Source organism: Arvicola amphibius, chromosome 8 (genome assembly GCF_903992535.2).
Source record: "Arvicola amphibius chromosome 8, mArvAmp1.2, whole genome shotgun sequence".
NCBI classification, from domain to species: domain Eukaryota; kingdom Metazoa; phylum Chordata; class Mammalia; order Rodentia; family Cricetidae; genus Arvicola; species Arvicola amphibius.
Window position 1 is genome coordinate 126,676,061 of NC_052054.1, and position 71,727 is coordinate 126,747,787.

The following is a 71,727-nucleotide window of genomic DNA, read 5'->3' on the forward strand; positions in this document are numbered from 1 at the left end:
GGTGAGGGTTGGCACACAGTTCGCCAGTGTTGTCCAGGTTGTCCTCAAACTCAAAATCCTCCCGCCGGACCTCTAGAGGGGTGGATTTAAAGGTATGAGCCAGGCCCAGTTAATGTTTCCTTCCATTGCTACAGTTACTACTTGGACTCTTCAGCCAGAGATCGGATTTTTATCGTTGATTACGAAGTGGGGTTGACAGAACAGTGGATGATTAAGTTCTAGTCAGAACCAAGCGCAACAACACGCTTACTCGGGCGAAATTCCAGTGTGAGTGGTTTACATTCTCCAGCTGCAAAATAAATTTTATTCTTAGCCAACACTTGTCCATCCCAGCAACATACACAACACATACAGGGTAGAGGCCTCCCTTGGCGTGTCGGCTGGCAGGCTGGACATACTTTCCACTCAGGGTGCCTTCCCTTTGGACGGCTGTGGCATAATTTTTCACCCGCCACTAATTCCAAGCCTAGAATTTTTGTAGACCCTGAGTGCCAAGCAATTACTAAGAACAAAAGAGGTTAAATATGAACACCTATAGAGATCTGGGAAGCGGAGCAACTTACATTTTAAGCATTTATTGATAGCCATGGTGTCCCTGAAGAGATAGTTTATTCCTTTTTAAACTTTGTGACTGAGATTAAAATACAGTTTCATTAGCGTCCACAAAGCCTGTTGATACACAGAAGGTGGCTTTTTCGCCCTTACAAATGGCATGGAAAATGACAATAAGACTCAACAGATCTCAGGCCCTGAGGCCAGTCCCAAGTCTTTCAAGTAGCCTTAGGCCCTCTCCCTTTTTTCGATTTTTTTTTTCTCAACGGAAGAAAAGGTTGAAGGAGCAGTATACAATTTAAAGCCTCTTCATAAGCGTGTGAGTGAATTTCAAGAATGCTGAACTCCTCAGTCTTCCATCCTAATTAGAACGCGTAGAAAAGCGACATTTATGGGACATTTAAAATTCACAGCATACTAACCCATCTGGAGAGCGCCACTGTGTGTCCCTGTGTTGACTGCCTGCAGCAGGTTTCCTCGCGGTCCTGCCTGCCTGCCCCCCTCCCAGGGGGTCCCAACCTCGCAGCAGCCAGCCCCAGGTGGCCCAGCAGCACCCTGAGCTATACCCTGCCCCAGCCCGAGATTTTCTCTGCGGGCGACTGAGTACTTTCCAGGGATTATAAACCTCGACTGCTAAGGACTAATATTTCTAGTGACTTCCAAAAAGGAAAAGAAATTCACTCTCGTCACCACGGTAAGATTTTCTTGCATATACGAAAGCGCAAAGTCTGGACAATATCGGTATTTCTAGAGGAGGTGGGAGTGGTTAAGACTGTTTCAGATTCCAAGTTTGCCATCTGAACGCCTGCTGTGTACCAGGGCTCGCACAGGGAGGAGCACAAGTTTGTCAAGGTCTCTCTGTCTTGCTAGCTTGGCCGTGTAGGTCAAGTTCTGAGTCGTTCTGGCCTTAGAATCCCACGGAATTCAGCTCGCCTACCAAGGTGTAAACGATTAACAAACACGTGGTTGCTCATTAAGTATTGGCGCGTCTGTCACCCAGCACAAGACAGATCAGAAGGGAGACAGGTGGCACAGCTGAAATTGACCTCTCCGTTCCTCTTGTTTAAAAGCGCCTGACCTCATAAGGACGCTGATCCGGAGAGAGGAGGCCTGGTGGAGGCCCTGGAAGCGGGAGTTCAGAAACCAGACCCTGTCGGGAAAGTGAGTCGGACACAGGCCGGCAGCCGCAGAGAACTGCAAAAGGACTTAGGACCACGTTTCCCGCCCGCGTTCTCTAGGAGGCCTGATTAGCATTGACCACGCCCTCGTCACTTCCCGGCCCGCTATTGGCTGACGCTCCTCCACCGCCCGCTCCGGGCGGGGCCGCGGGGCGCTCGGGGAGAGGCCGGGGCGACCGGGAGGTGGGCGGGGCCGCACGCCGCGCTCGGTGGGGCGCCCAGCTCCGGGCAGGGTGGGAGGGGGCGGTCCGGGGGCGGGGCCTCCCGGCGGGCATTAGAGGCAGGTGACCCGGGCGGGGCGGGAGAGGGCAGTCAGCCTGCGGCCGCGACTCCGCCGCTGCCGTCGCGCACCGCTCGGAGCTCGCTGGAGGTGGGCGAAAGTGTGCGAGAGCGCGGGGGAGGAGCCGAGCGGGTGCGTCCTGTGAGCGCCGCCACCGCCCCCCGGAGTCTGCTGGAGCGCGGAGCCCCCTGCAGGGGAGGCGGCGAGCGGCTGGCGGGACGCGGCGGCGGAGGGCGCGGACCATGCAGTCCCGGCTGGGCCAGTGCCGGCTACTCGCTGTGCAGTGAGGTGGCGGGGTCCCCTCCGGCCTCCGCACCCCTTCTCCTTCAAGCCCAAGTGCTGCCCGGCGCCCTTACCCTTCGTCCGGGCCCCGGGACAGCGGTGGAAGGCACGGCCTGTCCTTGCCCTGCTCTGCTCGAATCATGCCGGGAGCCCCGAAAGAAGAGAAGGCAACTGACCGGCCCGCGCCAACCGTGGTCGAGGGGCTTCCTGCTCTCTGAAACGTCCCCCACCTGCTGCCATGTGTCGCCGCCACAGGTACCTAGCTTGTCGTTAAACTTTTCCTGCTCTGGCCGGATTCGGAGTCGCGGGACGGAGGAGCCCGGCTGGCTGCAGACGTCTACCGCCCAGCAGGATTCTCGGAGGTGAGAGCCCGCGTCTTCCCCCCTAATCCCAGTTCTCCCGGTTCCTTTGCCCCTTGCTCCGGGACTGTGCTCTCTGGCCCCAGGCACAGCCTGCAGGGTCGGGCCAGGAAAGGGAGGCAGGCGCGGGGAGTGGAGTGGAGGGAGTCTTAAGTTTAGTTCCAGGAGGTGGAGGGGTGGAAAGGAGTTAATCTAGAGATTGGAGACCGGGTACGAAGACCGAGTGGTTGGTGCTCCTCTAAGAGGGAGTGGTTGCGATCTTTCTTCCCCTAACCTCTCTTTTAAGAGTTGTGTCCTTGGAATCGGAGCCCTAATAGTCTCTCCAGCCCTATCTGGCGTGGAGCGTTGCCGGCGGAGGCAGCGCCTTCCCGAAGCAGATTATCTTTGCACGGATTTCTTTAAGAGAAAAAGAAACCAACAGGTTGCCAGCCCGGGCGTCACACTCAAGATCTCGGAGAGGGAAGCCCCGGCCGCGGATTCGTCGGTCAGCGCCGACCCTCACGGGCACCGGGAGGCAAGTGGAAGAAGAGGGCGATGGCCCGGTCCGACCCGTCCGCGTCGCCGTCGCTGCTCCTGCTGCTGCTAGCGCAGCTTGTGGGCCGGGCAGCGGCAGCCTCTAAGGCCCCGGTGTGCCAGGAAATCACTGTGCCCATGTGCCGCGGCATCGGCTACAACCTGACGCACATGCCCAACCAGTTCAACCACGACACTCAGGACGAGGCAGGCCTGGAGGTGCACCAATTCTGGCCGCTGGTGGAGATCCACTGCTCGCCGGACCTGCGCTTCTTCCTGTGCTCTATGTACACACCCATCTGCTTGCCCGACTACCACAAGCCGCTGCCACCATGCCGCTCCGTGTGCGAGCGTGCCAAGGCCGGCTGCTCGCCACTCATGCGCCAGTACGGCTTCGCCTGGCCGGAGCGCATGAGTTGCGACCGTCTCCCAGTGCTGGGCGGCGACGCCGAGGTTCTGTGCATGGATTATAACCGAAGCGAAGCCACCACCACGTCCCCTAAGTCCTTCCCGGCCAAGCCCACCCTCCCAGGCCCACCAGGAGCGCCATCTTCCGGGGGTGAGTGCCCCTCGGGAGGTCCATCTGTATGCACTTGCCGTGAGCCCTTCGTGCCCATTCTGAAGGAGTCACACCCTCTTTACAACAAGGTGCGTACGGGCCAGGTGCCCAACTGTGCGGTGCCCTGCTACCAGCCGTCCTTCAGCCCCGATGAGCGCACGTTCGCCACCTTCTGGATTGGCCTGTGGTCTGTGCTGTGCTTTATCTCCACATCCACCACCGTCGCCACCTTCCTCATCGACATGGAGCGATTTCGCTACCCTGAGCGCCCTATCATCTTCTTATCTGCGTGCTACCTGTGTGTGTCGCTGGGATTCCTGGTGCGCCTGGTCGTGGGCCATGCTAGCGTCGCCTGCAGTCGCGAGCACAGCCATATCCACTATGAGACTACTGGCCCTGCACTGTGCACGGTCGTCTTCCTCCTAGTCTACTTCTTTGGCATGGCCAGCTCCATCTGGTGGGTCATCCTGTCGCTTACCTGGTTCTTGGCAGCTGGCATGAAGTGGGGCAACGAAGCCATCGCAGGCTATGCCCAGTATTTCCATCTTGCTGCTTGGCTCATCCCCAGCGTCAAGTCCATTACAGCGTTGGCACTAAGCTCCGTGGACGGGGACCCGGTGGCCGGCATCTGCTATGTGGGCAACCAAAACCTAAACTCGCTGCGTGGCTTCGTTTTGGGCCCACTGGTGCTCTACCTGCTGGTGGGCACGCTCTTCCTTCTGGCGGGCTTCGTGTCTCTCTTCCGTATCCGGAGTGTCATCAAGCAGGGTGGCACTAAGACAGACAAGCTGGAGAAGCTCATGATCCGCATTGGCATCTTCACTTTGCTCTACACGGTGCCAGCCAGCATCGTGGTGGCCTGCTACCTGTATGAGCAGCACTACCGGGAAAGCTGGGAGGCTGCCCTCACCTGCACGTGTCCAGGACCCGACTCTGGCCAGCCGCGCGCCAAACCCGAGTACTGGGTGCTCATGCTCAAATACTTTATGTGCCTGGTGGTGGGCATCACGTCGGGAGTCTGGATCTGGTCCGGCAAGACCCTGGAGTCTTGGCGGCGTTTCACCAGCCGCTGCTGCTGCAGCTCAGGGCGGGGCCACAAGAGTGGGGGCGCTATGGCCGCAGGAGACTATGCGGAGGCCAGCGCCGCGCTCACCGGCAGGACCGGGCCGCCCGGCCCCGCCGCTGCCGCATACCACAAGCAAGTGTCCCTGTCGCACGTCTAGGAGGCCTGTAGGCCCAGGGACAGTGCTGGAGTTGAAGGAGAGGCTTGTTTTGCTTGGTAACTTTGTGAAGGTCACTTCCGTTTACCTTCTTGGTGCTGGTACCCCCTTCCTGAGGGGCTTGGAGAGGGAAAGGGATCGTTTTTCCAGAGAGTACCCGTCTCCAGTCTTCTACCAGGGGGCTCAGCTCACGTGCAGTGTATTCTAGTTTGTATTTCTTACTGCCTTCTTTAGAAGAACCCAGTTTTTAATTTATATGTATTTTAATTTTTAACTTTGTTGCATTTTGGCAACAAAAATACCTTTGCTTTGGGGACTCCACAGTCCCCAAGCGGGCATTGTAATGAGGTTACCCTTGGTTCAGGTTTCTTTGGACTGTGTGGTCTAAATTAGGAAAATTTATTTCCTATACGTGTGTCTTTTTTATGTGAATCGTGGAAGGCTGCTGTGACTGGGAAGGCGTGTAGTGCCCTTTTTTTTTTTTTTTTAAATCTAGTTTTTCCTTACACTGCTTAGAATGTCCAGGCCACTTAGAGGCCAGAGGCAATCTGCTGTCCTCCCCGGGAGTGGATCATAATGTGCTTAGGACCATCCCCAAGTGACAAGGGAGCTGGAGATTTTGGGATCCTCCCTAACCTTGCTCAGCAAGGGTTGAGCTCTTTTCAGCCTGGCTGCAGTCCTTTTCATTCCTGATAAGGCCGTGTCCTGTCCGGAGTATGTTAGACGTGGACACATTTCATAGTGAGAGCCTGAGGACTGGATGTGAATTCTGAACTTTGAGTCGGAGAGGGAGTGGGTGCTTCGTAATAAGCTCCAGGGATACCTTATTAGTATTTTTAAAGAAAAGAAACTTGTGCTACACATTTCTATAAAAGTAAACCCACTCTCTTCTTCTGGAAGTACTTAGGAATCCTTGCTAAAGGGGGGCTCTCTTTTAGATTAAAGGACAAAAAACGGATATGCTTCCAGTAATTAAAGTAAATTCCCATTGCTTCTTATCTGCTCCTCCCACCCCACCTCCTTTATCATGTTAAACAGTCTCTCTTGCTTTTCTTATTCCTCCTCCTGGAGTGCGGTGATTAGAAGCCACGCCCACCCTCCAATGAAGTGCTGCAGTTTGGGAGCGAGGCTCGTTACCTGGGAACAAACATTGGCTTGGAGGAAGGAAAGCAAGTGTCCCCGAACTCGGGGCTAGTTTAAAGCCAGATAGCCCCAAAGCGGCAGCACTGTCCTCTGGCAGCCTCCGGAAAGCAAACAAGATCCGTAACTTAGGCTTTGTAGAATGGGGCAGTGTAATACTACTGCCGGAGGGACCCCCGCCCCGCTCTCTTTGCCTCCTCTTCTATGAAAGCCCGTTTAGTGACCGATACCCCCTCACACACAGTTTCTCTGCTATTAGAAAAGTCTGTTTGCTTTCCTAATCTGTTTAACCATTCATTCACCAAGAGTGTGAGGCCATTACTGGGGGGAAAAGTGCCGTGCACCAGCCAGCAAGTGCCAGTGACCAAGACAGAGTGGGAACTAAACTTAGGGAGCGAAAATGGCCAAGCAATTAAAACGTCACAAAGCTTTCCCAGAAAAACAGCTGGAGTCTAGGCATCCCGGTTTTCATTTGCAGCAGCTGGGGGTGGGGTGGGGGAATTAAGCCTGAGTCAGCTTTACCTCCCAGGAACTGAGCAGAGAAATGCATAGTTCCCACTGGGAATTTAAATGCCTAGGACTAAATCTTTAGGTTGCTCTGAAGCCGTTACGTTTGTAAACTGCACTGCCCTTACTCACTGATTTGAATCAAAATGAAAACTTCAGTGGCTTCCACAAAATCTCTACCCCTCGCTGTAGAACTCTGGGATTGTCTTACTCTTATTTATTCAGAACTCTCTTCCGGGAAGCTCAATAGGCTCCCTGTCTTCTCCTGTTTTTCAAATGAGGCCCTTCTTATCTACCACCCTAACCTCTTGGCTTGTTGAGCTCGTCTTCCCGGAGTCAGCTGTGTCTAGTTTGGGTTGTTTCCTCTTCACAAAGAAAATTGTGGCACAATCTAGAAAAGACAGTGTATCTAAAAGTTGTGGGATGAAGTGGATGAAAATGGTTTAATTTGTTTAAAAATGGTTTTTTTTTTTATCTTAGCAACATGCCAAAGTGTAAAAAAGAACAATTCCCTTTGAAAATAAGAAAGCTGAAACAGACATGATGCCAAGGCGGTGGCCTGTGGAGGTTTGGAAGCCTCAGACTCTTTTGTTTCTTCTCATCTTTGCTCTCCTTTCTTCTCCCCTACCCTAAGGAGACAAAGAGAGCCCACCTGCTTCCCTTACGGACACCAGCCTCTGGCCAGCCCTAGCGGAGGGGAGAGGGAAGCCGTGGGTACGAATGGTCACCCCCTTTCCACCACACATTTTTCTCTCCTTCCCATTTCTGTTGTGCTAACAGTGAATGAAATGGCATGAAGAGGTGTGGGCTAGTTCAGCAACTTCTGCTCTGCCAGCTTGTGTTGCTTAGCTGCTTGTGGAGGACTTAGCGCTGCTTCTGGCCACCTGGCTCACCTCTTTTAGCGTTGCACAGGTTAGAGGGTGAGGATTTAGGTAGTTAAGGACATGGGGCCTTAGTGACTCCAGTGGCCAAATGTTAGGAAGGTTTGGTTTTATTTTTTTATTATTATTTAATTTTATATTATTTCCCTCCTCACATTTTGAAGTTGTCTAAATTGGATGAAAATCATTTTTCTTGGTGCCTTATTGGCTTATTCTTGCAACCCTTTTGTCCTTTTCTCATGTGACCATTGCCAGTGACCAGGGCCTGTGTGCATGCCTTGTGTGTAATTGTGCGCGTGTACAAGCTTAAATAATGTGCCGATGGCACTTGTTCTAAGTTGGTATTCATTAGGCTGTTCCCTCCTGGGCCAGGGCAGCACTAATCTTGACACCGGCTGCCAGGAGAACAGGTCCTGGATCATACACCGAACCTTAATAACAGCATCCGTGACCTGCACTGGGAGTGTAGAATGGGAACGCCAGAGCTAGGAAGCACAGTTGTCTGTTTTAATGAACTGCTGCCCCTGCTAAGAAAGCTCCTTTCACTTTTGTGCTCTACAGAAAGACCAAGGGGGGTAGGGAGGACAAAGCTTTGAATGAGTGCTTTCCAACACCGGATGTGGCAGACAGGACCGAGCACATCACAAACCTAGGCAGGTGTGAGGGCCGGTGGCTAAGAATTGCCTGCTGCCTCTCTGTGTTCTTTCTTGTCTCCGAAGTCCAATCAAGTGATCCTGGGAAAGAAACAGCCTGGGCTGGGGAGGACGGCTCAGAAAGAAAAACTCTCAAGATATGAAAGGGTAGGCAGGTTGTAACTAACCTGATTCAAATTCTCAGAAGCTTTTGGTAGCTTGATGACAATTGCAGGACTTTTTTTTCCACCCAGGATAATGTCTGTCTGTGGTACATCATTTTAAGACAATATTAATTTACGTTGTTACAAACTATGTATAGTATGTATGTTTTGTGGGTGTGTATATACGTAATATATATTATATACATATATATATATATATATGAGAGAGAGAGAGAGAGATTTAGTGACTTTTGATACGGGTTGGTGCAGGTGAATTTATTACTGAGCCAAATGAGGCACATACCGAGTCAGTAGTTGGAGTACAGGGCATTCAGTGTTGTGTGTGGTTTGCATACATGTATAGTGCCTATCCCATGCAGTAAGAATCATTGCTGTCACGCCAAATCCAGCACTCACAAATCAGAGCCAGCAATATCTTATTTGTAGACAATCAGCTTGAACCTGTAGATTATGACTGGCAATGGTTATAATTCTGAATCCCTAACATTAGAAGAGGCTTGTTTTGTGCCGGGAAGTCAGTACACGGCAGTTGTGTGTGGTTATGTTAGTCTCAAGATTCTTAATGTCTTGACCTTATTATTTTGGGAATTTTTTGTATTATATTTGTGGGAAGGTAAAATAATGGTTTTAAGATTTTTATCAAATATGGAGATTAGTTATTTATGAAAAACAAAGAAATGTCTATTTTTGTTTCTTTGTTCCCAATTCATGTAGATAACTTTTTAAAACGCATTAAAGCAATGGTGAAGAAAAATTAACGCTGTCGCGTCTTTTCCTCCTGTTCATCAAGAAATGCATTGCTTTCTAAGCGTGTCTGAGACGCAGAATCCAACCTGGTCACCAGATGTCTCGGATTTCTTTAGCATAAGCAACTGAATTTTCATTGTACTCCAATCACAAGAGGAACACATTTTCCTCACCTGCGCTTCCTGAATTTTTCCTGCCTGTACTGCGGTTTGTTTCATTATCCATTTGATGAAGGGAGCTCCGTGGGAGATCAGAGACGTCATTTGACTGTGTTCTGTTTTATAGACGTGTGTTCGCTGTTCTGTTTGATAAGCCGCATGCTCAGTGTGTCTGGTTGAGGGGCAGGTGTCGAAATCAAATCAGGAGTTGAGAGGACCAAAATTTATTGAGAATGATACCCAGTTCTCTTCCATGTCCCCAGATAATGTGACTGGGCATCAGAATGCTTATTACTGGACTAACTTCTGCGTGCGGGTTCCTGCCTTGGGAAATTCAACTATTTCCCTAAGGTAACACTACCTCATGGTGTTCTCAGGCATTGTGGGAAAATGTGAGGGAAAGATGGGTCCTTAAGGCTTTAAATGTATAGGGCAGAAACATAATAATGGTTGTTTAATCCAAAGTCAATATGATTGCAGAGGACTTCAGTATATGTCAGGGAGGGAGAGGCAGTCTGAGAACAGCATCCTGCCGAAAAGCAACTGCAGGTCCCACGTACAGGACTCTATGTCTCCACCTTGTTCTCTCTTGGCTCCGTTTCACCCAGTGGAGAATGGGGGAAAGAAGAGTCAGAAACTGGAGCAGAGGGTCCTTATACGGCTGGTGAAAATGTGGGCCTCCAAAGTCATTGGCAATAACACCTTTTTTTTTTTTTAAATGACTCAATTTACAGAGTTCTTCAGTTTGTCAAGATGGAAGCCAAACTTAGAGGGAGACTGGTTGTGTGTATGTACTGAGGCTGACCGTTGGTTCAGATCCCAGCTCCACTTCTTATAGTCCCTGATCCAGGACACTTAACCTGTATTGCTCATTTATGAAGAGAGAAGAATAGTTACATTTGGGGGTTCAGAAGATTTAAAAGGTTAAATCAGGTAAAGCTAGGAGTCTGCAGCTCCTCCCGGTGGACCCGGTGGACCGGAGAGGCCAGCTTTCACGGGGTCTGCATAATAATCAATTGGGGCTCTCCTGAGAAATGCACTCCAGTCCCAGCCCCAGCCCTGGGACCTTCTCTGGGTTTTGTTTTTTATAAAGATATTTAAATTTGGGAGTAATTTTATGTAAATCTAAATTACTCATTTAAAAAATTGCATGGATAATTAGGAGTCCTTGTTTGTTCCTTACCCTTACTTCTAATGCTAATCTTTTTTTTTTCTTTTTTTGTGTTGAGACAGGGTCTCTCTATGTAGTGATAGCTATCCTGAAACTGTGTACACCATAGACTGGCCTAAACTCAGAGATCCACCTGCCTCTGCCTGAATTTCTGGGATCAAGCATGTGTTAATGTAACCATGGTACATGTTACAACTAGAAAGTCTTACTCCATCAGATTTCATACTAATGTTCTGGAACCCAGAGTTCAAGATACCGTAGTATTACATTTAGAGAAGGCTCACTGTTCGTGGGTTTTCATCTGATGAGAGCTGGTCTGGGGACCCGACAGAGAAACAGTGGGATATTTAAATGCACTAAATTAAGTCATGGAACTGCCAAGCACTGTTGAGTTGGAAGTGACGGCTCTGGGAGAGTGGGTGGGCTGGCACAGGTGAGCTAAGTAGCCAGTTATCCTGTAAGCCACAGAAAGTCTCCATTTCCTTGAACCTGGCGTGAGGTGTGCCATGTTGGACATTCGCCAGAAAGGTTGCAGGGAACAAAGCTGTGGTGTCTACTGCAGCAGGTCCTCAGGGGCTTGAGCCAGGTAAGGAGTGGGAGGGTGCGCTGGGGTGGGGGGCATAAAAGCTCAGTCCTTGGAAGGATTAGTTCTAGAGAATTCTACTAGAGAATAACCATTTGAACTTCAGGTGGTCAATAGACTTGAAGGGTAAGGAAATGGAGCAGCAGGGGTTTTTAAGGCATATTTATCTGGGTATCCTTTGCGGGCCTCAGAATACATTATTTGGTATCTTGCTGAGGCTTTTAAGTTGTACAAATGAATTTCCTTGTCACACTGAAGCTGCAGTTTCACAGCAGTTGTAAGGCCAGGTGTTTAAAAACATTTTATTAAAGACTTTCCAAACTTTCCCCTTTTAAAAGAATGTTAACTTTTCAGTGGAGTCAGGATCCCTCATCTATACACATCCCTTCCTGCACCCTGAAGAGCTCAAACCACACGGTGGGATTGCTAACATTTATCACATAGCAAGTAATGTTCTCTTTCTGGAAAACCTACTTTAAATGGCTGAGTGAAAAGAGCCCAAGGAACCGAGGTTGCTCTTAAGTATGAGGGGAAACTACCCGATTCTATCCTCCCTGGCATTTGCTGGCACAGTGTCAGGCCACCAGACAGGTTACGTGGCTGGCAGACTGGAGGTAATCTTATGCTGGACTTGCTGGCCCATACTGGGCAGTTTGCACAGAAACTAGCACTTTACCTTGGGATATTTCTCTGCTGAGTGCTTTCTTTCCAAATAGCACTATCTTAAGAATGCAGCTTCTGGGTGAAGGACCAGAACAAACCTGGCTGGAGTAAAGACTGAGTTGTGAAAGGTCTTAGTTACCCTGCAAAGCTTAGCTTATGAAAGCAGTCTAACCTGATACCTGTGTTGTTAATACTGATGATGACTTTGAACCAGGGAATACTGTTTTTAGGGATATAAGAAACTAAACCAAGCTAAGCTGTCATAAAACCAAAGTTTTGTGTTGTTGAATTTAGAAAACAGGAAACGTGAAAGGGTGGGCTGGGCTAGAATCTGATGCAGTCAAATAAATCTAATAAACACAGAGGGAATTACTAAGCAACCACTTTTCAGCCTGCAAGAATGGTAGTTTTACTGGGATCGAACATGCACTTCCGATCTATCTTCTGTATAATGCAATTATCATACACCAGTTAAAACTCTGAGGTCAATGCGGTGCACGCCTTTTATCTCAGCACTCTGGAGGATCTGAGCTCAAAGCCAGCCTCATCTACAGAGCAAGTGCCAGGCCAGTGAGGCCTGCAGAGTGAGACCTTGTCTCAAAAATAAATACAAATTTTAAATAGTTGAAGTCTAAATTATTAGAGGCTAAAATAAGAACCAGAGAGACGACCATCCCCACCAATCTTCTAGAACACACGCAGAATGGATGATCCAGGCAGATGTTCCTTTGGATTATCTTCTTAGAGTACAGAGCCCTGAGAAGATGCTAGTTAGCACCCTACTGGTGATTTGGTTTTCATGCCTTGTTTGTTAGGAGACCCTACCTACTTTCAGTGACATTTACATTCTCAGTTGATCTAATTTCCCAATTATCAAAATGACTCATTCTAGTATCAAGGTCAAGGAGGGAAAAGCAATTCTCAGTGATACTCATGGTGCCTACTGTCAGACACAATCCCTTTCTCAGATCACTTCTGAACACCCATGCAGTCAGCATTTCTACACATATGATGCAAATCCTTTAAAAAGTATTAACTTGTCTACATATGCTTGTGCCTGAGGTCAGGATCACGTCAGATCTATTGAGAGCTGTAGTTACAGACAGCCATTAGGTATCTGATATAGATGTTGGGACTCGAACTCAGGTCCTCTGCATCCTGGGTGCTGGGATTAAAGGTGTGTGCCACCACCGCATGGCTTACGTTATTTATGACAGATTTTCCCTTCCTAAATTTGTCAGTTCAGTTAGCCTATGTCAAGAACAAAGGGGGCCATCACTGAAAGATCTGACTTCAAGTACTGAGAAGTAAAATCTCTGTGCAGCACAAGCAGGATTTAATAACAACTGTTTATGTCAGGACCCTCACCACTGAGCGAGGCAGGGCTGTTCAACATTTCCAGACCTGCCAAGGATAAGAGTCCCTGTTCCAAACAAAAACAAAACCCTTAGGTTGATTGGGTTTATTCCCACATGAAGTGCAGACTTGAAACATCATGCAGCAAATTTTAAGCAACCTGAATACAAATTCCCATACCTGTTTTATTCCCTGTGGAACATGTTCTAATTTGACACTAGTCTAGCTACTTCTTTCTCTTTGGTGTATACCTATAATCACATCTACTGGGATCCTTCCCGATTCGCCACGATGAACTAACTATTCAAATGTGCCATCACTGCACTATGTCACTAAGGACCACGGCTAGACAGACTCCTGGTATAATATCTTCAGGCAGAAAACAGTCTAAGCAAAGACTACCACTAGTCCTGAACTAGACCATGAGGCAAAGCAGCTTGGTCAGTTGGAAACTATGTAAAAGTTTTCAGACCAAGGTAAAAAACACAAGTTCTAGAGATATATAATGCTCCGTGGACAGAGAAGTGGTACAAACAACACTGGCCATATTTTAATTAAAATAGAATTTATTAGCTTCTCTTTTAATATAAACATGAGAAAGAAAAACCACATTAGGCTGTAGCATTCTTTTCAAAATAAAACTGCAATCAATACTTGAATCTCTATGCTCTGAACTCCATAAACAATGTCTTTTGAGGTGGTAGATTGTAATATTTCATACATCTTTCCTTAACATTTCTGTCTGTCCTTTCCAAACGAAGAACCCGGCAGCACTGAGCGTGTGAAGCACAGCGACCACAAGAGGAAGTATTCCAGCCCACAGAGGTCTTGCTCGCAGGTAAGGTTCCCAAGGTTACACGTTAGGATAGAATGCGTGGGGTTGAAAACACAAATATTTTGTTATTTCAAATTTAGGCGCTGCTGTCATTTTCCTAACCATTTCCTCCCCATCTTTTAAAGCCTTGCTCAGGGCTCCTGGGTGCAGTTTAGAAGATACTGCACCCAGGCAGGCAAACGTGCAGGATAGAGGTGTGTTTTTTTTTTAATTACTCATTTTATCTGCTGTTTGGGGATCTGATTCCTTTTCATGTATTATATGTGAGTTAACAGTGTTCTTCATAACCTCCCTTAACTGAATGTAAAGACACTTAGGTGATCAAAGCAGTTGGAGCCCAGCCTGGCAAAGAAGTTCTTGAGAGGAGGAATTCCCTGGAAATACACAGGAGCCTCCAAATCTCAATGATAGTGTAGAGTTATAAACCCTACAAAATAATGAAACATTAATTAAAAGTTTTACTTTACCTTTTTTTTCAACTTAATCCCCCAAATTTGGAATATCAAGCCTTTAGTTTTATTTATTTATTTTTGTTTCATAGTTTGCAATTGCCAAGAGAAACAATAATTAGAAGCTTAATTATTTCAAATTGGTAAAATTAAAACTTTCAAATGATGTTTTTGTGAAGGCTTGTGGTTTTTCTATGTCTGCTGCAGTGTCCCAAGAGAGTCCAGGCACAGAACACTAAGTGTAAGAAAGCATCACTAATTTTGGGGACACCTTGTCTTTTAGATATTTGCTCATGATCACTGGACCACTATGTTGTTTGGCATTATGAAAATATCTTAATACACTTGTTAACATGAGGAAAACCATCAGATAATGAGAAGCACCATTAATAGTTTACAGGAAATGCATCGTGGACCCAACGGAAGCAGTCAACAACTGATTCCCTCTCTTCATGGCTCCAAACATAACAAGATGCTAGTGAGCAGAGCTGGCAAGGACTACAAATGGTGACTGTTACCCAGGTAACTGAAACTGATTGCCAATAATGACTAGCAGCTTTGATGACACAGGAGGAGAACTTTTAATACCTAGTGATGCTACACTCTGCTCCTAGGTTTCATGAGTGTTAAGTACCATGCTTGGGGCTGAGAGTGTAGCTCAGTGAGCAAGTGCTCACCAAGTACAAGCTGTCCTCAGTTTGAGCCCCAGCACCACAAATGGGAAGAAGTCTCATGTTTTAATGGTAACACTGAATCAGCATATGCAGCAGTTGGACGGGGGTAGGGAGCAAGAAAAACAAGAAAAACCAAAGTTATATGGTTAGTGTCTTTAAAGTCTAAAAATCTGAGCCAGGCATGGGAATCCCAGCATTTGGGAGGTAGAGGCTGGAAGATTAGGAGTTCAAAGCCAGCCTCAGTCATATATTGAGTTTGAGGCCAGCCCAGGCTACATAAGACCCTGTCTCAAACGAAAGTCTAAAAGTTGAAACAATTTAAAAACCTCACATATTTCACAGCCATTGGCCTACATGGTAAGCAGTATCTGTGCGTGGTCAGAGCTTTTGCTTTGGAGTGGTTTTTGTAACTGTTTACATTACAAAGGACAGAGAGTGGTTGCTTTGACAAGGTCCCATTCTTTCCTATGGAGTCAGCGTTCACTGTCCAGACTCTTGAGTTCTTTCCGTCCGCTGGAGTCCCCTCCGCTGGTCTCTGGCCAGGAGAGGGGCTTGTTCTACAGTCTTGTCAATGAGGAGCCCTGGTGCTCTCACTCCTCATGGCTCTCTTAGGAGAGGATGGCATTAGAGCGCCGAATACCAATGAAATTATCAGCGCTTAAAGATCTTCTCACTGCGGCTCTACATAAGTCCTTGTATTTGTCTTCACACAATCTTGAAATGGCCTAGGAAAGGTGATCACACAGAACACAGATTTAGAAAAGGAACAGAACCTTAAAAGTAAAGCAAAAACATAACACAAACTTCCTCCATGGAGTGGACGGAGACTTAACTGGCATACTGAGCCATCCTTAGATTCTAAACAAGTGCAGCCCCGGGCTCTCTGAGGACAAAGGTCCACAGTGCTGTGCTGTGCCTCGGGGGTGCTACTTCCTGTTAGTTCCTAATCTTTCCAGGGCCATGACTCAATGCCTGGAAAAGAGAGCTTAAGTTACTTAAAAACTGGGTTCCTTGGGCTGGGGAGATGGCTCTGAAGGTAAAGTGCTGGCTGAGCATGCATGAGAACTGGCGTTTGGATTCCTTGGCACGTGGGAATTACATGCCTATAATTCCCGTGCTCCTAAATAGTGAAGGGAGGAAGCCAGAGCCTCAGCGAGCCATCTAGCAACCTGGTAAGATCCAGGTTCAATGAGATAGATGCCCTATTTCAAGATGTAAGTGGAGAGTGGCTGAGGAAGCACACGTCAGCTCTGGCTACCACACACATCCAAACTGAGTTTTCAAAGATGTAGACAGGCTTATTACATCAATATCATGTTACTTATATTTGAACTCGAATGCACCCTCGAGAAGTCTCTGAGCCATTTCCCCAGCCCTTGTTACCACTTTTATGAAAACACTATAGCCAGTATGAGAAATACACCTGCATTTTGCATCCTAAACATAGGCCTCTTTTTTTTGTTTTGTTTTTTGTTTTTCGAGACAGAGTTTCTCTGTGGCTTTTTTGGAGCCGGTCCTGGAACTAGCTCTTGTAGTCCAGGCTGGCCTCGAACTCACAGAGATCCGTCTGCCTCTGCCTCCCGAGTGCTGGGATTAATAGGCCTCTTGTTTTAATCGCTAATGTTGTCTAATACACTCATGATATTCTACTGACAATTTGTAACCGAGTGAAATGCAGCTGAGTTGTGATTTGTAGGTAGGAATAATTAAGAATATAATTTCAAAAAGCTATCCACATATGAGTATGTGGGAATGCAGAGCTTCAATAGGGAAAAATTATAACTACAAGACTGAATTGTGATAACAGGAGGCAAGATCTACCTCTCTATATAGTGTAGATACTTGTGGAAACCATAAAAGGCCCAGGAAATATGATGCCAAAGAGATAATAACATTTTCAATGTGTTAATTTAAAAGCTTCCCATTGTCTTCATAGATGCTGGGTGGGTGGCTCAGCCTTACCTCTAGGTTCTGTGCTCTTTCTTTGCTGAGAGGAGCAAACAGAAAATTCAGGTTGTTGTCATCTGCTAAGGAGCGAAGGTCAAAGTAGTATTTGGCATAAACACTGGCAGGAACGTTAATATTGAACTGGAGTAGCTCCAAGAAATGCCTTTCCATCTCATTCCTGGAGGAGGAGGAACACAGCAAAACTCACACAGGACAGTTTTAGTCAACTGGGCTATCTTCAAATTATCATTCAGAGCTTCTAGAATAGGTCTAAATTTTGTTTTGGAACACATGAAGGCTACCCAGCGGATTAACAGAATAATGCTTAACCAAGGCAGAACTCTCCGTGGTCCTTGCGGCATCCCGGCACTCTGAGTTTGGGAGGGAAAGGTTACAGCCCTCCTCTCATGCACCCGTGCTGCTGCCTGGCAGGCTCATTCTTCAGAGTTCCATTAGTGCAGCTGGACGACCGTATTCCACGCTCACTCACAAGGCCCGCTATAGTGAGCAGATGAAAGGAATGATGTATGCTGTTTATTAGCTCTGAAGAACTTGCAGACATTTTCCCTGGGCTGATAACAGGAAGGGGCTTATTGAAGTAGAGAAGCGCCAACAAAAGGAGTGGGCACATCACCACGGCAACAAATGGATCCATCGAGAGCCACGCTATTATCTCTGAGGGGGAAAAACTCTTGAGGCAACAAGGATTCATCTCAAATAAATAAATAAGCAGCACTGGATGGGAAAGGAAACCCCTCCCCCCCCCCAGCACACGAGGCTATCTGTGTCAAAGGGCACAATGCAAGTTTCTGCTCACCTTACTATTACGCTAAGGTGACAAACTCACTATGACAGTCAAGATACTCAGTTTAAACTCTGGGAAGCAGAGAGATCAAAGACAGACGTCTTGGCTACACTAAGCCCACTTTAGCACACTACATTTGTACCAACAAACCTGGTTCCTGTGCTGGGAACAAAACCCCCAAGATGCTCAGTGTTTGCTGCTCTAGCCAGGACAGTGTGCACACAGAGGGTGAGCTCAATACGGTGGGACATGTGTGACCGCACTGACCTTGCTGAAGGTTTAAACAGAAAATCAGAGTAAACTTCACCAGTCATAACCCTGAAGAAACTATAGACAAATTATAAATACTTAAGCAAACCCAACAAGGGCTTGTCTTAGAACAGATTTTTTCTTGGTTCTAAATTTTTTTCACTGTCTCATTCTATACGGAAAGTAGGTAAAATAAGGTTTTCTCATTTGTTAAAATTAAAGCTAAACAGTCTACTTCCAAAATTAATTTCCTGTTCATATGGCAATAAGCCTATAGAAATGTAAATCAGATAATGTTTTGATAATCAGGTAATCAAGACTTAATTTGCTACAGGAACAAACGTACTTCACGCTCCCTTTTATACTTTCCTCACTAATACGTCTTAACTGTGGGGAAATGCAGTCCTTCACGGGATTAACATGTCTATTAATAGAGGCTTCATCACTGAAGGAAAGCATTATGCCAACAGAATATGCACCTTCTGGGTTTTTGTTGTTGTTTTTCCCTTACATGGCTGAATACTCACCATTTACGGGCACAGCACATTTTCTGAGCAGCAGCTGCCTAGTCAACTTGTTTTTAAAGAGAAATATGTCCTAATGAGACTCATACGTGGTGGGCAGTTTTGAGGAAAATCTGATAGATAAGATACTGATTTTTAGCTTTTAATTTACGCTAGAACAAATAAAGGCACTACAAATAGCCAGCAGCCGGAGGAGACAAATGCGCATCAACCTCACTGTCTGCTCATCCCTCGACTGCCAGGAGGGAGCTCCTGGTGTTTCTCTGCGCACAGGAAAGGTGGTGAGCAGAGTGCAGAGTTCACGTCTGGGGAACCCACATGTCTGCCCGCGTCTTTTCTGCTCTTACAACTACAGCTAGAGCCCCGGCAGCCGAGTCTGTTTTCGATGTTTTCAGCTGCCACTCAGAGTACACGTCACATACTGTGCTTCTCCCAGGGACCAGTCTGTAGAGGACTGACCCAGTGACCCGGTGACTTCCAACGTCCGTCCGTCTGTTTCAGATTTCGCTGTCACATCTTTTGGTAAGATACCTACCAGTGCCACAAGGAACGTGGCCATTTTCACCAGTTGCTGCCAACAAGTGGTCCCTTAGTGACTTGAGTTATAAACGGTCTGGTAATTCTTAGTGACGGTCCTAACTTCAGGAATCTGTAACTTCTATTACTCTCAGGAGATCCTGATCTTCCTGTGGTGGAGTTTCTGCATCACTACGCTATTTCTTAAGTTCTCCCCACAGAGACATTCTCTCCGTCAGAGTCTGCAGGAAACCTCTGTGGTGCTCCTCTTGCTTGCAGACGGCACAACCTTCCCTTCACTGCCTGAGCACTGGACAGGAAGCCCATGGTGCGCTCCCCAGGCTAGTGGCCATCACACGGTCTGGGCCGCAGCTGCGTGCTCGTTTTCTGGTGAAGGCCCCGAGCTGCTTCTAGGACTGCCTGCCTGAGAGGAATCCTGGAGCTTCCGAGCCCATCAAGACCAGTTTCCAAAAACAAACACGCCACATGGAGAGGAGGCAGGAGCATCTCCTGAAACTTTTACTTTTGTACCTCATAGTTTCTGTTATAGATGCTCAGATTTAAAAAAAAAAAAAAGTGTAGGTCCAGCAGAAGTGAATACACAATGAAAAACTCAGGCTGAAGCTACAGCCTCATACAAGTCCAGAGGCTCTAAGACACGAGCACTTGCAGACACATTTCAAAAGCTAGGCATGGCCCCCTTAAAGGGGGAGCAGAATAGTGGATTTTAAAAAGCAAAAGTATTATGCTGTCCTTGCAAAGGTCACCAAAGCCACAAGAAAAATACCTCTCAGTTTATCAAACACATTATAAATCCATCAGTTAATGAAAGAAAACATGGACCGTTACACAGCTGGACTGGAAGAATAGTCTTATGTCTGTTTCCACTGACTGTTTAAAACAACCTTTAAAAACATTCTTTAAGTTTTATGTAAAACTTTATGGGAACAAATTAAGAGTACAAGAAAAATGGTTAGGAAGTTCACGAAAACCTTACAAACTCACATGTCCTCAACTGTAATGTCCTTGAGGATCTGGCAGTAGTCCACATTCCACACAGCCTGGTCATCCCACACCTTAGAGGCAAGAAGAATGGCTCCCAAAACAATTCTTTTCCAGTTAGTGGGACAAATGTCGATCTCAGCGTAAGTTAAGAGTCTCTCCAAGTAAACCTGCAAAAGTAGAGCACTGGTCTTCAGTTCTGTGTTTTACTAGCAGTTCTGCAGAGACCTCGGCAGGTGGTCAGACTTCTCTGCTGCCTGCCCTGTCACTTAGGAACAGGCATCCTGAAGAGAGCTATAATCTTCATGTGTGCAGAGCAGCCAGCAGGCTAGTGCAGACTGGCTGTTCAGTAACCCCAAGTCTCGCCCATGTAATTGTACATGGCTTACAGCTGCCGTCTTCAGTTCATAGAAACCCTGTGTGCAAGGAGGACAAGAGAGCCTCCCAGTGGCTACTGGGCAGACAGCACCACAGGCACTGGCCTTCATAAGGAATCACCTGCACCCAAGGGCGGTCCTTTACACCTCGGTTTTCCCTCTCCACTATCACCTCCAAGAAGCCATTTTCTCTTACGTAATCTGTCAATTCTCATGGCTTTAAGGTGGAGGCGGAGCAGCCAGTTTATCCTTGGAACTCTCAAAATGGTCAGCAGTTTGTGAGCCATTCTCACAAACTGAATGTTCCTTAACATATCTAAGGCCTTTGCTATAACCAACTGGGTGAAGTTACTTGAGTTTAGTGAAGACTGTGGAGGAAGCTAGGAGTTGTTACTTCAAAAGTCTCTCTGAAAGGCATCAGTTGTTCCTTGGTATCCAAGGGAGATTGATTTTAGGATCAAAAATGCTTAAGACCCATATATACATACATACATATGTACATGTGAGTGCGTGTATATATATGGCGTGTGTGTGTGTGTATATGTGTGTGTATGTATGTGTGTGTGTATGTGTGTGTGTGTGTGTGTAAAACAGTGTTTGCATATAACCCTTCCTTCCTTGCTTGCTTTGTGAGGCAGGGTATCACTATGTAGCTCAGACTGGCTCAACTTGTGATCCTTCTGCTTCAGTCTCCCAAGTGCAACAATTACATACATGAGCCACCATGCTCAGCCCATATATGTGGTTTTTTTTGTTTGTTTGTTTGTTTCTCGAGACAGGGTTTCTCTGTAGCTTTGGAGCCTGTCCTAGAGCTAGCTTTAGTAGACCAGGCTGGCCTCGAACTCACAGAGATCCGCCTACCTCTGCCTCCCAAGTGCTGGGATTAAAGGCGCCATATATGTTTTTAAAATCACCTTTAGATTAGTGGCCATGGTAAAAACACTGTACATGTGTAAATGCTAATGTAAATCTATTTGGAGAATGACAAGTATTTGTATCCTACAGTTGGCAGAGAACAGGTGCTGAGCTCTGATGTGGAAGGCACCCCATAAATGGTATGTAAGCACTTTATATCAAGATGAAAAGGGAAACAAATGTGTTTTTAAGAGTCAGTCACTGTCTTAAGGTCATTAGACTAATGGCTCAGATTTTGGAAAGTTGCCCACCAAAAACTGCATGTTCTCAGTGAGATTACCTTCCCATCCACATACTCAGCACTGCCAAGTATCCACGGAATGTGTCTTTCTCAGAGCTCCCCGTTCTTCACAGAAATAGTCAAGGAGCAATGGAGCACTGCACACCTTGGCTGCCGTTTCCCAACAGGTATGTTAGGTGCTATCACACAGTTGAACACTTGCCCTCCTGTGTCAGTGGGAGACGGATGATCTTTTCCCCAAACTGAAGCCAGCTCTTCTATGTGATGGCTTGACTCCATCCCACTGTGAACAACACTTGCCCCCAAATGGCTTTCTTTTTTTAAGTCTTTCCCTCTGCCAGAGATCTAGTTCAACATAAATGTTTAGATCGCCCTGATGCCACTTACCCCACTCCCAAGAGCTGCTTCTCAAGCTGCCCAGATCACGCACATACCAGCTCACCTCCAGCCCACTGCTCACTGCACACGCCTGGGTGTGCCTCTGGCTGCTGTCACTATTCTACAATAGCTTTCGCCATGCTCATCACTCCTCCACTCACAAACAAGCGTGCTTTCACTCCAACTCTCCAACTATGCTACCCTATCCAGTCTGCAAGCAGTACGTGTTCTTGCTATCTTCAATGGAAACCTGGTAACTTCCAATCCTGGGCCATTTTTCAATGCTTGCCTGTATGCATCCTAACACTCTGTTGGCCTCTATTCTGGCCTCCAATCACAGTCTACCCCTCCAAAAACAGTTAGGAAAGCCTCCTAAATTAAGATCATTTCCCCCCTGCTCAAGACTTACCAAAAGTTACTAGTCAACCTGGAACCGTTTCCCTGTGGAATTGTTCCTGGCATCTCCTCTCCCGATTCCCTTAGTCCGCACGCCCACCACATGGCCATCCTGCTTTCCTTGAGCACATAGAATGTTCTTGCATCAGTTCTGGCAGTGCTCCCAGCCTATCAAATATAAGCTCCTTGCCTTCCTCTTTGCAGTTAGGCCATTGTTCAAATGCCACTTCTCTGAGGAGGTCTTTTACTCATCCTATCTAAACAGAAAGCTCTCTGGTCACCTAGCCTTCACCACGCCCAATTCTCATAGCCATACAACAACTATCTGAAACTGCAAAAACACCTGTGACCTTCCTCATTATAATATGCACTCTTTTTATGAGATAGGGTTTCTCTGTGTAGCTTTGGAGCCTGTCTTGGCACTCACAGAGATCCACCTGCCTCTGCTTCTCAAGTGCTGGGATTAAAGGTGTGCACCACCACCGTCTGCCTAGAATATACACTCTTAAGGCAAGACTTTTGTCCCTTCTGCTCTCTACTCTGCCCTGGTGCTACAACAATGGTGTAGAGCAGCTGTCCAGGGTGCGCACTTCTGCCTCATAGCATTTGCCATTGTGGGACCATACTTATCTTGACTTCTATTACTCATTCCTGGATTTCTTCCTGGTGTGCTTGGCCTCCTCCTTTACAGAATCATCTCCCAAATATTCATGGTAGATCTGTGAAGGCTGTCCATTTTATTGTAAACACTCTCTGCATGTCAACAAATACTTTAAATTCTTTACCCCTGACTCAAATTCATTCTACAGTCCTCTATATTTAAAGTTTACAAGGACCCACCCTCCCCTCCCACCAGTCTCCACCCTGCATTCCCTACCTCCATGGCAGAAGTGCCCACTGGGCCTCTACTCAGGCACACATCAGAGTCAACTGGATGCTAAAGCAGTAGGGCCAACCTAAGGACTCTTTCCTCAGGTCCACACATTTGACTAAAGCAGTAGGGCCAACCTAAGGACTCTTTCCTAGGCCCACACATTTGACTTTTCACTATGATTTACTGCTGGGGCAGTAGAATCCCAACCACTTGAGCAGCACCCATTATTCGAAATGATCTCTAGGTCCTCTGCATGGGTGACATAAAGGTCAAGCCAAGGGGCAGCTCAGCGAGGTCACAAAGTCTCTCTAGGAGCTGGTGCTGCACACCTGGGAACTTCCTAGGCAGACACGAGGCAGCGGAGGTGGAGGAGCACCCATCATCCAAGAACAGGGAACGGGACAGAGATCAGTCACAACACACAACAGAAGCACCTAGGGATGCAGCCTGGCATGTGCACTAAGCTGCACTGAACCAGTGTCCATGAACCACTGAGTCTGTTACCCCCATTAATGTGCCCTGGGTATGTGTAACGACGTAGGGAAGGGAACTCCTTCTTACTGCCTTTATCAGAAAATGCTTTGTGATAATAAAAGCAATGGCAACTTTTAAACCATAATGAAGGCTAAATTCAAATATGTGTCTTCACATTCTTTGAGAAGGTTCCTCTTACTAAAGTTCTTAAGATAATTCCAGGGATTAAACATATCTGGGTACAAACTTTCTAATAAAGCTTAATCAGAAGGGAATAGCTTACCAACGTCACTATTGCACATTCGGCTGTCAGCTGTGCAGCGCTAAAAAGTGTACGGACAAATCTGTAAATAAATTTGTGTTCAGGGTCATGCTTAAAGTACTCCTCTGGAACTTTCTCTTTCTGAAAGAAAAACAGGATAAAATATTGACTGAAGGACATTTTAAGTATTCCTAAGATAGCAGTCTTTACACTGTGCCCACGTTCTTCAAGATTACTTCAATTGGGTACTATGGCTGCTTTTTAAGCATTTATCATGTATATGTGTATATGTGTGTGTGGACATGCACAGCCATGGTGCACACATGAGGTTAGAGGACAACGCTCCCTCCACCACACTGGGGGATCAGACAGCCCCAGGCTTGGCAGCAAGTGCTTGTGCCTGCAGAGCCATCTTGCTGGCCTGGGTTTGATTTAGTTGTTTATTTCAGTTTTTTGTTGGTTTGTTTGCTTTGAGGCAGGGTTCACTTTGTAGCCCTGGCTGTCTTGGAACTCACTATGTAGATCCTGAGTTTGGAGACTGAAAAGTATGTGTTCACCATGCCCAGTGACTTTTTCAATATAAACATGGTGGATCTTACAGTCAATTGGCATGAGGACATTTCAGGCAATGATGGATCAAATATATAGTATCAGTTCCATAAAATATCAACAAGTAATACTGTAGTCATTTGAGATAAGTATTCTATGATGTTGGCAGAAGAATGAAATCACGTAACACATATGATGTACCCATAGTTAAGCAATATCTGGCTGTACCATAATTATCCACATCCATTCATAATTTATTAAAAAACACACAAGCATAAGCTCAAAAATTTATACCCCTCTATTTTCCTCCTTAACCTTTCCAATTCTTTTTATGCTGAAACCTTACTAATCCTAAAATGTCACAAGGGTCATATCTGTCTACAATGAACTTTGAAAAAAAAACATTTTTTAAAAAGTTTCCCGTAGCCGGGCGGTGGTGGCGCACGCCTTTAATCCCAGCACTCGGGAGGCAGAGGCAGGTGGATCTCTGTGAGTTCGCGACCAGCCTGGTCTACAAGAGCTAGTTCCAGGACAGGCTCCAAAGCTACAGAGAAACACTGTCTCGAAAAACAAAAAAACAAAAAAAAAAAAAAAAAAAAAAGTTTCCCGTAGGGGCTGGAGAGATGGCTCAGAGGTTAAGAGCATTGCCTGCTCTTCCAAAGGTCCTGAGTTCAATTCCCAGCAACCACATGATGGCTCACAACCATCTGTAATGGGGTCTGGTGCCCTCTTCTGGCCTGCAGGCATACACACAGACAGAATATTGTATACATAATACATAAATATTAAAAAAAGTTTCCTGTAACCACAGGCTCTTAACATTGTCCACTCTTAAGTATCAAGAGTGGCCAATGTATGCCCGAGGAGGTGATTTCTTAAGTTTTTATAGGTTCTTTGTTTGCTTTCTGACTGGTTATTTTGGTTCTTTGTCAAGTCAGGGTCTTGCTGTGTTGCACAGGCTATTCTCCAAATCACTGTCCTGCTGCAGCCTTCAAGGTATGGAGATTACAGGTACACCCAAACCACACCTGGCTTATACCATTTTAACTGATTTAAAGTGTCCTAATTTTCTTGAGAGATTGTACATATCTGTTGAATTTATTTACAAATATTTATACTGTTTGATGTTACTGAAGACGATCTGTTGAAAAGCTGGATTGTCTAATATTCAGACAATCAGTTTCCCCTTGGGCTGCTACTGGGCACAGCAGCAGGTCTGTTGTTACTCTATCAGTCAAGAGACAAGGCTCCTTACTCAGTTGAGGAGCAACTTTCTCTTACTTATCAATCGCAAAAAAAAAAAAAAAAAAGCATGGAATAAACACAGCTCTAGGAAAGAAAAATACAACTTAAAAACAAAGCAAACAGGCACTTACTGTGAGTGGATGTGATCTCTCATCAAAAATGTCCAGGGATCTATTTGCATCCCTATAAAGTTCAACAGGTAATACAAGCTGTTAGCGTCTTAGTTAATAACTGTGAATGTAGCGGGCTGAAATAGAAGTCCAGCCTTTAACAAAGCAAACAGTTTACAATTCCTCCTGAATTCTGTCTTCAAACCCCTTTCTATTCAGTTCTGCATTATCTCCACAAGTTAGTCAACAACTTACAACTTGGATGAAGATGAATGGAGTTTAAATTTCAACAAGTTTCTGCCTCTCTTTAGTTCTCTGCATTATGTTTATTTTTAAACTGTGCACTTGCTTCTTATAGTTATGAATTAAAACTTAGATGCCCTTTTATCTTTTTATTTTAACACATCTTTTTTTTTTTTTTTTTTTTTTTACTTAAAGGTTGAGCAGACAAATAGCCCACGTATTTAAGCACTGCATCTCTGCACTTGTGGACTCACGAAGAGTTCCCCGAGCAGGAGCACATGGTCCCAGACTGTCCATCGTATTAGAGCACTGCCTGCTCATCAATGCTGTGCGCTGTGCTATGAAAGCAATGTGCGCACACGCTCCTTGTTACCTTCTCCACTGCCACCTACTGCTGAGCTCTCCAGCCTTTGATGAGACAGGACAACTATTGTCACTAAATCCTGACCCTTCTTTTTCACGTGCAGTGTTTGTGATTTACCTGTGAACTCAACCAGCTCCTTATTACAGAATATCATTTTTATGAATAACCACAAATACTCTCAAAGATGGATACAGTGGGCCTGTCACTTTAAGGAACATATAATTTGTCATGATAAAATTTAAGCTGTCAAGCTTTTGGAAGACGAGATTGGGAACTTGTGCGTTCTGATATATGCCTGACAGCTTTTCAGTGCTCACAAAGGTGAATCATTACTTTCCCTATGACAGGACATATCATGGAACTATGTACTAGTTAAAGATTCACTTACTATACAAGATGTAGCTCAATGAATATAATGTAAAAGCTCACCGTGAAATATAAAGTATTACCATAGACATTCCCATGGAGCTTTAGTATAGTACTACAAAGTATCAGAAAAATCTGAAAGCTTTAAAAATAACTTCCTCTTAAATATATGTGAATAAGGACTGGCTTCTAGCTTCTTTAAAACAGATGAAAGAGAAGAAAGAAACATGAAAATATATTTGTCTTTCTACTAAGTTATACGTTAAAGAGATTTATAAAAATGGAAATGATACATCTTCTCTCAATATTTTGATGTAGAAAAAGTTTTTTTAAAAAAAATATGTTAAGCTGGTTCTTTGGTGTGATTTTTGATTGTCACAATGGGAGTGGACAATTGTAACATTGTTAAACATCCTACAATGCATGCAGACACAACAAGAAATTAGTTTAAAAAAATTAGTAGGATCAAGCTTGCAAAGTCCTGTGCTTGTCATAATGTATGTTTTTAATTTTAATATATATAAACCAGCAAGTATCGATATAAGAAAACCATACTTTTTAGAACCTTCAATAATTAGAGAGCTCTTAAGGGATCTTAAGAACAAGAAACTTTAATAAAAGATTCATTTCAATATTTAATAAAAGCACTCTACAAAGTCTGATATCCACATTACATCTTAGTACTACACTTGGTATTATGTGAGGTAAGTAGGTAGAATAGTAGGACAAGTTTCAAGAAGCTCACCTGTTCTTTATGTGGTAATATATTGCTAAGGTCACACTGTGGAAGGAAAAAAAAATTATTTGAAGCAATTCATTTTATCATTTTTAAGCAGGACTGACCTTCCCAGAAGCCCTGAAATCTTTATTACAAAAGTACCATGAAGAACTTTTATACAACTGGACAACATGCTGTGAGAAGGCGTGTTTCTGTTGATTATGATCGTGTGCAAATGCTTGCACACCGCTCCTGTCATCTGTCCTCCTACAGAATCTGTGTCCCGTGCACGGTTTAGACAGTGGGGTTTCTGGTTAGACTCAGTTCATTACCCATGCAGTCACCACAGACGATTAGCCCTACGGTGAGCGACCAAGAGATCTGCATATAGGGCAAGAACATTTAAAATCACTTCTGTAGGATTATTAGTAGAAAACGTGGTCGATGTGGCCGAGTGCCCGGCTGTCCTAAAATGAGCAGTGCCAACAGTACAGCACAGCGGTAGTAATGGCAGCTATTTCTAACGTAGTTGAAGTGAAATATCAATAGTAGACACACTTTAGACATATATTACTCCTAAGCTTGCCACACATGACGGAAACTAGGGAACAGAGTTTTTTTTTTTTTTTTTCATCTGCCCTTACCAGCTAAAACAAAACTCAAAATATTTGAGGGAAGGCAAATCTGAATTTTAGAAGTAGTTATATATATTTTAAATGTAAAAATTTGGATTTTGTAACATCACTGACATCGAAGATGGATACTTCTACAGTGCTTCCGTTTCCCCTCAGGCTGATTGGTTCTGAGAAGGACCACTAAGATTTTATTTTATTTTTTATTTTTTAAAATATTTATTTAGTATACAATATTCTGTCTGTGTGTATGCCTGCAGGCCAGAAGAGGGCACCAGATCTCATTACAGATGGTTTTGAGCCACCATGTGGTTGCCGGGAATTGAACTCAGGACCTTTGGAAGAGCAGGCAATGCTCTTAACCTCTGAGCCATCTCTCCAGCCCCAGACCACTAAGATTTTAGATTTACATGACAGTTCACACAACAACCACGTTTACAGAAAAGGGGGGGAACCGATGTTTAGAACTGATGCAGCTAAGGTCCCCCAAGTAGACAGCCACAGTTCTGTATTCTCATTAAGCAGTGGCTCCCATGCTGCCTCACACTGCAGTCCGAGCAACTGGCACGGGTCAAGACTTGGGTATCAAGATTACTTCTCAAGTTCCCAGGGTGATTGCCAAGGGGCCATGGTTAAGGTCAAAGGACTTGCCTAGACACTTTTTGATAATGCAATTAGTGCCTCACATGCATCTCCCTCCTTAAAGACGCCTGAAAGGGACTAGGAATTGAGGGAAAGGCAAAGGCAAAACGAGAAAAATGCATGTGCTCACAGACATGTATTTTTCTTTCCTTAGAGACAAGGTCTCATGTAGCCGAGGCTGGCCCTTAACTTGCTATGTAGCTAAGGATGAGCTGGAACTCCTGAATCCTGCCACCTCAGCCTCCCAATTGCTGGGATTACAGATGTGAGCTGCCATGTTCACTTGCAGGCATGTATACTGGAAAAAGTTGTGAGTCAAAATGGTTTTTTAATCTCCTTGAAAGCCATGCATTATTGTCTATAATAAAACACTTTTCAAAATCTTTCCTAAAAGTCAATTTGTTCTAATTTTCTTGGTAAATGTTGATTTCATCATGTAAATGTATCCATTTTTAGAATTTAATTAAAGAAGGCAAATTAAAACTATCCTTCAAAAGTAGCTTCCTAAAAATTAGATTTCATGGGAGGGGCATGAAACCATTTAGTTTGACAGGGTTGCTGTTTGAAAATATGTACTAAATTATATATAGAAACAGCAGAATTATTTGAATTCAAAGTGATCTGAGGACTCTAATGAAACTTCAATCATCTTTTTGCTCACAGACTGAGTTTTTTCCAAATACCAACACTCAGTCTTTACTTAACAGAAGACTGAGAATTGGGGCTTGGTTTTGCTAACACACAATTTAATCTCAACGGCTGTGGTGAGTATAAAAGGAAAGGCACATGATGATGAAGAAGAACTTGCAGCTTTTAAATGAAGAAATTACTGACAATTGGCCAAAACAAATTTAAAATGCTAGTACATTAGAAACAAAATTAAGTTTATAAGTTGATTACTATTTGAGATTAATGGATAAAGTTAGGGGAAAAGGCATTAACACTCCAAACAAGCATTTCCCAAACTACATTAAAAAAAAAATCAAAATTTAACAAACCCAAGAAACATTGCCTAGAAAACGCCACTGCAGTGGGAGAAGGTTCTGCACTTGCGGGGGGGGGGGGGGGGATCACTGTATCAATCTGAACTCATCCTAGGGGAGGGGAGATCACTGTATCAATCTGAACTCATCTTAGGGGAGGGGAGATCACTGTATCAATCTGAACTCATCCTAGGGCAGGGGAGATCACTGTATCAATCTGAACTCATCTCAGGGGAGGGAGATCACTGTATCAATCTGAACGCATCTCAGGAGGGGAGATCACTGTATCAATCTGAACTCATCTCAGGAGGGGAGATCACTGTATCAATCTGAACTCATCTCAGGAGGGGAGATCACTGTATCAATCTAAACTCATCTCAGGAGGGGAGATCACTGTATCAATCTGAACTCATCTCAGGAGGGGAGATCACTGTATCAATCCGAACTCATCTCAGGGGAGGGAGATCACTGCATCAATATGAACTCATCTCAGGGGAGGGAAATCACTGTATCAATCTGAACTCATCTCAGGGGAGGGGAGATCACTGTATCAATCTGAACTCATCTCAGGGTATTCCAAAATACTTCCAACTATAACCTACGTATGAGGCTGCCGTGTCCTGTGGCGCCAGGGAGAGGACAAACTATCCAGAGGGCAGCTTTAAAGCAGTGAGCACTGTGCAGGCCTGTGACTTCCCTGGGATCCTCACTTGCTAACGGGCTCTCCTTCCCACCATGCAGTTTAAGATAAAATGGAAGCTGAAACCTTACATTTAGTCCCTTAAAAGTCAGGATCTAATTGACCCCCATTTCTTGGAACTGGGTGCTTAATAGATAATCAAATGACTGAAATCACCAAAAATGGCTGGGATGCTTTTAGCAGAGGGGTCTGTCGCTCAGTGCTTGGCAGCCTAGTTGTACTCACCATTTTATTGTGGTTCTAAGGTTAGGCTGGCTGACTGTGCTGTCATCTAGAAATATTGTTGAGCATGAGCTATACTTTTTAGTAAGGTGCCCTGGAGATACCTGAAGGGGAAGGGAAATAGAAGAGAATGTCACAGTAAGTTAAACCTATAAAATGTGCTCTTTTTCCTTGGTTAAAAGGTCAAATGATAAAGCATTAATGTATTTTTTACAGTATATGAACTGACTGGGTGTAACAGCATGTGTGGCTCTGCAGGGAAACCACTGGAGGCTTTTAACATCCCCAGATCACGTTTGAGGAATGGGTTGTAGAATGCAGCTCTTGGTATGGTATCTATAAAACCAAACCTGTCAAGTATCTATTATCAATTTCCTTTATAAATGGTACAAAAAGATTTAAGTAAGATTTCAGTGTTTTTTCTTAAACAAAAGGCAGCTTTCTACTTCTATACCATCAATAAAATAAAATAAAATACAATGCCTTCAAGAGCATCATCATACTATAGTAAATACAAGGTGAACACTAAGTATCTTTGTGGCTGAAAGTGTTCTGAAGTCAGAGTTGGTGTACCTGGCTGCTCACCTGCCAACAAGCCAGGGGCCACTCCCTTAAGCGTTAACATTTCCTCACATCTGAAAACAGAAGCTTCATCTCATGTGTAAGCACAGTGCCACCATGGTCCTCAAATGCACACTCAAGTGCTGATTTTTCTTTAGCTATTTAGCACACATCACGACACCTTCCTGTTGCTCTCCTCTGCAGATGCCACTTTCTCCCTCTTTGTTCTTGAACCCCATCTACCTTCTAGCACTTCTCTGCCAACAACCACGCCACAGAATGTTTCTCTTTGGGTACTCCTAAACTGCCTGCAGGGTATCCCCCTCATACAAATCTAAGCTTCTCCAGAGAAGAACTCTCAATGCCCCTACCACCAAATGCTGAGCACACAATCTTAACAGCTTATGGAGTATTTGAAGAATTATTAGTTAAGAAATATAGTGCTGGAGCTGTAAGCTTAAGGTCCTGTGTTCAACTCTAGAACTGAGAAATTAACTATAAATTGGGAGATGAATCTTATCACAGACATAAACTAGTGAAGAACTATCTACAGTGTCACTGGGAAGAAGATGACTCTTTGAGCCCTCTCAACTATCGTTAAAACACTTTAGAAGTATCCATTCATTTGCGAGAATACAGCCATATCAGACAATGGAACAGCCTAAAGTATGTTAAGACCCATATAGTGTCACTGAATGAAGATCAACAGCAACATTCTTTAAAGCAGAATACCAAAAACTTAGCATTCTTAAAAATCAACAAAAACACTAATTCAGATGCGCCTTCCTTTCCTCCTATAATTAATGATTCCTATCATACTATCACTTTGCCCATCTGTACTTTCTCATAAACACATGAAAAACGGGGCAGGCAAAAGACACAGTTGAAAGGACAGAACATGGAAATCTACTAGAAGCTCACCATCAGTAATACCCGCACGGGGATAAACTTCTGTTTCTTTCTAAAAGCACTAGCTCCCTATCAAAATGCCCCAGGTGTTGTTTTTAAAAAGTACTATTTTAAAGACTTTTTTCAAGCTAGAAGTGTTTTTCTTTCTTTTTTTTAAAAAAGATTTAAAAAATTATATATGCAGTGTTCTGCCTGTGGGCCAGAAGAAGGGCACCAGATCTCATTATAAATGTTTGTGAGCCACCATATGAATGCTGGGAATTGAACTCAGGACTTTGGAAGAACAGCCTGTGCTCTGAACCTGAGCCATCTCTCCTGCCCGCCAGAAGTGTTTCAATTATATCTAAAGCTGTGATGTTTCTTAAGCTATTCAGCTACTATGTGCACTTTTTATTACCTGTGTGTTAAAGTGCACACCTTTATAAGCCCAAAAGGTAAATACAACACGAAAAAGGAAACTGATTTTCATTGAAATGCTTTTATTCCAATGGAAGATACCTTTTAGGGTCACTATTATAGGCTGAAGATCTCAAATCAAAATTCCTTGGGACAGAAAATACTGTGTATTGGCTAGTGTTTTTTGTGGACTTGATACAAGCTAGGGTGGTTTGGAAGAGGAAACCTCAGTTGAACAACATCCCCATTAGACTGGCATACTGGCAAACCCGTGGTGCTTTCCTTGACTGATGATGATGAGAAAGGGTCTGGCTCACTGTGGGTGGTGCCACATCTGGGCTGACAGTCCTGTGTGCTCTAAGAAAGCAGGATGAGCAAGCCATGGAGAGCTAGCAAGTAAGTAGCACGTCTCCATAGCTTCCTGCAACACTTCCTGCCCCCCCCCCCCCATTCCTGCCCTGAAGTCCCTCCATGATGATGGGCAAAACAAACCCTTTCCTTCCCAGGTTGCTTTTAGTCATAGTATTTCATCACAGCAAAAGAAACCCCAACTAAGAGAGTGTGTTTTGGAATACTGACACATATGTATGTATATATGTATGTATGCATTCACACACGTTATGTGCACACACAGACAGGCTAAAGGGAACTCTTGTCAGTTTTTGCTCTTCATCTGCTGCTTCATCTCATGAGGTCAGCTGTGGAATTTTCCACAACCTAACAAACATTAGGTTGGCACTCAAAACATTTCAGCTTAGCCAGGCGGTGGTGGCGCATGCCTTTAATCCCAGCACTCGGGAGGCAGAGGCAGGCGGATCTCTGAGTTCGAGGCCAGCCTGGTCTACAAGAGCTAGTTCCAGGACAGGCTCTAGAAACTACAGGGAAACCCTGTCTTGAAAAACCAAAAAAAAAAAAGAAAAAAAAAAGAAAAAAAAAAGAAAAAAAAAGTTTCAGCTTTTAAATAAGGAAGTGCAACTTGAATTAAGGAATAACAGCATATACATGGTAACAATTAATTTTGACAAAAAACTTAGATGGGAATAAAAATAAAGTCAAAATAAAATATAGACCTTCTGGTGATGCTTCATCCCATCTTCCTCCATATACATGGTTTCTAATCATGCTTGTCTTTGGAATACTACAACATTTAATTAGTTTCAGTCTAATCCTAGTCTCTTAGGGGCTCACTTAGCAAATCAGCAATTTACTGGCTAGAAACACCACACACTGCCCCCATCTGGTCAGACTCTGAACTGCAGATAAAGACAGACTCCTCTATGCAACTCAAAAGAGCAGCCACTTCTGCTCCCCGCTGCTGCCCTCTTCAGGGCACACTCCCAGTTCCACTGACCAACACACAGCAGGGGACATAGTACTCCTGTCCAGCTATTCACACTTTTCCTTCTGGGTACTAGACACTGGCAGAAGAAATCTCTGAGCAATGCCTGTAACATCACTGTAAAGGGAGCTTTGTCTTGATGGTGCCTGGAAACTAAGAACTGTAGTTACTACTTTTGCTGGCTTATAACCGCCATAAACTACACTAATAAACCTATCATTATTCAGTCACACCATGTGCATGCTTAGTGCCTGCAGAGGTCAGAAGAGGCCTCAGATCCCCTGAAACTGAAGTTGTGAGCCACCATATTAGTGCTGAAAACCAAACTCTGGTCCTCAGAAAGAGAAGGAAGCACTTTTAACTAGTGAGCCTTCTCTCCAGCCTCTATATATGGATTCTAAATTCATTTAAACATCATGGACTAACCACAAACTTATTTCTTTATGATATTTCATTTAAATTAAATAAATAAAGGAGTTTCTATCAAGATGCAGGAAACAGGACTAACAATTTTTAATACTAAAAGATGAAAATTAAACTGGGTATGGTGGTGTATGCCTATAATCCCAACATCCCAGAGAGGAAGACAGGTCAGGAGTCATAAAATTAAAATATATAAATAAAGGAAAAAACCAGAATCACTATGTTCTTGAGACTATAACAGAAAAGTATCCTGAGGACGGTGGAAATTAGTTTCAACCTAAACTCCATCTATAGGAGAGATTCCCAGGCCGGATCACTATAAATACTATGTGTTTCTTCTCAAGAAAAGGTGTTCCAGTACAGTGTAAGAAGACAAAGGGAAACATAGAATCCAGGACATTGAGGAACCAATACAAGAGAGTAGTTATGTGAGATCCCAGTAACTTAAAAGCCATAGCCAAAAAAAAAAAAAAAATATATCAAGAGTGGGCCTCAGCAAAACCCAGCCTCACTGAAAGAGGATGGCAGAGGCTGTGAAGGTGTGCCCACAGGAGAAAACTAGAACACATGCATTTTAGGAGATGGGAAATATTTTTGATAGGCATGTGACAAATATGACACCATTTGGTGTAAAAAAAGAAGATGCCTATAAGAAACAGACAAGTGAAATGGTCTGGAAATGAACTCCATACACCAAAGGAAGAATGTGAAGCCGGGAGAGCAGTCAGGGCTGCACACCGACGTTAGCTGGGTGAGCTAATGTGGACTAGAAAAAGGAATTCACCGAGAGGGCCTGAAGCATCCAGGTTGAAAACCACGGAAGAGAAAGAACTGAGGTATGGAAGGAGGGAGGCAGCACAATCACAATACTACACGTCCCAGCAGTTAACAATGTGTACAGTCATAGTGAGAACACTGACTTATGATTTAACAAAAACTAAGATACATGTTGAGGAAATGGAAGAGGGAAATAATGGTCCATGGAAAACAATTGTTACCTATTATGATGGGAAATCAACAGATAGTACCAAAAATGGTTTGTCCCTTTAGTTACAGATTAGACCAGGGGCAGAGGAGACGGCGCACAGGTCAGAGCTCTTATCGGCCTGCAGAGGACCCAGGCTCAGCTCCCAGCATTCACAGTGGGCGGCTCACAGCCACCTTTAACTCCATGTACAGGGGATTTGATTCCCTCTTTGGATCTCTGAAGGCATCTCTACCTATAAAGTACACATAAACTCTTGCAGGCACACACACATACACATAAATAATAAGTACATCTTAAAGAAATCAGGATAAAAAAGGAAAAAAAAATCAGGCATGTCTCTGTATGATAACCATGTTATGTAACTATGAGTAAGTAAAATAAAAATGGTATTAAGTCAGACTTCCCTAAGTAAATTTATTATGAGAGAAGATTTTAGAAAATGTACAGAAAGTCTACACTAACAGCACTGCATCCCCACTATATCACTGAAGACATGCTTTTAATTCAAATACTAATTTCTTAAGTTTCCAACTATTTACTTACATGGTTTAAATGGTTGCTCTTCCTCTTTTCACGCACTAAGAATAAAAAAACAATTAACTGATCAATTCTGATACAAATGCCATAGAAAAATAAAAGTAGCTGTTACTTATCTGATGGACTACCAACATGCAAAGTCAGATATAATTCAACTCTACTTTAAAAAAAAATAGTTCTAACAAAATAAATTTGTCAAAATAAACTGCATAACGTATATCGAAAAACTAAATTTTATTTTTAATCTAGTAGATAATGTAGTAGGCACAAAGGAGACTTTTCATATACAAAAGAAAATGACAAACTACATTAGGGCAGGTGAGAGATTCAGCTAATAAAAAAAATCTGTCATACATCTAGCACTAAGCCTACCTTACAGAGCATTTCAAATGAGTGTGCTAAACTAACCGAGCAGGACATCTATGGCACACACATTCCAGAAAGAGCCTTGGCCACACTATTTCCCCACAGTCTCCTCTGTGAACACTGGACTGTACTCTAAGACACATACTCCTTCCCACTAATGGGGGGCAGGTACAGATAGCTTTTATTTTATTTTGGGTTTTTTTTTTTTAGGGTTTTTCTGTGTTGCCCTGGCTGTCCTGCAACTCACAGAGATCTGCCTGTCTCTATCTCCTGAGTGCTGGGACTAGAGGTGTGCACTGCCACCTCTCAGTTAAGATAGCTTTCACATTACTAAGCAGAATCAATAGTTCAAGACAGGCAGACTCGACAGCTATGAGAAGCAGGCTAGAAGCACTGCCACCCCTTCTTACGCCGGGCTGCACACTTGCTCATTCCCAGTATTATCGTAGAGCCCTCACTTCTCATATTCATACTTCCTAACCAGCAGCGGGAGTGCGGCCGACCACACATTACAGAAGATAGTGTGGGAGACTCCACAGCTCAGACTCTCAACCTAACAGCAAACCTAGGGAACATTAGGACAGGTTTGCTCTAAGTTCTGCTGCAACAAGATAAAGAGGTTTTAAATAGCCTGAAATTTTTGAGTCACACAAATCTGGGTGTGACACAGGCTTACAGAGGTGTGGCACTATATGAAATGGGTCAAATGACCATATATAACACATTTGTTTTGGCGTTTCACCTAAAAATCTAACAGAACCCTAAACTGTATCATTTGTCTTTAAAACACTACTGGATTAAGGAAGAGCCTTAATTACAGCTGTAATCCATGCCACTTCTAAATCACGTGTCTGCCCTGGCAACATGGTGGGAGTGTCTACAAAATCCGCAGGTTGTCCCGAAGAGTGATGTTAGAGCACAGCATACCATCACATATCAAATATAAGTACATTAAAAGTTTAAGTCAGTATATAAATTCCAAGAAATATTTCCAATAAGGTATCATACTGAATAGAAATGGTTTTCAGGCTTTCCTCAGTGGGGAAAAGTGTCTTACCATCTGTCTGAGATTTGCTGAGGAAAATTGTGCTTGCCCTGGGGTGGTCAGAAGGATTTGATTCCAAAGCTAAATCTACAGAAGGAAAGAGAAAGACATGATTATTTGTCTCAGAAGAAACGAAGGTGGTTTGGAAAATCGTGATTAACACTTCTAACTTTGAGGAGAAGGGTTTTCAGGCATGAACATGAGAAAATAAAAGCAACAACAAAAATTCTATAGGAAAACTGCAGAATCTCTCCATTCATGTGAAAACTACTATCTATGTCTTAGACTCTTTAAATGTATACCTAAGTAATCTTAAGAAACTTTAATAGAATCACACACACACACACACACACCCTTCCCTCCTACTTATCTAACATATGTGCTGATGTTACTAAATGTTTCCAAGCCAGCCTTAAGTCAACTTACTGTCAAATACAGCTCAATATATCAAATGCGACAACAAAGACATCAGGTTTTTATAAACATTCTTTAACCACTTGACGAATTCTTTTTTTTTTTTTTTTTTTTTGTTTTTCGAGACAGGGTTTCTCTGCAGCTTTAGAGCCTGTCCTGGAACTAGCTCTTGTAGACCAGGCTGGCCTTGAACTCACAGAGATCCGCCTGCCTCTGCCTCCCGAGTGCTGGGATTAAAGGCGTGAGCCACCATCGCCCGGCCCACTTGACGAATTCTAATCTCATCAGACAGAGAACTTGCTTAGTTAGCAGCTTATGTGGAAGCAAGCTGTCATGCAGATGTAGGGCTGCAGAAAAATCCAATGGCCTAACCCACCTGACTTTCATGAACACAAACTGATTTTTAATTTTTGACTTCAATTTCCAAGGCTGCACTCACTTCTTGTTGCAATCTACCTTGGGAGCAAGATGAGATCATCTATTTAACCAAGGCCACAAAACAGGCTTTCTTCCTTCTCTCTCTCTCTCTCTCTCTCTCTCTCTCTCTCTCTCTCTGTGTGTGTGTGTGTTTGCTTTCTGTTTTTCAAGACAGGGTTTTTCTGTTTAGCCCTGGATGCCCCAGGACTCTCTCTGTAGACCAGGCTGTCCTTGAATCCACAGAGAGCTGCCTGCCTCTGCCTCCCAAATGCTGGTACTAAAGGCATACACTACCATTGCCCAACAGAAGACAGACTCTAAACTAACCATAATGAACACTTTGCCATTACATGGGATAAGGAAAGTTGTAATGAGAAAGGAAAAAAACTATGACATTTCTGAGCAAAGCTCATCTCAAGCCACTTAACAGGTCTTGTCAGAAACTCGAACAAGATCAAGGCAGAGAAATGGTACGGCAACACTTCCTGAACCTTGCCAGCCAACATTCTACTCTTGAAAAAGGGGTTTAGTGGTGAATCACAGTGTACCTACTACATCCTTTGCTTTCACAGAATACACACTTAACAGTCAACTCTCCACTGGGCTGGAAAGTTGGCTCAGCAGTTAGCATACTGTTCTTTGGGGGATCCAAGTTCCATTTCTAGCACCCACATGGCGTGGCTCACAACTGCCTATCACTCTCTAGCTCCAGGGGACCCAATGCTCTCTTCCGGCCTCCTTGGGCACATGCAGTTGTTCATACACACCAAAAACAAAATGTAACTCTAAAAGTCCTACTCAACCAGCACTACTGTCTAGCTCAGCATTTCACGAACGAAATGCATACACTTAGAACCCCCTTCCTCCAAGCAACAAGCACAGAGTCCTGCATAAACGTAATTTAGGACTTCCTTGTGGAACAGGAATTTGAATCACCTACGTTATTTTATTTTTAAATTATTTATTTATAGATAATATCTCACTTTGTAGTTTGAGCTGGCTTGAACTCTTGGATCTTTCTGCCTCAGGTTCAAGAGGGCTAAGATTAAAGGCGTGTACTAGCTGAAGAGAATTATTCTAAAGGATGCCCCACACAATTACTTGTAAGGTTTTCTGACATCTTTAAGTATGAAACAAAGTTAGCTATGTGGAAAACAAAGCCATGTGTGCATGAAGTGACAGGCAGAGATCTTCTAAGCTGTTTCTAATCTAAAGCTTGTTTCTAAAGCGACAGAGGACTACTTCCTTCTAAAAATCAAACATATTGCCATTTGAATTAAAATGTAGCTTGCAGATCACACTATTAAAAATAGTTTTTGAGCCGGGCGGTGGTGGCGCACGCCTTTAATCCCAGCACTCGGGAGGCAGAGGCAGGCGGATCTCTGAGTTCGAGGCCAGCCTGGTCTACAAGAGCTAGTTCCAGGACAGGCTCTAGAAACTACAGGGAAACCCTGTCTCGAAAAAAAAAAAAAAACAAAAACAAAAAAAACAAAAATAGTTTTTGAAACAGCTATATCATGTAGCAGCCTCTGTGTCACAATAAAAGTTCTTTATAAAATTTCAGTAGAGGGGGCTGAAGTCATATATAGCTCAGTCAGTACAGTGTTTCCCTGGGTTTGATCCCCAGACCTGGAAAAAAAAGAAAATCTAAGGAATTTCATGAGTACAAGAAAATTAAGTATTAAAATCAAAAAGACTGTTTAAAACATACATGTAAATCGAGTGGCGAGAGAGATGACTCAGCAGTTAAGAGCATTTGTTCTTGTGAAAGACCTTGGTTTGGTTCCCAGCATTCATGTTGGGCGGCTCACAATGGCCTGTAACGACGACGACTTCTGGAGATTTAACACCCTTTTATGGCCTCCTGGGATACACATATGTGTATACACACACAGACATACACTCAGGTACACATATGTGCATACACACACAGACATACACTCAGGTACACATACATTCACATAAAATACATTTTAAAAAAAGCCAAATGATAATGTACAATTTTGAACCTAAAAGCAAAATCTAAGGTTGTGATAAAATCAAGAACACCATGTCTTGGAGGGAAGGTTTTGGAGTGGGCACATGTCCCAGGGATGGCCAGTCTATCATATCTCTCAAGACTTCTCAAAGTCCGAGACAAATGTGCTGTAGGGGCATTAGCTAGTTAGGAGATGTGGTTTTCGGGAGGAAAGCCTTTTCAGCAAATATGAATCAAAATGCATTCTGAGATCACATAATTCACAGGTCAAGCTAAGCTTAGTTTAGCTCCCTCTGAACTCCTTGTGAGTACACACTGATTTTGAGATAGATTTCCACTGATGCATAATTATAAATAACATAGTAAATCAGTATTATGGATCACATTAAAAGTGAGATGGATAAAAGTCTCCTTAGCAACAGAAATCAGCAGAAGCTAAAATAACACTTCATTAAAAACTACCAATAGATATACTCACAATAATTAACTTTCAGCTATGTTTCTTGTGGATTTTTTAAAAAAGTTAAAAACAGTGTAGCTCAGTGCTTAGATACCTGCCCCTGGGTACTGAACCACAAGAAAACAAAACCTCTTATCAGTTCTAAACAACACAAAATCTCTTTTCAGCTCACAACTTGTGTTGTATTAAAGAAAATCATTCCCACCCTCAACGTATTTATTACTGAATAATGTATAATGATACAGCAAGTATTATTCCCATTCTAGCTTAGCCAGTCCAGTATCTGCACACACACATGGATTTAGGAAAATGTGAACATACCAATTACCATGTATCTTCTATGTAAGTTTCTTTAGAAAACTGTAAGCAGAGCTGGTGAGACAGCTCAGATGATAAAGGTGCTCAATGCACAAGGACCAGAGTGCGGAGCCCAGCACCCATGGACAGTCAGCACTAACACTGTATCTGTGGTTCCAGCAACAGAGAGACAGAGACAGGCAGACCCTGGACTGTCTTAAATAGGTGGAGCAGGAATGAGCAAGAGCACCCTTTCCCTGACTGTCACATATGAACACGTAGTACACACACATATATGGACACATCTTTCACAAAGAAACCTCTAAGAATGTTTTCAACTAGGACAAATAAGATAAGGATTATGATTAAAATTATGATTATGATAAAATTATGATTAAGATCCACCATTTTTGAATTATCAATTAAAGTTGCAATTCAGTTTGAAAGCAATGGTAGGTAAACTGCTTTTCCTCCAGACCAAGAATCTATACATTGTATGATCCACCTTAATCACACATCAAAAATACTAAAAAAAAAAAAAAATCACTCAACTTATAATAACTAAATGTAGTGAAGGCTAAAATATTAACATTACATAATCATAATCCATCACAAAATTTCCTTATCAAAATATTAAAGGAGGCAATGAGCAAGACATTGGCAGATAGAAATAGCACATTTCAGGTGTGGGGAAAGTTGATTCCAACATAGCAATTTCAATATATGACAATAAATAGAGCATGTCAGCAGTTCCTGGGTACTCGTCTAAAGACTTAGCCTACTTTCTGATATGCTCCACATCCATCAACATGCATGTTCTGTACTAGTTCTGTGGTTCTGAACACAAACATCACAAAATCCACAACTGCACTGTCAGATGAATCTATCAGTCTACACTTGACATCACCCTCAGCGGAGGGTCCTCAATCTAGAGGTCACTGCTGCCCAGCTTTCCTAGCCTCCAGTGAGCCAGTCCATTTCTGTGCCTGCCCCTCCACCAGCTCTCAGTATTTCCCTGTCATAAATCTCAATGTGTTTTAATGGCTGTGATCATTCATATATTGAAACTTTTTTCCTTAGTCTATTTCTTGAGAGGATTTTATTAACTTAAACTTTGAAGATCATTTCTAGGTTACACAATTACTACCTTCACTTCATTGTATGTTCCTCAACATTATTGTTAGAACATCAAAGCTCAGTAGCCTCAAAAGAAGACAGAAGACAGGTGACACCCTAAGAAGCCCATTTAAGTCCTACTCTCTTAAGTTCTAGGCTGATGTTATACAATTGCAATTTACATTCCTGACTGAACATTTCTTAGCTGTTAAAACCTTAGAATACTCTATTTATATTTCCTAGAAGCTGTCTTCTCATCTGTAAACCAGCTACGATTCCTGTACTAATTCAAAACCCTGAGAGGATAAAATGAAGTGTACAGGACATACGCAATACATTACAAAGTTTTCATACCCACAGAAGCAAACAAGTAAATGTTGCCATTTCGTTGGAAAATCTATATAAAAGTAATTCTTAGGCAAATATGTATGTGCTTTGGCCAACACTAGATAATAGGGTATACATAATTACACAAGATCAAGAATTCCAGTGTTTTTTATAACTGAATATATATTTTCCTTGCTGTTCTCCATACATCACTCCCAACCCCCTTCATGAAATCTACCCTGAAGATGGCTCTAAACAGATCCTTATTTATTTTATGGTTCCATAGGTCCGTACTTACTTTTATAGAGAAAACTGCATAACCATGTAGTTATGCCAGTTTATCTTACCTGTCTCTGACTGCATATGAGTTGCTGCCTATCATCTTAATGAAAATAATACAGCAAGAACTTTGAAATATGTTGTCTCACATGACAGTATACACATCGTTAGCATAAATTCCTTAAAGCAGGGTTTCTAGGTTAAATAAACTAGCAATGTTGTTAGATTTTTGCCAAATTCCCCTTCATGGAGTCAAATCATTCTTCGTTTAAAACAGCAATATATGAATATAACCTTCCTTATAACCTCACCAACATTTGTCAAGTTTTTGGGTTTCCTCACCCCTCAAAGGAGGACCTGCAGTTTCCATTCCCATTCTCTCATGTGTGGAGTGTAAGGATCACCTGTGTTTCTTCTGTCACTTGTCAGTTCATCTTTGTTACTTTTTTATTTACTTCATTGCCTTTAGTCAGCCTAGTTTATTCCTTAGGCAATAATGCTTTTTTTTTTGTTCAAGTCACCACTGGTTTTTCTGAAATTACTGCCCAGACTCCCAGGTGGTCTCTTGCATACACCATAGTGCATTCACACAAAGCCACTAAACTGGTCTTTTTCACAAAGAACTTGTTTCCCTGTGTGTAATTCTCCAGTGGTTTCCCAATACAACCCAAGTTCACATTGTTGTCAAGGCCTAACCCACCACCTTTCTTCAGGCATCCCTTTTTCCATACCGTGCCCCTTCCTTCCTGTCATTTACAGACACCAAGCTTGGTCCCATATAAAAAGCTCTCAAGGGACCTGTCTACAGGAAAGTCTCCCCTCACCCTCTATTGTTTCCTTTCCCTTTTAGGAAAGTTCACACATTACTTAGAGACAAGTCATCTTTCCTCACCTCAGTGTAAAGCTCTCCCTTTCCCAATCCCTGCTCTCTATCATTTTCTTCCTACCAGCTCATTACATTCTTGATGACTCACTATTGTCTACTCCCACTGTCTCTGGAACAGAAGGTCAGAGTTAGGAGGGACTTCCTTTTCTACCACTGCCTCTATCTGGAGCACTGCCTAGCCATTCAAGGTGCGCAATAAACACGTTTCAGGGTACTCAAACCAGTCGGGCACCTTTCAGTTTTCTCCTGTTTCTAGACTTCTTGGTTTGTCATCTGAGATCAGCATTACGGACAGACCTCTCAGAGCAGCAGCTATTCAGAAATAAAGACATGAGATAGTTTACTAAGAATCATAAATCTAATCAGAGAGTTAAATGACTAGTAAAAAAATCAGTGTTACCATCAAATTGCCAGGCATAAGAACTAAATGCCTTTAACACCAATGACACATCATAAGGCACTAAATTGTAAGACTAAATATACCATCTGAATTCTATCCAGAGGTAGAACACACCACTCATCAAAATCTGTTTTTATCTTATGAGAGTAGGCATAATTTCACTACGAAAGATGTCTAACCATATGAGACGGGTGTATCTGGTACTGCAGCTATTAAGCACGCCATAGGGCACTCTGCACTGTCTTCCTGGAGCATGCTCTGGGGATGAAGCATTGTTCCAGGGATAGGAAGCACCACACACAATCTCATTTTTATAAAGGGAAATGTTTTATTTACAGGCATATGAAAGGTTCAAGAAGATGCAACACCAAAATATTAATAAAAATGGCTTTTCTGTGTTTTCTATAGCTCTTACCAACATATTAAAAAAATGGTTAACAGTTACTAGAAAGGGGAAAAAAGGTTCAGAGGTTCTCCCACATCATATTTGCCAGTTCTTTCCAAGGGACAGGGTGACTTGAGAGAGCACTTTTCTATCTTTTTTTTTTTTGGTTTGTCAAGACAGGGTTACTCTAGCTTTGAAGCCTGTCCTGGAACTCACTCTGTAGAACAGGTTGGCCTCGAACTCACAGAGATCCACTTGCCTCTGCCTCCCGAGTGCTGGGATTAAAGACGTGCGCCACCACCGCCCGGCTGAGAGAGCACTTTTTAAAAATGTTTTCTTTATTATTTATTATACGTACAGTGTTCTGTCTGCATGTACACCTGCAGGCCAGAAGAGGGCATTACAGATGGTTGTGAGCCACCAAATGGTTGTGGGAACTGAACTCAGGACCTCTGAGCCATCTCTCCAGCCTGAGCACTTTTGACCAGTGCACTAAGCATAGTTCCTAAAGTCAGTACATGAAAGCTGCATGAAAGGCTGAGAAAAAAGAAGCCCCAGTACCTTATTTTGTGTTACTGATGTTACCATCAGTTATCAGACACGACATTAGAGCCAATGGATCAGGAAATACTAATGTGCGTACTTTGGAAGTTTTAGAAGTGACTTTGAATGCTCTAAAATGTTTCAAAAGAGAATAAAGCAGATCATTTATTCATGATTTTATCTAAGAAATCAAAACAATTCAATTCTTCTCTATAAATAAAAGCTACTTTTTAAGCTATTTCTCAGTTTCCAAGGAAACTGGCATAAAATTTTCTGAAATATAGAAATTAAAAGCAAACTTTCAATGTGTTTATATATATTTGATATTTTCAGTCAAATGCAGCACTAAGGATCAAGCCAAGGGGTCTGTACTTGTTGGGCGAGTACATATCATACCATAAAGTAGTCCTCCAAACCTAAAAGTGTTTAGAAGAAACACTGGAATTTTAATGGAAATATTAATAAACTCAAATTCTATGCTCACATTTTTTTTCAAAATTTCTGACTTAGCCTTCCCTACCATATAGGTCTATGCTCACATACCTCTCACCAGTCATTCTTAATGTCAGCATCCTCAGCTTCAACCAATGGTTACCAGAACATCCCATTTACATAACCAGTGAATCCAGGCCACATCCTTACCTCTCCCTTTACTCATTCTCACTGAAAAGAACACTTATGAGATCTCAGCAAACGCTGCCTTTCCATCAGCTACTTGTATTGTAACTAAGACAGGGAAGGACTAAGAACCCAGCTCTCCTATACAGATTAAAATAGAGTATCCATTCTCAAGAGTGCAACCCAGCACACCCGCCCACCTCCACACTAGTACTGAGAACAGTGCCTCGCAGAAGCAGCTTCAGTCATATCTTAACTCTGCGTCCTCACCAGCAGTGCTGAGAGTGCAGACAGACTTCCTTTGTATTGCGAAGGGACAAATGAGCATACATGAAATTGTGTGGTAATCCCTCAAGAATTATAAAAAGGTCCTATTTGGATTCTCACCCAACACTACCCACATTCTAACTGGTTTGTAAACCCAGAGGCTTCCCTTAAAACAGAACAGTTTTCATAAACACACACACACAGAGGCATGCAAGCTGCACACTGTTTAAAGATACAATTATTTTTGCATTCTTTTATAATATTTAAATATTACAAAAAGTTACAAAAGTGTATCGATCATGGGCCTTAAGTTTAACATGAAGACACCAACGACCAAGCTAAAGTTTAAAGAAGGTTATAAGAGATTCCTCTAAAGAAAGGAAATCATTTGTAGCATTTAAGTGAAACAAACAGGCCAGCCTGGCTTAAACACTTGATGATACTTTGTCTTAAAGTCTGTAGCCTTCAAGAACCATCTTGTTATCCCGTATTACTTCTCTCTAGACTCACAGGTTTTTAATTATAAAGCTCCAAGCACTTCCGCTTCTCCCTCCTACCCATCCAGCCCACCCTCCAGCGGTTCAGGATGCTGAATTTGTCTTTTACTTCAACATGCTCAGCGCTGAATAAAATTCTCCAGGCAAGAAGGTAGGGAGGGAAAGGAGCCATGGGAATAAACAGTACAAGCACCTAAGTGCTTCACCCTCACTCCCAAACCTTTACATTACTAATTTAAGGCTAAATTTTAGCTTTTGACTCCTTTGAAACGTCTGACCAACAATCTCTCCCACCCCTCTTCCTTTGGAAGAGGTAAAGTAAATGAAACTTTTAAAGTGGCGATGTATTTGTCGAAATGAGAACTTTAAAGTGAGCAGAAGTCCGAGGGTAAACTTGAGCTTGTTGTGGGGGGTGGGGGGCGGGAGGAACGGACGGGACTTAAACGTAGCCCTGGAAGAAAACATTGGCATCTTTCACAAAAGCCCCATTCCCAATCTCCTTTCTTTCTGTGCTCCAATTAAAACAACCTATATTGAAGATACTTTTAAAATCTTATTAATATCAAACACATTTCTGTGGCAACCTCTACTTCAACGTAAGTAAGAAATCCTCAAATAGGCTGAGTCTGGACTGCTTTAATATCAGTTACCTAACTGGTTCCAGGGAAGAGGAACCATTAGGTTCTTACCTTAGGTACCATGTAGCTAAATAAGGACAGGGAGATAGGATGGTTACGCCGAGGTCAGGGTCCTTGGAGTTTTATTAAGAAAAGGGGCACTTACATACAGACACATGAAGTCTTGATAATGTCCCGCTGGACAGTGCCCAGCATTACAAAGAGGAAGTGGAGGGGGCTGCAGGGTCTCAGGTCGGGATGAGAACAAGAACTGGGCGTAGGGGTGGGAGCGAAACTGGCCAGCCGCGGCCCCAGGAAGAATAAGGGGTGGAGACGCGAGCCGCACACAGCCTTCATCCTCGGTGCCCAGGCCCGCGCCAGCCTACTCCGGGCAGTGAGGAACCCGAGGCGGCGGCCGCCTCCCACCTCCCTGCGGGACCCCGGGAGAAGGTGGAGGCCAGAGGTGCGCCGCGGCCGGGACGCGCACGCTGCCCCCTCACCTTCGGGCATCTCTCGGTCGCTGATGTGCTGCAGGTGGTGCCCCTCGCCGGCTCCGAAATCCAACTCGGAGGGCTCCACGGCCGCAGCGGGCGTCGGCGCTACCGCCACCGCGTCCCCGGCCGCCGCCTCGTAGGTCTCGGACTCGTAGTCGGGCTCCGCCGGCCCCGCACGCCGGCCCAGCTTGGGGCTGGCATTGGGGGACACGCAACAGGTCAGCGTGTTCCCCATGGGGCGCGTCCGCTCCGCTCGGCCGCTGCCTGCGCCTCCGCTCGCCCCGGACTCCGCTCCCGCCCCCTCCCCCAACAATGGCGCGGTCGGCGCCGGCAGCCCCGGGCTGAGCGGGGCTGCGCCCGCCCGCACTCGCCGCCGCGCCCGCCGCGCGCCCGCCCGCCCCGCCGCCCGGCCCGGGGCAGGGCTCCGGCCTCGGCCGCACCCCCGCCGGCTCGCCGCCGCCGCCTCCCCACAGCGGACTAGTCTGCGAGGGCGGCGACCAGCCCGGCTTATTTAAAAGGGGTGGGGACCCGACAAGCGCTGGGAGACGCAGCCACTGCGGGCCGAGAGCGCGGCCGGAGCTCCTCCTCCTTCCGTCGCCGCCTCCAGACTGAAGGCCGCTAGCCGGCTCCTGCCAACCGGAACGCGCCCCGCGGTCACCTGGTGACGGGCAGCCAATCAGACCCCGACTTCCCTCCACGCGCCCGCCTACGGCCCAGGCACGTGACTCGTAAAGCCCCGCCCCGGCCCTCAAGCCGCGCCGCGCGGACTCGGGTTTGCATTCCTCGTGGGCAGCTTGGAGCCGGGGTCCTGGGCCTGAGCCGCGGCGGTTCGCGCTTGGTAGAGAGCTGGTTCTGTCAGCAGCGGGGCTTCTCCATGTCTGACAGCTTTCCCTTGCTTACCCAAGTAAGTTGCACCGGACTTGGCCGGTTGTATACAGCTAAATGCTCCCGTCTTCCCAGTGTTACGTTTTCGCTTGCAGCTTAACCATAGCAACTCCGGGGCTCTGGTCTCACTCTCAATAAAGAGTTGTGACTGTGCCTTGCACGAGGCCCGAGGACACGTCACCCTTTAACTTCCTCGTACGTAAAAATAAGGACGAAACTCGTCCCTCCCAGCTCAGAGAACGTGGGAGCCAGCAGCTCACGCGTTGCCTGTTTTCTCCTATCTCCAGATAGGCGTTTCCAGATTTCCTTAACTAGCAATGCCGAGAGCAGTTTTCTCCTACAAAATTGAAAACCACGCGGTGGGGGTACCTATAGTCCTAATTCATGGGGATGGTAGAGAATAATTAACATTTAGCAAGCGTCATGTACTGGTCACCATGCCAACGGAGTTCCCTAACTCTAAAGCAATCCAATGTTACATCTCCCAGATTTTACCGAGGTTGGGGGAGGTGGGAGTGCGAGCTGCAGAAATTAAGTAACTTCCCCAAGGTTACATAACTGCTGGGGCAGGAGCCAAAATAGTCTGGATTCCGGGTGATCTAGATCCTTACACACACCTTAATGTGATTGTTTCACGTACCAGTAGAAGGAAGTCACACTTGGGGAAGGAGACCTGGTATTTGGTGGTGTTTAAGGAAGAGTAATCGTTTCGCGTGCGTTTTTAAATGCTTTCTCTAATTGAACCTTCAAATTCATTCTCTGTTCCAGGAGTCCAGGCTCCCAGTGCATTGAGGCAAAAGAGAGAAGCAAAAATTTGGAGAATCTAGCTGTCTGAACTTGGGGTACAAACACATCTCTATGATGCCAAAGTCAGTGGTGTCAGGAGTTTGAATTTTATACTGGAAATATTTGTTGAACTCTCACATGAAATTGAAAAGTCACTATCAGATTTGTGACTAGATCACGCTGGCCAATAAGAAGGAAGGGAATTAAGGACCATTTAAGGATCATATTCATTAGGTAAGGGAGCATAGTCATTCTCCCAGGAGGGAAAGACAGTTCCAGCCAAGGGCAGTGGTGACTGAAAGGGGACAAAGAACTTGTTTATGAGGTGAAATAGGAAGTACTTAGCTATTGGATATAGAGGGAGAACAAAGGGAAGAGGGGAAAAAAAGATGTCTAAGGTTCTGATTAAGGGGACTCGGCAGATTTTGATGCCCCTCTCCCCACAGTTAATGGAGGAAGAATAAGACTGGAGAAGAAAACAGTTTTTGACCTTAAGCGATGTATGGAAATGAATGTCTGGAAGTTGCACTAAAACAAAAAGAGTAATTAGGGGAAGTTCTCCTGCGGTTTACATTCTAAGACTGCTTCTTTGATTTACTGGTTACTTTCGTGGAACTACTTGGAATCTATGGTTTTAGTGAGTGAGTAAGATAAAACTGTTCAAAATACAGCATTGGAAGCTGTATTAAAATAGAGAGTAGCGGAAGTAATTGAAGTTGTGGTTACCTTAAAATGTCTATTAAAGGGGGGTCTCATGTGGGAGCGAAGGAAGGAAACTTGGAGAATAAGGAGTTAAATGGTGGTAAGGAAGGGCTGCTAGGATGAGCTGCGGCTGATTGTGTAGATCTCATCCTACTGTGCCTTCATGGACAGAGTGCACTGCTGCCATCGGCTGAGGCAGCGCGGTGGCTGCTGTGGAGCGGGGTGGCTAGGGGCTGCAGGTTAGATGGTGACAAGTAGGGAAATGGATAGGTGAGAAAGTGTATCACTTGCTTTTCTTGTTACTGACAGAAGCAACTTACGATTTATTTTGGCTCACACTTTACAGAGTCCAATCTGTCAAGGTGGGGAAGGTATGATAGCAGGAGCTCACAGCCTGCTGCTTCTCATATTCTAGTGTGTCAGGGCAGAGCATTTTGGGAAACCAGAAGGGATATCACTTTCAGGGCCCATCCCCAACAAGCCACATGTTAGCTAGAGGTGCACCAAAGGTTCTACCAGCTGGGGACCAAGTGTTTAGACACTGGAGCTTACAAAGAACATTTCACATCGAAACCACACAGAGAATGAGGCCAGGCTAGCCGGGTTATAGAGCCAGACCTTATCTGAGTTAGGTAAGCTTGGGAAGCAGAAGCGGGGGTGGGGCTTGGGAGACGTTTCTGGGAGAGAAGTTTGGGGAAAGTTGGCATTGTGACTCCTGTCTTCCTGTAGGTTTCAGCTGGAAATAACTGGAAACAAGGGAGTATATAGATGTCTACAGCTCCCAGAAATCATGTTACACTTCATGAAAACCAAATACCACTTCTACAGGCTATACGTCAACATGACACAAGCTAAAATCATCTGAGAGGAGGGAGCATCAGTTAAGAAAAGGCCTCCATGAGATCAGGCTGTAGGCAGATCTGCAAGGCATTTTCATAATGATTGCTGGGGGAGGACCCAGCCTATTGTGGGTGGTGCCATCCTGGGTTGATGGTCCTGGCTTCTGTAAGAAAGCAGGCTGAGCAAGCCAAAATGAGCAGGTCAGTAAGCAGCACCCCTCCATCAGCTCCTGCCTCTGTTCCTGCCCTGTTTGAGCTCTGTCCTGACTTCCTTCAGTGGTGAACTGTGATGTGGAAGGGTAAGCCAAACAAACCCTTCCCTCCCAAGCTGTTCTCATTCATGGTGTTTCAGCACAGCAATTGGAGCCCTAGCTAAGACACCATCGCTCCTCCCCTCCTAATACCACAGTTAGAGGAAGCTGAAGTCCTTGCCTGAAATAGCACAGTATTTACGTATAACCTACTCATGTACATTCTCTCCTGTATTTCAGATCACCTCTAACACCTAATATAATGTCAGTGCCATATAGATAGGTGCAGTCTGGTGATATTTATAGAACAACGACAAGAAAAAAATGTATGTAGAGATGCAAGTTATTTAAAATATTTTCAGTTCACTGCTCGTTGAACCCACGGAGGCAGAAGCCACAGACGCTAGGGCACTGATGCCACTTCCCTCAAATGTGGGTGAACTGAAGGGGAGTTAGAGCAAAATCCATGGAGCTCAATCAACTCTAAACAGGAATACCACAAAAGAGGAAGGTGGCATTAGTTACTCTTTCCAAGAAGTTAAAAGAAATAGCAACATTTGAGGAGGAGTAAGCAGAAATTAAGGAAATACAGTATATTTGTAAAAAAAAAAAAAAAAAGTATGGGCATTTGCAAACCCTCTAGCCACATGTAAGACCACAAAAAGGACCCAAGGGAGTATTAGTCTTTAAACTGGAAGAAGAGGTTACCTCAAAAGTCAAGAGAGCAGAGGAGATTAATTTTTAATTTAATTCTGTTTAAAGCATTTAGTTAAGTATTAATGACAAAAAACCGAAGAAGAATAAAACATTAAAACGTGAGAAACCATGGTGGAATGTGAGTATTCAGTGAGGCTGCGTTTCTATAACCAATGTCTACTTAATCCTCAAGACCTAGTGATTGTGCTCTGTGGTGAAAATATTGTTGGAAATTCCAGAAATATCACTGCATACCGTTTTATATGTCTTCTGTTGACTTGAGGAAATGTCTAAGATCAGATTACAAGAGAGTGCCCGCACCTAACAATAGACTACACAAAGAGATATGCAGGATGTTGAAAATTAAATAATTAAAAACATAATAAAAATATTGTAAACCATTGTTTTGAAAATATTTAACTTTCAAGGAATAGTAGAAAACATTGTTTTTAAAAATTACCCATCTTTCTGGAAGGTGATATACAAATAACAAAATAGTAATTCTGTGGTGATTATTAAGTGAGACCTTGAGTCTGAGAGAAACAGGCTCTATCTATATATGAGTCTAGTATATTCAGTGATGGATTTTCACGATTACCTGTTCAGTTGAGGAGACAGTCTCTAGCTATTGTGTCTTTATGAGTCTGTAGTATATTCAGTGATTGATCATCACGGATACCTGTTCAGTTGAGGAGACACTCTCTAGCTATTGTGTCTTTATTCCACGTAGCTTAAAGACAGGAGATTGTTCAGAACACCCATATAGCATAGTATTCCTATATCATTGGTTTAATCTTTCTTCCTGTTGTGGTGTTTGTGTCAAGTGTTTGATCAAAGCAATGAAGTATGACATCCTCATAGAGTAGGATTCTGTGGAGGAGTGATATGTGCATAGATATTTTTCTGAGTAGAGAATCTACAGTTACTATCATATTCAAAGTCTGTAAGCAAAATTTTAAAGAATTATAACACCTGGCACAATGTACATCAACTTGACTTCTCTTGTTCTTAAATTCAAATAATCATAATCTGGTTTTTTGGTAATTTAGGCATTTGCTGGTACTTGTAGGCACATCTTAATAAACCGTCTCTGCATTCCTCAGCCATTCTCCCGGCTTCTTCCGTTCCTAGTACATGGGATGAGAGTGCTGATTTATCTGAAACGGTGCTCTGAAAAAGACTGTCAGTTCGAACATCCCATCAGGACAGCGCTTTCCCCAAATGTCCTCTGGGACGGCGTTCCTACTGTTGAGTATTCTATGTGGACAGCTCCAGGAAAAGCCGCCTGTGGAGAGAGACCCGTCGTCTCCTGTAGCCCTCTGCTCTTCCCGTCTCATATGGTCTGTGTGCTCCTCTGGGGTATTTTACCTCCCGCACAGCAGCTGCACCTGAATCTACTGAGATTTTAACAACCTTCTGCAGCTCCCCTGGCCCACAGTCAGCCACACCTGCTCGGGCCATGGCCTGGCAGGGCGTCCAGTCCCACTGGCACCAGCCCTGCCGCTGCTACAAATGTGCTTTTTAACTAAGTGTCTATCATTCATATGTAGGGTGAAAACCTGCTAGCTCAGAGAGGCCAAGAAGCAATCAGCTGATCTTCAGTTTTGGCCAGAGACACAAGAAAGTGAATCTGCAAGTTCCTCCTTCCTCCTTCCTGTGTGTCTCACTATCCATATTCCTGGCTCTTCCTACTCTCTATATAGTCACTGGCTCACCTCCCTGACCCAAGGTTGATTTTATTAACTCAGTCTTGGAGTTTCACAGTGCAGTCTAGAAGGCCCATGTATCTACCCCTGATCCCGGGGTTCATTTTGAGGACAGTTTCTGGCCAGCCACTGTTTGTTCCTGTGCTGCCCCTCCTGGTGATTAGCTGTAGGACATTGTTGACTTCACCTTGGGCGTGGTAATTTCCCACCTGCCTGGGGGAGAATCCCATTGTGCAGCAGCGAGGTATATAAGGATTTCCTAAAATTGAATAAACGGCATTTGGCTGATCTCCTTTCGAATGACCTAGGTCTCTTGCGTGTTCTTTCAATCTCCAGACCCTTGCCAGCTCGCGTAGGGTCCAGTGGCCCGCGAACAGTTCCAAGAGGGTGACACAGACTCAGGTGTTAGAGTCAAGTAGTCACCGGCTCACCTCCCTGACCCAAGGTTGGTTTTATTAACTCAGTCTTGGGGTTTCACAGTGCAGTCAAATGTCCCACAACATTCTGGTTTCACTTGTCTAGATGCTGCAGAAATCTAAAATGTCCTTAGCCCTTAGCTCTTCTTAGATATGTCGGGGGAGAGGAGCAGTGGTCAGTTTTTCTAAGTCAGACAGCAGCTCTGCTCCCTGCTCCAGGGACTTTGATGGTATGTGATCGCTCAGGTTGTTTGATGGAAGAGTCCACCTCTACACTTGATCAGGAAATAAGCTCACCTGGGATCTATTCTGGAACAAGACGTCTCCTGTCCCAGTCACTGTAGGAACAGTTCTTCCCTTCATTCTGTTGCTGTCTCCTCCCTCCGTTATCCTGCTTCAGTGTTCATTTCTCTCGTGTGATAGCTTAGGACTTCAGAATGTCAACCCCCCTTGTATTTATGTGCATTGTGTCTGTGGTATAGTGCTCTGGAGGGCTGTGGAAAGGCATTGGATCCTTGGGACTGGAGTTACAGATACTTGTAGCTGCCTCATGGGCGTTAGGAATCTGGAAGAGCAGGCAGTACTCTTAGCGGCTGAACCATCTTTCCATCCCTACTTTTATTTTTTAATTATATATGTGCGTGTCTGTGTGTTTGTGTACACACAAGAGCAGGTTTCAGGAAGTCTGGATTCCTGGAACTGGAATTACAGGTGGTTGTGGGTTGCTTTACAGGTGCTGGGAACTGAACTTGGGTCCTCTACCAGAACAGTACGTGTTCTTAACTGCTAAGCCATCTCTACAGCCTCTGAATTTCTCTATTAAAGGGAACCTTTGGCCAAGTGAAACAAGTTTCTCTTACATTAGAAACATTTTCTAGCAATGATTTGACATGTTCCCTTCGGTTCTTCCAGAAGCCTTTTTGACAGCATCCTCTTCAGATGAGCCGACTTTAGAAAGACAGTGCTGGAGGGGAAAGAGGAGTGTCATTAAACTTGACATCAACGAACAGTTTAAAGAGGCCTTTTTAGCCAAGTTTGTCTTCTTAGGAACCCAGCTGCGACTTAGAGCATAATCTTTTCCTTATAATGGTTCTGTTACCCTGTTGTCAAAATAATTTTTACCATCATGACACAACCTTCCCTGAAGTACCTCTAGAATCATGCTATCAGAAGACATTTGCACAGCAATCTCGGGGGATGCAGGGGTCAGGGAACTGAATGGAAAATTTAAGAAAAGAAATCCCCAAACTCCAACAGTCTAGGTTGGCTTAGATTCCTCTGTTGAGTGAGTCTGCCTATTTTAATAGGCTTTCAAAGGATGAGTGGTCATACTTGACTTCTTGAGGCATAGACAATGACCCCAAACTTAGTAACACGGTGTCTTCTGGGTACTTAGGTGGAAAAGGGCAATCTTCTCTGACCTGTGTCTTCCAATGTCTTCCCCACAGATGGAATAGATGTTCTGTGTGGGAGGAGTAGAGAAAGCCTGAAACCATAGGAGCAATAAAAAACCCGATTATCCAATCTAGTTCTTTCCTGTTCTTTGCAGCCCAAATCAGGAATTCAGGATAGCAGCTCATCTTGGCCATCTGGTCAACCTGTACTTGTTCTCTGGGATTTATCTGGGGCAGAGTTTGTTCTACAGTGCTTCTCACGTTCCCTCAAGACAGGTTCTGTCTCTTTCTTGTAAGGAGTTATTTTGCAATGTCAAACTGTAGAGAGACATGCTCTCACACTGTACGGTGATTGCTTTCATGTATGACAGCCCTGTGGCAACCAAATTCTGAGAACAGAAGCCTTCTGTTCATTTTACATATCCTCAGCACTAAGTATACACCTAGCTTATTACATTTTTGAGTGAGTGCATCAATGAGATAAGAAAATAGCATCAGAAGTTGAGAACTATTTAAAGCCATTTGTTTTTTTCCAGTATCCTCTTTTATGCCTCTGTTTCTAGCTTCTCTTCTTCTGTAGCATCTCTTTAAAGCAACCATCATTTTATAATAATCTCATAAATAGAAGTCAGGAAATGAATCAGGACATATATCACCGCTTAGGAAACAGAGGATACAGCAGGAGTGGACCAATTTAGCAACAGAAATGACCAAATTGGCTTCCCAGCAGTATCATTTCTGATTGGAGTTTAGATCTTCCATTCTCCATGCCTTGACTCTGAGGCTAGAATGTCCATGATGTCTTCTTCATTGTATGTCAGGTACCTGGTTTACAAAGTTTACACCATCTGAGACTGACTGGACTCATCTGGGTTTTCTCAAGAGCAACCAGATTTCTTATGATACAGGTGTATCATGTTTTCAGTAAAGACATCGGTCTAAAATTACAGAGGAAGAAGAAGAGCTGTGGTCAGCCTCATTCCTTTATGGGGGAAAAACCCTCAAAGCCAGTTCCTGGACTGTTGTAGAATAGTCCTCTTCTATGCTATAAAGATTTGCCACTGGAAATGGTTAAATAAAATGCTGATTGGCCAGTAGCCAGGCAGAAAGTATAGGTGGGGTAACCAAACTAAGAATGATGGGAGGGAGAAGGATGGAATCAGGAGACACCAGCCAGTGACACATAAAAAATGAGCTAATAAGCCATGAGCCACATGGCAAAGCATAAATAGAAATATGGGTTAATGTAAGTATAAGAGTAAGTTAGTAATAAACCTGAGCTATCAGCTGAGCATTTATAAATAATTTTAAGGCTCTGTTTGAGAGTTGCTTATGGGACAGAAACTTCTGCCTACGCTGGACTGTTGATCTTATTTATTCACTTCTTTAAAATTGATACACTAAAGCTATTGGAACCAGATCTTAGTGTAGTATCCAGAGAAACCTTGAACCTGTGGCCTTTAGGGGTTTGTTTGTTTGTTGGTTTGTGTAGCCAAACTTGTGATCCTCACTACTCAACCTTCCTAGTGTTGGAGTTACATGTATGTGCATCCAAGCCCAGCAGCCTTTGGGTTTTTAGTAGGTAGAAAGACCATGGGTCCACAGTTGACTTCAGAAGTAATTACAATCATTTAATTCCTATTATAATGTCTCCTTACACATTGACTGAAACTGAAAATAGTAATAAAGGAAAAAATTTCAGACTTACACACTAAGAAGAACCTTACATTTTCCTGGTAATTCTATCCATAGAGAAATCTATGATCTATAGTTTGAGCAGATATGGACTACTACAGAAAAATAAGCCATTACAAAAGATAGTGTCCTAAATGAAATTATTATGCTGCTTTTAACTAGCAACTGCCAAATAGACATACACTGAGTGCAAAACCATATCCATGACAGTCACCTACAATGGTGATAGGTCAGATTCTCAGACAAACCTTCCCTGGGCCAGCGACATGCTAAACCCCTCATATGAAGGTAGTAGAATGATGGTGTCATTCACTGTTGTGTGTTTTTGCAACAAAGTATGCAAGGTCTCTGTGCCCTTCTCCAGAAGTGTCAGGAAAGCCTACATCTGTCACCCTGCATATTGTTCCTTTGAGTCAGAAAAATCATGCTTTGCTGGCATTTTGTTTCTATAAATAAGTGGAAAAATTTGACCCTCAGAGCTCTCAGTGAGGTGAGAGCCATGATGAGTCAGCATTGGTGTTGAGTGTCTTAGATGGAGAAAAGGAATAAAAGAAATAGTTAGAAAAACATGCATACTAACTGGTTCCATAACAGACTTGACCAAAGCTATGCAGAGAGTAAGCAATGCTAGTTCTAAGGCTCAGCATCAATTAACTGTAATTAAGTAATTTGTAATGATTTAGGTAGTTATAGGCCCTTACCCTATGCTCTGGGCTGGAATAATGCGTTTTGGAACCATTAATGCAACCTGAAGCAAAGGATATGTCAATGATACTTAGTTTTATTGAAGTTTTTGTTATCCTACTCATAGTTTCTCTCATTTTTAAAAAAATGATGACTTACACAAAATGAATAGGCATGACTGTGAGAGAAAGATTGTGGGAAAAGGGGTGCTGTGGGATAATCCTTACACTGTGAATATGTATTACTCTCATTGGTTAATAATAAAGCTGATTGGCCTATAGCAAGGCAGGATAAAGTTAGGAGGGACAAACTGAGGACTCGGATGAAGAAGGGTGCACTCTAGAGAGACGTGAGCCAGCTGCCCGATAAGCATGATACTAGAACAGGTAAAACCATGAGCCACCTGGCCTTACATGGATTAATAAAAAAAAAATGGGTTAATTTAAATGTAAGAACTAATTAGTAATAAACCTGAGCTATTGACCAAGCAGTTTCTATTCTGTGTGTTTATTTGGGACTGGGCAGTTGAGACAGGAAAAACTCTGGCCTCCATTATGAAGCGGAGGGTCAGTGGGAATGGGAGGTAGGTGCAAAGTATGTGACACTAAAGAAAAGTGACTTCAACTGTTATCCGGGTTGTTAAGTTTGGACAATGCTTCCCAGTTCATTTCCTTTCACCCTTCCAGATATCTGCCAGGCTTCTGCCAAAACTATGTGAGAGATTCTGGGCGTTGTCTGGCCTACTCATGAAAGAAAATAAAGCAATAAACACACCCTGGAATGTTTCTCCAAACCATTGATCAAAAAACCCAAATTCCGTCTAGGTCAGAGAACAGCACGGCCCTTTGTCCTGCCGTCATCGCCCATGATGAGTCAGGACTCAGGACAGGTGTGACAGACAGATGTGACACCACCAAGCTGCACTGTGCCACTGGGCTTCACGAGATCAGCCACACACTCTCTCACCATTCGCCACTGAAAAAGAAGAGGGAAATAGATGTGATAGCCAATGAGAAGTGATGGCAGGATGACTTCTATTAAAGATTAATAATACTAATTTAGCTTCTTACAGAAGTAAAAATATATATCAGCTGTAAAAAGTTAAGAAATCACCTAAAGATAGAACTAAAACCCCATCCCAAGAGACCCCTGCTATTAGCATTTTATGGCATACTTCTCTAAGCGTCAAAGTGTTGCAATGATTTAAAAGCAAACCTGTGCTACCGATATAGTTTCTCTTTCTTTCTTAACAGTGTGAACATTTTTCCTCTCACGTGTGTGATTTGTAATGACTTCACAATACGCCTTCATCCATCCGTGAATTTTCATCAAGGGCATGCTAGTCTGCAGGCAATGAGCTCAAAACTGAGATACTTCAGTTAGCAAAATAGAGACTTTGGCCTTCCGGGGTTGATATTTAAGCAAAGAGAAACCTTAAAAAGTAATAAATGAACATGCCAGTTAACAAGGCAGCATTTCCTGAAGACTACCAGGGAGTCTCTATTAAGCTGTGTGGCTACATTATATCCCTTGACTTCAAAATATTTATGTTGAAGTCCTGACACTTGGTTTCCTCAGAATTGACTACATTTGGGGATAAAGTATTTTTGTTGTTGTTGTTGTTTTGGCTTTTGTTTAGAGACAGGGTTTCTCTGTCCCATCCTGGTTAGCCTGGAACTTAACCATCCTCCTGCCTCAGTGGCTGCTTGCCATTGGAATAAGGCGGTTCGCCCACCTTGGAAACAGCCTTTATGGATCTAATGGTTGAAATAAGATCAGTGAGTCCAGCCCTGATCCAGTAAAGGAATACTGTCCTTATGAGAAAAGGAAGTTTGTCTACTAACACATACCCAGAAGCCCATGTAAAGATGCAAAGATGCCATCTAGAAGCCAAGGGCAGAGACGTGACACTGACGTTTCCTCCACAGCCCTCAATAGAAATAAATCCTACCCACACCTTGGTCTTGACCTGAAGCCTCCAGGAACTGTTCAAGTTTGTTTTGTTTGTTTTCTAAGATTTGTTTACTATGTATACAGTATTCCTTCCTGCACGTATGCCTGCAGGCCTGAAGAGGGCACCAAATCTCATTACAGATGGTTGTGAGCCACCATGTGGTTGCTGGGAATTGAACTCAGGACCTTTGGAAGAGCAGCCAGTGCTCTTAAGCACAGAGCCATCTCTCCAAAGAAGCCCCGAGTTTGTTGTCATGGGTTACGGTAGCACACGAGGACTGACAGGCATGAGTGAAGAGGTTGCCATCTTGTGAGTGACTCGGGAATGCGCTGAAAGGAAAGCAGAACTTGGTACTTTGCCTTAGGACAGACAAGGGACCCCTCCGAGATGCCTGGGAGGATGGAAAGAGATGGATTTGGAAGGGGCCGCAGATTCTAGTAGGAGCCTCAGACTCCCAGCTTTCAGAAAGGACTTCAGAATATATTTTTGGGAAATAGAAGTTGCTGGAGAGCCAAAGGCATGGCTCTGGTACTTGTGTTGGAGCACAAACTAATGTATCAAAAGGCTGCAACCTTGTTAATCAATTAAAATATCTACCATTTCTAACGAGAGGAAGGAGAGGCTTCTGGAATTTAGTACCCTGGTTCCACCATTGTTCCTCTCCGCCGTCTTTCTCCCCAGTCCAAGAAATCAACAAGTCATCATTTTAAGCAAGCCTCAGGCCCTTCTGTGAGCTCTACGGAGAGCGTCTCTTTACCTCATTTTAAGGTCAACTGGATGGATCCGCTTTTCCTTCTATCCTTCTTCCTGCTCCAGGCTCCCAGTACTCAGGCCTGTCTAGCTTGCTGGCACCAACTGCCAAGTGCTGAGTTTCCATTGCTCTTGCTGCTCACTCCTTCCCACACCAAATTCCTGTCTTAGCCTTAGGAATGCAGAGAGATGGGGCTCCCCTGAAATCTGCCACACCCCCCAGGGAAGTGGACAGTCTCTCAGCAGTCTAGTTAAGAACAAAGTCAGAAGAGCTCCACGTGGCTTGGGAAACTGCCATTAATGAGGAGGCGTGACTCTGAAACCCAGCTTTGACCAGCACATTTCTCTTGCTAGTCTCCAGCCCCTCTTTCGTTACTGAAGGGCTCTGTTTTTCTTTTCTGTTTTTCATATTTGGTTATTGGGAGTGGGCAGGCTTGTGCACTGAAGTACAGCTGTGGGGATCAGAAGGCACCAGTGGGAGTTGCTTCTCTCCTTCTAGCATGTGGTTTAAGGGAATCCAACAACTCAGGTTATTGAGCTCGGCAAACAAACCTACTGAGTCATCTCTCCATTACATGAGGAGCGATTTATGGAACAGTCCCTCCCCAGTGACTTCCTCTAGCTGCATGAGTACCTATTTGTGTTCCTTTTTGCTAAATCTGTTGTCTTCACTGATTTTGACTTTATTCATTGAAAACAATTGATCAAACTCAAGGTTTGTGGCTTGAAAAAATAAAAAGAGAGCCAGTTCAGTCCAGGCTCTTGGGCTGATTCACAGCCGTGGTCCCCAGTAGCTTTGTATATAACTGACATTCCTTTGAGCAAATACCCTAAAGCACTGGTGGTGGTTAGTATTATCATTGGAGAGACAGACCTCTAAGAGTCTTGAGGGGGTGCTTAGAATATGTTAGCTGATGTGGAGGACTCACCTTCAATGTGGTGGAACCATTCCATGGGCTGGGGCCCAAGATGCATAAAAAAAAAAAAAAAAGGAAGCTGAGCACAGCATTAATCACCGTCTACTTCCTGACTTTGGACCAGCAGCCTCCTGCTCCTGCGGTCATACTTTCCCACCATGATGAATTATGTGCCCTGGACCTGTAATCACAATGCAGCCTTCCTACCTCGCTTGCCCGGTATGTCACAGCAGTGAGACAAGTAAATGAAACCAGCCAGGGTCGTAGACCTGAGTTTCACTGTCAGAGAGCTCAGTACACAGGGTCATCCTAAGAGAGGAGCAGCTTTTTACAAAGAAGACAGCACCATCAACTTGAACTCTCTGCATCATTAATAGACCGCATCTGCTGTGACCCATAAGTCAGTTGTGTTTTGTTTTTTTAACTCCAGTAAATCCCCTTCATCACCTGGGGAAACGCTTTGGACTGAATGTGTATTGGAATTGTTGTTAAATACATTGTCAATAGGCTACAAATTTTATAGCTCTGTTTTGGCTTTCTTTTCTCTTGCCCTGGTATGGAAATGGTCAGTGCCTCTCCTGGCCTCTGAAAGGCCCAATGAAAACATGAATCCACGGCAAGACAATGAAGTCTAGTCATTTAGCACTGAGGGTCTCATCATGTTACTTAATAAAAGAAAATGCTATCCTGAAGGACCCAGAGACATGCATGTTCTTCCCAGATCAAGCAGGTTCCAAAATTCTACATTTTTAGTTCAAATGAGCCAGCAGGGAATTTGCTGGACTAGAAAATTTGAGCAAAAGCAAAAACAAGTTTGAAAATGTAAACCACCATCTTGTAGGTTGCGCATAATATTCAGACACTCCCTGGGGTGAAATAAAGAAAGTAAGGGATTTTTTTTTTGCCCCCAGAGTCATCTCAAATTCAGACAACTAGACGACACATGAAAGGTCCATACAGCTTGCTGAATATCTTCCCAGATTCTTACGCTTCTTGTCTTCAGCCGTCCCTGTGTGGCCTTATAAGGATGGCCGCAGGCCTATAGTTTAACCCTGCATTGCTAGCCCAACACCAACATGCCACACACTCTGCATGGAAATGAAAACATTTATGTAATGTCTGAGCAACACTTGTCTGTAGTAACGGTGTCACTCGGAGCCTGGACTGTGACACGCTCTCCTCTGTTGTTTTAAATTCCTGATGATGTCAAATATATTTGTGTCAACAGATACTGTTCCAAAATACCAGCATTCAGTTCAGCTGTATAGCAGGCAACTGACCCAACCCACTGTGAAGGAAATAAATACATCTTTAACTGTTTCAGATGACACACAGGGAGGACCCAGATACTCTGTATTTCAAAGAGATGGGAAGTTGTAAAGTAAGACATTTCTTAAAAGGCTAATCAATTTTGTATTTTTTAAAAAATTGTGTGATTGTAACCCTTTTCAGTTCAGGTTTTGTCAGCCATATGTGAAAATCCCTGTTTTAGTTAACTCTTGATATAATCTATTATTAAAACTAAATCACTGCTATGAGAAATGCAGAACTCTTATATACTGTGGAGCAATCTGGTACAGTTTGACTCACTCTTTCTTTTTTGGGGTGGTGCTGTGGGTCAAGCCCAGGGCCTCTCACATGCACAGCGCATGCCGTGCCTTGGGCTCTGTGCACAGCCCTACCCAGCGCAGTAAGCACTAATAATCATAGTAAGAATAATTACTAAACTTGTATAATCTAACTTAGTACCTAAGTATTTTTGGAATATATGTTTATTATTTGAGAATTTCATACAAGCATTTAATGTATTTTCATTATATTCATCTACAGCTCCTCTCCCTAACAGCTCTGAGATTCACTCCCAACTCCTTCAACCTTCATCTCTCCTCCTCAACCCCTCCCAACTTTGTGTCCCCACCCCCGCCTTTTAAAATACTCCTCCAAGTCCAGTTTGTACTGCCCCTTTATCATGGGGTGGGGCCTCCACTGGAGTGTGATTCACCTATCAGGGGTCACACCCTAAAATCATCTCCTTCCTTCCCTAGAAGCTATTGACTGTCAAAAGCTCCTCCATTAGAGGTGGGGGCTCTTGTGCTCCTCCCTGCGTTGTGCTCAAAAGTTGACACAGGTCTTGTGCAGGCACACACTTGCCTGGGTGTCCAGAAGATCTGTTTCACTCTACCCTTTCAAACCTCTGGTTTCTGTCCTCCTCTTACAGTGGTGCCTGAGTGGTGGATGATGGTGATATATGTCCCATCTGTAGCTGAGCATCTACTGACACGGATCTGCACTTTGGCCAGCTGTTAGTTTTCTGCATTAATCTCCATCCACTGTGGCAAAACACTCATCTGATGAAATCTGACAGCAGCACTAATCTGTGGGAAGAGAGAGAAGAATGTAGAGGCCAGATTGATGCTATGTCTAGTTAGCAAAATAATAGTAGTCAGTTCACCTCTTGGGTCTCTGAGCTCCCCAACCAGGATCCTTGGCAAGATTTACAGTGCAGGCATGTGTTTCCTCCTGCAGGCCTGAAGCTCAACCAGAAAGTTGTTGATTATTACCATTGTGTCTTAGGGCTTCCTTGTTGTGAAGAGACACCAGGACCACGCAACTCTTCGACGGGAAACATTTAATTGGGTGGCTCAATTACAGTTTCAAACTTTAGTCCATATCATCATGATGGGAATCATGGAGGTGTGCAGGCAGATGTGGTGCTGGAGCTCAGAGTGCTACATCTTGACCAGAAGGCAGTAGGGAGTCACCTGACTGTCACACACACAGGGAAGCTTGAGCAAGAGAGACCTCAAAGCTTGTCCACTGTGGGACTTCCTCCGATAAGGCCACACTTCCAAATAGTGCCACTGCCTTTGGGGGCCATTTTCTTTCAAATCACTACACTCCATAACATTCATGCCACTAGTGTGCACATGGGTGTAGCTCGCCGTGGTGATGTTTATTATAGCTCACAGACCTCAGAGTTGGGCAAAACTGATTACTGCCCCCACCCTCAGGAGCTTCCACAGCATCTTCCAGCACTATGGAGCTAACCCAGTAGGAAGAAGGCTTTCTTGGTCAGCATCAACCTGACTCCCCCATGCCGTGACCAAAGTGTGTAGTGTCTTCAACTGCAGGGTCCTTACCATCAAGTTCTGCTGAGCACCCGAGAGCAATGGCACTAACTTTTGAGACTGCCGTGTATAAGCTTCTCAACAGATTCACAGTTAGCCATCACAATGCTGAGATTTGTGCTGAGAACTTGTTTCAAGTTCTTTGTCTATCTATAAATATCTCACTTCTCACAGTTCTTCCACAAAACAATGTTCTCATTAGTCTCATTTTAGGGATAAAGAAACCAAGCCCCGGGGTTGAAGTGGGCTGCACAGGGTCACACATCTGTAAGCCTAGAGTCAGTATTTGTAGACTTGGCCACCTTGGCTCCCAGCTCAGTGCTGGTAAACGGCTGCCCTACACTTCCGAGTCTTTATTGGAGATTCTTTTGTGTTCCAGGCACTGTCAGATGCTCGACACTCATTGTGAACATCCTTTTTCAGAAGAGGTTTAACATACAAGTGCCCTATAGAGCAAATTAAATCAACATGTCATCCTTTGGTGCCTAACCAGTAAACTTGTTTTGCAATTTTTTTTTTCCGAGACAGGGTTTCCCTGTAGTTTCTAGAGCCTGTCCTGGAACTAGCTCTTGTAGACCAGGCTGGCCTCGAACTCAGAGATCCGCCTGCCTCTGCCTCCCGAGTGCTGGGATTAAAGGCGTGCGCCACCACCGCCCGGCTTGTTTTGCAATTTTTATAAATTGCCATTTGCTCAGAACTTAGAGCTGGGATTCAACACGTGGATTTGCATAGATTCCCAAGCCTATACTCTTTTTCTATCTGAGTTCCTCTTCAGGAAGTTTCTGTGGCATCTAAGGGTGCACAAAGACTCCATGGGACAAGAACACATGCTGGCAAAATCCAGTGAATATGGAGCAGCCACATACACCATGTGCCACACAGTGGGTCCAGCATTGGGCGTGCCCTCCCAGCACCCTCATGGCTTCCACAATACTGACCCTCAGAAAGGAAGCTAAGGAGACGGGGGAAGTGGCTATCATTAAAAATCAGTCCTGATGGCAGGCATCATTCTTGGTGGTAGCAAATCTGACTTTTCAGAGGCTTGCCCAGGCTGGAAGACATGAGGTCAGGACCTATCTCTGTGGTTTCTCGTATTCTCTACTCATTTGTTTAGCCAATAGTTAGAAAGCTCAAGTGACAGGCAAACTGAAAGCTCTAGAAAAACTGCATGCAATGTGAAAACCAGTGTGTGGCTTTTCCTGTTTTTTTTTTTTTTTTTTTTTTTTTTTTTTTCTGAGTTTCCTCTTTCTTGCCATTGATATTGTTTAGGGAATTACTTGAGTTTTAAGCTGAAGTGATCAGGTTTTCTCAGAATACTTTTTTGATCCATGTTCATTGCTTACTGTTGACAATAAACTTTTACAACCTTGGAGATGGCACCAGCCTGGTCTGGTGCTATATATGAATGTTTCCCCTCCAAAGAAGTTTTTCATTTCCTGAACTGTCCACCACGAGTACCACTTTTTTCTATAGAAAGGACTTCCTTCATACAATAAGCTATTGTCATTTGTGTTTTCTGAAGTCATTGCTGTCTGTTGCGTTGTTTAATTGAAATGCTTAGTTCACAATCAGGACTCTATGTGAATCGCACCCCCTAGGGTTATTCAGGGTGCAAATATACACAACAGATAGTGCCTCAACTTGACACAGCTCAGAGTCTCAACTGAGGGCAGCTATTGCCTCCATCAGATTGGCTTGCGGCTTCGTCTGTAGGGGGATTTTCTTGATTGTGGGTTGATACAAGAGGGCCCAACCACTTTGAGCGGTGTGGCCTCTGAGCAGGTGGTCCTGGGTTGTGTGAGGAGCTGGCTGAGGATGAGCCCCGAGTGAGCAAGCCCAGTAAGCAGCGTTTCTACATGGGTCCTCCCTCTGCTCCTCCTTGACCTCCTGCCTTTATCTCTCTCAGTGATGGGTTGGAACCAGGAAGTATAATCCCAATAAACTCTTTCCTCCTCACATTGCTTTTGGTCACGGCATTTGCCATAGCAACAAAGATCAAATTAGAACAGTGGCCCTGTAGAGTTCTGCACCAGAGTGAGAACTAAAGCCAAGAATTTAATAGGAGGGACTCCTGCTTTTGCTTTCTCTTTCCCCCCTGTTCCACTTGTATCTCTTTCTTTGTTTCTAAAATATAGTACCTAAAATTGTTTTACCTGATTTGCAGAACCTGAACAGACAAGCCAATAATTTTTCTATGTGCACAAGAAAAAATGAGAAGACGGTGTGTTAACCCTGACACAAGCACAACTAATTTAGCTTTAGCTAATTCAAAGTTAAAAAATTCCCTTTTGCAAAGGAAATTTTTGCTCGAGTGTACATTTAGTTTATGTGATCACCAGACAACTGTTTTCTTAGTTGAAAACAGAATGAAGAGCTGGTGTTTGCGGAGATGCTGTCTTGGGTGTGTATTCATTGGTCTGATGAGCATTTTGGTAATTCAGTACAACTTTCAATGTAGGTACTAAATTTTCCCAAATCCAGATTAGATTGGAAACAAGTCTAGGAAGTTGTCGTTTGATTCGCCTTACTGGCTTAGAGCACATATGTTCTTTAGATTCACAACGCACTAAACAATGTTCTATCACCTTTGCACCTGACTAGCAAACATAGTTCATGAAAATTTTCAGTACCCAGCAAACCTTCATATTGTTGTCTTGTTGTCATGGTTCCTTTAAGGACAATGTAAAACAATAGTGGAATTCTCTGGTGCTTGTTCTTTTTAATTTTTTAATTTTTGTTTTACTCAAACACTCAAGACACATGTTTGGCATGCATGTACACACACACACACACACACACACACACACACAGAGATTGTCTATAATTCACGTGCTGTCTTTGATAATTATAGAAAAAGCAAAACTACAAGCACTGGAGGAAAGCGACCTTGCAAACAATGCTCAGTAAACTTGACTGAATGTAAGTGAAATACAGTGAATACTAGAATTATAAAGTCTTGTCTCTTGACTTTAAAATGCCATAAATACAGCCTAAGGCATTCATTAGTAATGAAATGATATGTTAACTGGAGACTGCTGTATCCCACCCAGTTATGATACAGGCCTTTTTAAAATAATCACTTAGAGCCTTAATATTTATTACAAACAGTTTGGCCTATTAGCTCATGCTTATTATTAATTAACTCTTACAACTTAAATGAAACCATTTCTGTTATTTTATATTTTACCACGAGGCTCACGGCTTGTTACCTCATGTCTTACTTCCCTGGTGGCTGCTGGGGTTTCCCTCTACCCCATTCCCTGGTGGCTGCTGGGGTTTCTCTCTACCCCATCTACTTTTATCCTGTTTCTCTTAGATTTATCCTGTTTTTTCTTAGATTTCCTACCTGGCTCTATTCTGCCTGGCTATTGGCCAAATCAGCTTCTTTATTAACCAAAGGTAATAAAACATATTTACAGAATATAGAGAAGCATCCCACATCAAATATATGAGCAATCCAATACACAATAATGAAAATCACTAAATGAATATCATACCCATGAGGAAATATTATGCGACCATTGAGGCATATTTAGTTTTTAGCTTGCTTTTATGTCTGTGTATTCATGTAGGGAGTGTACATGTTCAAGTGGGTGTGCAGATGCATGATGTGCTTGTGGAGGCTGGAGTTGGCCCCTGGGGTGGCCCCTCAGATGGTTTTCACCGGAGACAGGGTCTATCATTGGACTGGAATTTTGCTTTTCTTTTATAGTGGTAAAAGATCATGACCAAGGGAACTTACTGAAAGAAGGGTTTATTTAAGACTTACAGTTTCAGAGGGTTAGAGTTTATCACCGTCAGGGTGGGGAACATGGCACTGGAGCAGCAGCTAAGAGACCCACACCCTGATCCACACAGGGAGCAGAGAGAGTGTACTGAGGATGGCAAGCCTCAAACCCATCCTGCTGACACACCTCCTTCAACAGGGCCACGCCTCCTAATCCTTCCCAAACAGCCCCCAGATGAGAACCAACTTTTCAAATGCCTGATCTCATTCAAGTCACAGCAAAAATGTTTATGCATTCGCAGTCTAATTAAAACTACCAAGTAGCTTTCTAATTATTTTATTATATGTGCATGGGTGTTTTGCCTGCATGTATGTTTGTGTAATGTGTGTGTGGAGTGTGTGGGAGTCAGAAGAGAGCATTGGATCCTTTGGAGCTGGGGTTACGGTTGATTGCAAGCCACCATGTGGATGCAGGAATCAAATCCAGGTCATTTTGAGGAGCAGCAAGTGCTCCTCATTACTGAGCCATCTCCCTAGCTCCGATCAAGTGGCTTTCTAATTCAGTGAGATTCACACAAGTGAATACCTTGCAAGTAATTCACTCTGGAGTATAACCAGTCAAAAAGGGCTCAAGCCTACCTTCCTTCCGTAGAAGAAGAGGCTGCGTAGTGCCCTGTACTGTCATAGTCAAGCACTTCTTTCTTCTAATAAGCTATTCCTTCTTTTGCTCTTGTGTTCACTTATTTTGCTGTCTTTTAATTTTATTACACTATTTCTTATTTTCAATTATTCCAGACCCTTGGGTGCTAATTCTCCTATCTCTTTCCTCTCCTTCAGTGGATCATTTTCTCTGTTTATTTTTGTTGTTGTTGTTGTTGTAAAATCTTCAGCAGGTGCATTGTATTTTAGATGTTCCTTGAGCCTTGAGTGGTAAAAGTATCCCCCAAAGTATTTTTGTGTTAATTTTTTTTCACGGTTATCATAGCTTCTACCAACTCTTTATCAGTCAGAGTTCTCTAAAGGGATGTCAGCAGCAGAATGTAATTTCAAAGGGAATTTATTGGCTTGGACTACATGATTAAAGTCATATGGCTGTGTGCAGGCTAGGAAGACAGAAAATTTAATAGCTGCTCATCCTAACAAAATGGACACCTCAGCACAAGAAGGACCGATGATGAGTCTCCAGGCTGAGGCTGAGGGCTTTTAAGCTTCCTGGAGTCACTGGTGTGGGCCCAGGGGAAAGGCTGAAGACGTGGTGCCTGAGATACATGGGTAGTGGCCCCACAGGAATCGAACATTTACATGTTGGTTGGCTTATTTTTCCTTCTTTGTTCCATCTGAGCCCTCAGCCCATTGGCTGCTGCTGCTAACGCGGGTACAGGTCTTCCTCCCCCAGCTGTTGTCTTAGATGCTGATGGTCTCTGCGGGATGTTCCCATACACACCCAGAAGTGCTTTATTAATCGAGTCGTCTCTCAGCCCAAATCAAGTCGATGGGTAAAGTTAGCCATCTCCATGTCCAGGATCCATTTTCATACTCATTTCTAGGCTTGGGGTTTTACATCTAACCTATCTTCACATGGGTTTTAATTTCTCAAAGGAGATATCTTTAAAAGTACCCAGGGTATAAGCTTCTGCTGGTTTTTTTTTTTTTGAAGGAGCCATGGCTGATGGCCTTTAATCCCTATAGCCAGGACTACTGTACATACATGTTTCTTGTTTCAAGTTTTACTTTGTGTTCTGGTCCTAGGCCTTTCCTTTGGAGGGCTGACTATTTTAAAAGTATTAATGGATTTTATCCACCAGTATTATCTTCTGTGGAAGGGTTCTGGAGAACTTTGGAATTTTGGAATAGGAAGAGTTATCTCAGTTGGATTACAAGTCTTTTAGGAATTATTTAGTTTAATTTATCATGTGTGTGTGTGTGTGTGTGTGTGTATGGTGTGCAAATGCAGCTATACATTTCACAGTGTGCAGACGAAGGTCAGGAGATGGCTTCCAGAGGTTGGTTCTCTCCTTCGTTGTCAGTCAGATTTAGGTCACCAACCTTGGAGAGCAATGCTTTTTCCAGCTGAGCTTTCTTGCTGACCTTTCAGTGTCTTCTAATCAGCATCATAGACTCTCGAGTCACAGCTGGAATATTCCTGTTCATTCAACGACATCATAGACTCTCGAGTCACAGCTGGAATGTTCCTGTTCATTCAACGACATCATAGACTCTCGAGTCACAGCTGGAATGTTCCTGTTCATTCAACGACATCATAGACTCTAGAGTCACAGCTGGCATGTTCCTGTTCATTCAACGACATCATAGACTCTAGAGTCACAGCTGGAATGTTCCTGTTCATTCAACGACATCATAGACTCTAGAGTCACAGCTGGAATGTTCCTGTTCATTCAACGACATCATAGACTCTAGAGTCACAGCTGGCATGTTCCTGTTCATTCAACGACATCATAGACTCTAGAGTCACAGCTGGAATGTTCCTGTTCATTCAACGACATCATAGACTCTAGAGTCACAGCTGGAATGTTCCTGTTCATTCAATGACATCATAGACTCTAGAGTCACAGCTGGCATGTTCCTGATCATTCAGCAATGTCATAGACTCTAGAGTCACAGCTGGCATGCTCCTGATCATTCAACAATGTCATAGACTCTGTCACAAATGGCATGTTCCTGATCATTTTGAGCACTTCCACAAGAGACAGATCACTAACCAGTCATCAATAATTACAATTTTTTCCACATCTTGAAATAAACTCAAGGCTCTTTCTGTATAATACCATGATTCTCACTTCTTCAAATTCTTCACTGGATAGGAATTATCTGAGAATGCATCTTTCACGTGTGTAGATGCTGACAAAAAAAAAAAACCCTGAGACAACACTCAGGACCATACTCAAGGGACTCTCAGGCAGCCTCTGAGGAGCCTTGGACACCCAGACCATGGTTGGACAGATCTCTAGAAAGGAAACTGCCGTGGGATGAGAACCAGAAAACTAGATTTGCTTTCTACATCTTTCCAGAGTCTTCTCTTGGTCAGTTCTCGTGTGTGATTTAGTCAAGTGAAGCTAATGTATAAAGCATGTGCTTCCCTGCCCAGTCAGCAGAGCAATGAAATGATTGGCTTTCCTAAATTCGCAGTCTTGAAACTGAAACCAAAGCAAGGAGAGAAAAGTCCTTAATGGGGCGCCCAAAACCTAGGCCTTTTCTCGGTGTCAGCAGCCGTTCTTGCTTCTGAGTTCTCTTGGTTTGTGCCCACCTTGCCTTAAAAGTGATGGAAATTTTATGTGAGCATATAATACAGTGCAAGGCCTTTGTTTGGTAGGCTCTGATTTTTATCTATATCACCCGAATTTTCTTCAATTACACAATATCTTGAAAAGGCTCATGATAAAAATGATCTTTAATATATTATATAAATATAATTTCCGTGTTAATTATGTGGGCTAGGTAGTAAGTGCACTTGAGTTCAGGATTCTGAGAAAATCAGAGGCGTCTGCTTTCTGGAGCTGGAAGTACAGTAGTTGTGAGCCAGCTGATGAGGATGCTGGGAACCGAACCCGGGTCCTCTGTGAGAGCAGCACACTTAACTGCTAAACCATCTCGTTAGCCTCGATACGCTATAGTTTTGTGTTTAGAACATTACCAAGATTTTGGTAAGCTGTGTTCACCTGCCATCTTACTAACGGTACTTTGTTCCAGAACCTACAAAAGGTCTCAGGAAACCTTCTTGACTCTGTTCCCCTTTGGCAACCATAATCTGAATCTACTTGTTCTAAACTTTCCGCATGCTTCAGCCTTCCCACTGCTGAAATTCTCACCACCTCACTGCCTCTCCACCGGAAACTCTGCCCTCTTTTTGTCCTGAAGAAAATCTACATGGACTTTTGCACGAGCCAGTCACATTTATCACAGTGGCTCCTGTTGACCGTAAACTGTAATTCTCTAAGTTATAACAGATGAGCCAGCATGAT

At 43.7% G+C, this 71,727-nt stretch overlaps 2 protein-coding genes across 6 annotated transcripts; one reads left to right on the forward strand and one right to left on the reverse strand.

The window, feature by feature from the left end:
• Window positions 1-2,052: 2,052 nt before the first annotated feature.
• Fzd5 (frizzled class receptor 5) lies at window positions 2,053-29,064 on the forward strand. Of its 4 annotated transcripts, XR_005286465.1 has the most exons (5): window positions 2,053-2,654; window positions 13,728-13,804; window positions 14,644-14,772; window positions 21,350-21,399; window positions 26,227-29,064. XR_005286465.1 is itself a non-coding variant. In XM_038338439.1 (2 exons), exon 2 carries the CDS (start codon window positions 3,186-3,188, stop codon window positions 4,944-4,946), a length of 1,761 nt encoding a protein of 586 aa, XP_038194367.1. In that variant the 5' UTR covers window positions 2,053-2,654; window positions 2,938-3,185; the 3' UTR covers window positions 4,947-9,046. The 4 variants fall into 4 exon arrangements, 1 of the variants encoding a protein (XP_038194367.1); XR_005286464.1 differs by lacking the exons at window positions 2,053-2,654; window positions 21,350-21,399 and having other exon boundaries at window positions 9,954-13,804; XR_005286466.1 differs by lacking the exons at window positions 2,053-2,654; window positions 21,350-21,399; window positions 26,227-29,064 and adding an exon at window positions 18,606-18,879 and having other exon boundaries at window positions 9,954-13,804.
• On the reverse strand, window positions 13,515-47,501 carry Ccnyl1 (cyclin Y like 1). Of its 2 annotated transcripts, XM_038338441.2 has the most exons (10): window positions 47,224-47,501; window positions 37,235-37,309; window positions 35,818-35,852; window positions 30,662-30,762; window positions 27,507-27,542; window positions 25,810-25,861; window positions 23,906-24,025; window positions 19,971-20,137; window positions 16,887-17,049; window positions 13,515-15,649 (listed from the first exon to the last, which is right to left on the reverse strand). In XM_038338441.2, exons 1-10 carry the CDS (start codon window positions 47,450-47,452, stop codon window positions 15,533-15,535), a joined length of 1,095 nt encoding a protein of 364 aa, XP_038194369.1. In that variant the 5' UTR covers window positions 47,453-47,501; the 3' UTR covers window positions 13,515-15,532. The 2 variants fall into 2 exon arrangements, with proteins under 2 accessions (XP_038194369.1, XP_038194370.1); XM_038338442.2 differs by lacking the exons at window positions 25,810-25,861; window positions 30,662-30,762.
• Window positions 47,502-71,727: the final 24,226 nt, after the last annotated feature.

Coding starts and splice junctions, on each gene's coding strand:
- Fzd5 (XM_038338439.1), top strand. CDS start 3,186: ATGGCCCGGTCCGACCCGTCCGCGTCGCCGTCGCTGCTCCTGCTGCTG.
- Ccnyl1 (XM_038338441.2), bottom strand. CDS start 47,452: ATGGGGAACACGCTGACCTGTTGCGTGTCCCCCAATGCCAGCCCCAAG. Junction 37,310..47,223: donor CGACCGAGAGATGCCCGAAG/GTGAGGGGGCAG, acceptor TTCCTTCTGTAG/ATTTAGCTTTGGAATCAAAT. Junction 25,862..27,506: donor TATTACCACATAAAGAACAG/GTGAGCTTCTTG, acceptor TGAACTTTATAG/GGATGCAAATAGATCCCTGG.